Source organism: Cibotium barometz, chromosome 15, assembly GCF_041138505.1.
Source record: "Cibotium barometz isolate CiBa-2024 chromosome 15, ASM4113850v1, whole genome shotgun sequence".
In the NCBI taxonomy this organism is placed as follows: domain Eukaryota; kingdom Viridiplantae; phylum Streptophyta; class Polypodiopsida; order Cyatheales; family Cibotiaceae; genus Cibotium; species Cibotium barometz.
Genome location: NC_141060.1, coordinates 58,153,039 through 58,225,127, shown reverse-complemented (window position 1 = coordinate 58,225,127; position 72,089 = coordinate 58,153,039). Strand labels below are relative to the sequence as shown.

Genomic DNA, 72,089 nt, shown 5'->3' with positions numbered 1-72,089 from the left:
TCACATACAAGCTGAAAGATCCCTGCCCCCTCTGCGCAACGAATTCGGGGTTGCTAGCAGCAGCGGAAGTAACACTTCCAACCCAAGGCAGAGCTTCTCCCTCGAGGCCTCGCCCACCATGGATATCCGGACAATAGACTAATCCCTCGGTTCTTCAAAAATCGAACCCGAAAAAAACTTCCCTTGCCCGTAAAACATGGTTGATTCCTCCATGATATTTTTATTCTAACGTAGTCAAGGTCATCACTAACCAAACTAATCTGTCCGAACTCATAAGTCACATGGTCAGATCAAGGAAAATACTTGCTCTTGGATCATAGAGACCAACACTTGTTTCCTCATCGAGAGGCATAGCCGTTGATTCTTTTCCATAGAACAAGGACGGTCCGAAATTTACTTCATCTATCGTACCATAAGAGAATTGAGTCTCATTTTAGGGATCCATCAGTCCAGCCTAACCCCATCCAGTCCCATGGGTTAGCCAACCGCCCAACCAATGTAGTGATAGAATTCGTTTAGGAATTTGGTTATGTTTTGTCCCGGGTACCAGGGAAAAGAGTTCCCAGGCCCCCTAGCCGGCGCTTCATGCAAACTTCAAGATAGTCACACCACTTACACACCCAATATGAAATTGCCTTTTTCCTAAATTCAGTTGTCTTTAAAACAATCACTGATCATAATCCTACAAAATATCCGGTTGAATTCTAATTTCCAATCGGTGTATCTATGGCATCATTGGCAACCAGAACGCTCACCACCTGTCCACTCAGGGGCCTTTTCAATAGTTCCTATAGTAACCGAAAATATATTCACTTATAAAAATGCAGATGGACTATCTGTTGAAGATCAGCAAGATCAACTAACAGATCCATATAAAAGAGCCATCGACTCATCCGTTGATTGACCAAGCAAGGTCAATCAACCAGATCCATGCCCGAATTCAGAAAACAACTCTTACTCCTTGTTCCAATATCTTCCTCGACGCACGCGTGGGTATTGAAAGGTCCCTGTCCCCTCTGCGCAACGAATTCGGGGGTGCTAGCAGCGGAAGTAGCACTTCTTGCGTGGGACAGAGCCTCTCACTCACGGCCTCGCCTATGGATATCCGGACAAAATACTAATCCCTCGGTTCTTCCAAAACCGAACTCGGAAAAAACTTCCCTCGCCCAGAAAGCATGGGCAATTCCTTCATGGTATATTTTTATTCTAACGTAGTCAAGGTCATCACTAACCAAATTGATCTGACCAAACCCGTAAGTCACATGGTTAGATCAAGGAAAAGACTTGCACTTGGATCATAGAGACCAACGCTTTTTTCCTCATCGAGAGGCACAGCCGTTGATTCTTTCCCTTGATTCTTTTCCATAGAACAAGGACTCTCCCAAATTTACTTCATCTATCGTACCATAAAAGAATTGAGTCTCATTTTAGGGATCCATCAGTCCAGCCTAACCCCATCTAGTCCCATGGGTTAGCCAACTGCCCAACCACTGTAGTGATAGAATCGGTTTAGGAATTTGGTTATGTTTTGTCCCGGGTACTAGGGAAAAGAGTTCCCATGCCCCCTAGCTGGAGCTTCATGCAAACTTCAAGATAGTCACACCACTTACACACCCAATATGAAATTGCCTGTTTCACACATTCAGCTATTTAAAATAATCTTTTAATAAAATCATAGTATCACTGATCATAATCCTCCAAAATATCCGGTTGATTTCTAGTTTTCGATCATTCCTTCATCGGTGTACCTATGGCATCATTGGCAACAACGAGAATGCTCACCACCTGTCCACTCAGGGACCTTTTCAATAGTTCCTAGCTCATAGTACCAGGAAATATATTCTCTTATAAAAATCTAGATGGACTCTCCGTTGAAGATCAGCAAGATCAACCAACAGATCCATATAAAAGAGCCAGGGACTCATCCGTTGGACCAACAAGGTCAATCAACCAGATCCATGCCCGAATTTAGAAAACAACTCTTACTCCTTGTTCCAATATCTTCCTTGACACACGCGTGGGTATCTTCGGCGACCCAGATCTACCCATATTTTCACTTTTCATAAATTGAATTATACTAAAAATTCCTCTTTTTCCATTTAATTTCTTGGATCTCAAATATCATGGGAATTCCTCTTTTTACATTTAATTGCTTGAATTCTAAATGTCATGGGAATTCATCTTTTATCATCAAAAAAATTTATCTAAAATTTCTCTTTTCTTTAATAAAAATATTCAATATTCCAATTATACCAAGAATTCCTCTTTTTCCATTTAAATGATTCAATTCCAAATATGATGGAAATTCCTCTTTCATCATTTAAATTTATACATGCATAAAATAATTTTAACTAAAATTTATCTTAAAAATTAAATAAAATTATCCATTAATCCTAATATGACAAGAATTCTACTTTTTTCATTTAAATGATTGAATTCCAAATATAATGGGAATTTCTCTCTTATCATTTAAATTTATTCATGCATAAAATAGTTTATCTAAAATTCTTCTTTAACTTTTAAATAAAATATCCATTATTTTAATATTCTAATTTTTCTCTTTCTCCATTGGAATATGTGGATCTCCATTATCATGGGATTTCTTCTTTTATCATAAAAATAAAATTACTAAAAATTCCTCTTTTTCTCTAATTAACTATTTATACATAAATATTAAAAATTAATTTTCAATGGATATGACGAGAACTATTTTTTTAACATTGGATGACTAATCCTAGAATATGGTAGGAAGTCCTCTTTTCACATTAGGCATAAAAATTATTTATGTGTTAATTTTTTAAAATTTTACCATAGCTCCGCTGATAATTTTTAATATTTTCTAAAAGAATAAGACTTAGTAATAGGACTATGATAGAGTAACTATCATTTGGACCAATATCCAATTTATGGACTTAATTCCTAATTTTACCATAATTTATGTAACATTAAAGCATAAAAAAGCCATCTCTTTGGCCTCTAGCTTGACTAGCATAGAGTTTAATTTTAGAATTAGGAATTGCTCCATGAGAAGCATCATTTGAATTGAGAATTGGTCATAGGAATGACCATTCTTTGGGGGAGAGAGAGATATGCATTAAAAACATCCTAAATTAAGCATAAATGTAAACTTTATGTGATTAATCATTAAAAATCATTAGAGAGCTTCATTTGCATTGAAACACCATTCAGTTGAATACTTCTCAAGCTTGAGAGGGGTTGAGAAGTGAAAAATATTTAGAAGATTAAGAAAAAACCATAAAGTCACACCTTACCTCTTGTTTTGCTTGATTCTCTATTCTTAGGAGAGGCCCCCAACCAATCAATTGGTTAGTATGTTGAGGAAAGCTCCAAGGAAGGTTGAAGAGAGAGAGAAGCTCCAATCTCTCCAAAATGTAGAGGATTTTTAGGGTATAATAGAAAATATACTTATTTTAAGATAATACTGGCATGGTCTAGTGCACATATGAGAATACAAAAGAATGAGGGTCTATTTATAGGTGAGAGAGGCCACTAACTGAGTCCAACTAAGTTCTAGAATTTTCCAACTTCAGTTTGGCTGAATTTGGACAAGATTTGGACCAGTTTGGCTCCCTTTTTGATCCAGTTTGATCCAGGAGAGAGGAGAGATAAAATTATCTTAATATTTTTGAGTTTAAAACTCATTCACATCTGTGAAATAGGTGCCTCCTTGAAGGCTCCCCCTTTCCTTACCAAGGTGTCAAAATTGTATGATTACTCCCAAATATCTCATTTTTTAAGTAATATTTCATAATTTTTAACTAATAAATCTTGTACTCAGTCAACTCTTCATCTTATGTGGACATTTATTCATTTTTGGGTATTTTCTTTTATTCATTGGATTTATCTCATCCCAACACTAGAATTAATCTTATTGGTCCATAGGAATCTTAATTGGACCATAATCCAAAAATTTCAGAAAATCTTGACCCTTAGACTAAAGTCTTTTAAATCATTTTTAATGGATTCCTAATGCACCTTGGAAAATTTATTTTGATTTTCTGTTTCAGGAAAACATATTTTTGATATTTTTAGAATTTATATATCCAAAAATATCTCAATATTGAATTATGACTCTCTAGAAATTTTCATCTCACTAGGCAAAAACAAGGAAAAATAATAATTTCTTGTATTCAAAAAGAGGGAATGATTACAGGGGATTGAAGTAAAGCTTATTCATTATTCAGGCTGAGGAGGAATCTTACAGGTATCTTTAGCGACCCAGAGCCCAAGCACCGTATGGTCAGCACCCTCTAGGATCCTTCATCGCAGGTCACCTAGCACTTCACTCATAGGCCGCTTCCTTGGTCCCTCATCCACCTTACCGGAAGCTCACCATTTAAATCGAACCGAGGCTGGTCAAGACCTCCGTCGATCATGCTACGCGAGACGTCCTCCGCTAACTCTCCGTCACACAGTTGTTGCAACTTTATCACTTAGGTCTCCACGACCTCATTCACAAGACGGTCAAAATGCTTCCCCAGCATTCTTGACATAAAATAGTCATTTAAAAACAGGTCATAAATACAGTTTCTATAACGAACTCTCATCTTTCCACATTGTTCCACATCATATCTCATTCATTCCATCCACTTTATATCACATCCACATCATATCTCATTCATACACATCCCATCTCATTCATCCACATCCATCCCAATCATTCACATGCACGACTATCCACATCTATCCATACATTCACATCTATCACTTCACATCCACATATATTCACATCACATCACATTTCATCCACATCTCTTTACATCACATCACATCTCATCCACATCCACATCCACATCTCTTTACATTACATCACATCTCATCCACATCTACATCACATTCACATCCACATCCCCTTACATCACATCACATCTCATCCACATCCACATCCACATCCACATCCACATCACATTCACATCCACATCTCTTTTCAGCACATCACATCTCATCCACATCAAATCACTTTCACATTCACATCCCTTTACATCACATTCTTTCACATACACATCCACATCCATTTACATCACATTTTTTTACATACACATACACATCCACATCCATTTACATCACATTCTTTCACATACACCTCCAAATCCATTTACATCACATTCTTTCACATACACATCCACATCCATTTACTTCCCATCTCACCCTTTCACATATCCTCTCATCTCATTCTCATCTCATCATTCACATCCACATCCATTTACTTCACATCTCATCCACATTCATTTTTATCACACCACATCCATTCACATCCTATCGCATCCCATTTACATATTATCACATCTATTCACATCCTATCACATCCCATTTACATCTTATCACATCTATTCACATCCTATCACATCGCATTCACATCTTATCGCATCTCATTTATATCTTATCACATCTATTCACATCCTATCACATCCAATTTACATCTATTCACATCCCATTTACATCTTATCACATCCTATCACATCCCATTCACATCTTATCGCATCCCATTTACATCTATTCACATCCTATCACATCCCATTTACATCTTATCACATCCATTCACATCCTATCGCATCCCATTCACATCTTATTCTCTATTAGTAGCTTTTTCTACTTCGCTTTTTCTACTTCGATACTGATAATGAAACTTTTTCTAAATTTTTGCCAATTGTTTGGCTTAGATAAAGGTTCTTTTTCTCGACAACTATTTTCATATTCTTTCTCAATTTCTCAAATGAATTATATTCAAATTCCTCTTTTGAATAAAAGAATTCATGGGATTTACAAAAATCAATTCTACCCATATTTTCACTTTTGATAAATATTCATAAATTGAATACTAAAAATTTCTCTTTTTCCCATTTAATTTCTTGGATCTCAAATATCATGGGAATTCCTCTTTTTACATTTAATTGCTTGAATTCGAAATGTCATGGGAATTTCTCTTTTATTCATCAAATAAATTTATCTAAAATTTCTCTTTTCTTTAATAAAAATATTCAATATTCCAGATATACTAAAAATTCCTCTTTTTCCATTCAAATGATTGAATTCCAAATATGATGGGAGTTCCTCTTTCATAATTTAAATTTATACATGCATAAAATAATTTTAACTAAAATTTCTCTTAAAAATTAAATAAAAATATCCATTAATCCTAATATGACAAGAATTTCACTTTTTTCATTTAAATGATTGAATTCAAATTATGATGGAAATTTTTCTTTTATCATTTAAATTTATTCATGCAAAAAATAATTTATCTAAAATTCTTCTTTAATTTTTAAATAAAATATCCATCATTTTAATATTCCAAATTTCTCTTTCTCCATTGGAATGCATGGATCTCCATTATCATGGGAATTCTTCTTTAATAATAAAAATAAAATTACCAAAAATTTCTCTTTTTCTCTAATTAACTATTTATACATAAACATTTAAAAATTTATTTTCCATGGATATGACAAGAATTATTCATTTAACATAGGATGACTAATCTTAGAATATGGTAGGAAGTCCTCTTTTCACATTATGCATAAAAATGATTTATGTGTTAATTTTTTTTAAAAAAATTCATAGCTCGGCTGCTTACGGATAATTTTTAATAATTTTGAAAATCATAAGACTTAGTAATACACTTATGATAGATTAACTATCAATAGATCTAAATCCAATTTATGGATCTAAATCATAATTTTATCATAATTTATGTAACATTAAAGCATTAAAAATCCATTTCTTTAGCCTCTAGCTTGACTAGCATAGAGTTTGATTTTAGAATTGAGAATTGCTCCATGAGAAGCATCATTTGAATAGAGAATTGGTCATAGGAATGACCATTCTTTGGGGGGGAGAGAGAGATATACTTAAAAACATCCTAAATTAAGCATAAATATAAACTTTTTATGATTAATCATTAGAATTCATTAGAGAGCTTCATTTCCATTGAAAAACCATTCATTTGAATACTTCTCAAGCTTGAGAGTTGTTGAGAAGTGAAAAATATTTAGAATAGGAGAGAAAAAAACCATAAAGTCACATCTTACCTCTTGTTTTGCTTGCTTCTCTATTCTCAGAAGAGGCCCCCAACCAATCAATTGGTTAGTATGTTGAGAGGAAAGCTTCAAGGAAGGTTGAAGAGAGAGAGAAACTCCAATCTCTCCAAATTGTAGAGGATTTTTAGGGGATAATAGAAAATATGCTTATTCTAATGTAATATTGGCATGGTCTAGTTCACAGATGAGAATACAAAAGAATGAGGGTTTATTTATAGGTGAGGGAGGCCACTAACTGAGTCCAACTAAGTTCTAGAAGTTTCCAGCTTCAGGTTGGCTGAATTAGGACAAGATTTGCACCAGTTTAGCTTCCTTTTTTTATCTATTTGATCTAGGAGAGAGGAGAGATAAAAATATCTTAATATTTTTGAATTTAAAACTCATTCACATGTGTGAAATAGGCGCCTCCTTGAAGTCTCCCCCCTCATTTTACTAAGGTGTCAAAATTGTATGATTACTCCAAAATATCTCATTTTTTAGTAATATCTCATAATTTTTAACTAATAAATCTTGTACGTAGTCAACTCTTCATCTTATATGGGCATTTACTCATTTTTTGGTATTTTTATTTATTCATTGGATTTATCTCATCCCAACACTTGGATTAATCTTATTGGCCCATAGGAACCTTAATTGGACCATAATCCAAAAATTTCAAAAAATCTTGACCCTTAGGCTAAGGTCTTTTAAATCATTTTTAATTGATTCCTAATGCACCTTGGAAAATTTATTTTGATTTTCTATTTCAGGGAAACATATTTTTGATATTATGAGAATTTGTTTATCCAAAAATATCTCAATATTGAATTATAACTCTCTAGAATTTTTTATCTCTCTAGGCAAAAACAAGGAAAAATAATATTTTCTTGTATTCAAAAATAGGGAATGATTACAGGGGATTGAAGTAAAGGCTTATTCATTATTCAGGCTGAGGAGGAATCTTACATCCTCTCCCACTTGAAAAACGCAAGATGTCCTCATCTCGCAGGTGGAGTATGATCTCTTTTATCTTCTTCTTCTTCTTCAATTGCTTCCAATGTTATTGCCTTGGAAGTGGACGGCCGATTTAGGAACATCTCTCTTCAACTTTCCCTATTCTGAGGCGGAGGTCTTGCATTACTTTGGATTGAAACTGCGGGTTGGTTAGAGGGTCTACCTTTGGGATTTCCCTGATTTTGGCGGAAAGGAACCTGGTTACTCTGGAAGGAAGGAGGTAGACTATGGAATCTTGGTCTCTAATTCCCCCCTGAAAACCTTGATCCAAAAGGAGTTGGGCAATCCATACTGTGATGTCCAAATCCTTGACAGTTATAGCATTTCACTTCCCTGTTCAAGAGTGGAACTTTTGACGTTGAATTCCAAGGGATTGAGTTCCGAGAAAGGGACCTTTCTTCCATTCTGGAACTTTCCATATTTTGAGCTTGACCTTGTTGTCTCTTAGGCAATGGAAGGTTGGAATCACCTTCTGGAGCTAGAAATCTTTTGAAAGATGATGGTGTTATGGCTTCAGTGGGACCTTGACATCAAAGGCCTTGGTGAAATCCTTCGCCATCCACACTGCTTCGGCCATGGAAATTGGCTTGGCATTCTTCACTAGGATATTCAAAGGTTCGTTCAGTCCCTGAATGAACCTGGCCATCAGCTGTTCTTCATCCAGTAGTGGCGAGTATTTGAGGAGGGGAGCGAATGCTTGGTGATACACTTCAATAGTTATACTCCCCTGGGTTAACTCTAAGAACTCGTTCATCGTGGTTTCCAAAAAGCCGGGAGGACAAAATCTCTTCCTTAGGTAAATTTTGAGATCATTCCATGTCCGAGTGTTCCGATCCAGATGGTTTGTCTCGTAGTGGATTCTCTATGCCACTCTAGCTGTTTCTACTATCTTTAGCCTTGCAAAAGCCATTTTGCTCTTCTCATTGTACCCGATGACATCGAAGTACTCTTCCATTGCTTCGATCCACTTCTCCATAGCCTCGCCCAAGTTTTCCCCTTCACCCTTGGAAGGTCCAGGCTGCGATCTATGAAGAGTTTTACGAACATCCAAGTCGAGCTCTTCCTCATATCGAGTTGGGGGTTATCATTCCTACCACGACGACCTCGATCCATGACCCTATCAATACGAAAATTCTTGTTAAGTCTCTTTATTTATAATTCAAATCCGACTTTAGATCTAACTGATTTTGGGGTACTTTAGATTGGTCAGTCCCCTCGGAATCTTGGGATAAAGATCCTTCTAACAAAAGAACATACAGACTCATTATTAGAGAATAATGCATTCAGAACATATCATTCATATCCTTAACACAATAATGGTCCGTCAGACCGAAAATTCCATCTGAACATTCCTCCACGGGACTTTAAGCTATGCACGTTTTCAATTTGTCATCCCTTAATTAGATCCACTGGGTCAAGGGTTAACACAGCAACAATCTGTCTCAGCACAATCCACTATTCTCATAGTGATTTGCTCAAATCATAATCGTCATTCTAGTTACTAACATCCTCACTGGGATTTGTCCCATTCATCCTCATTGTGGCTTTCTTCAACTTATCGCCTTCTTTCAACCAAAATTCAGGAATCATCATTTTTCAATCAGAATCCAAATCAACTCATCAATTCTCAACAAGAATTTTAAAATCATATCAATCAATTGAATTCATCATCTGGATAGCATTTTTGCTTATAATTTCAAGGTCTTAGATTCACTCGTATATACTGCCAGTAAAGAGCTGCAGTTATACCCTCGGTATATATGGGTAGTCTCACGGTCGTTGGAATTATAAGGTAAATACCATCATGTCTAGGCCTCAAGCAAGTCAGGGATTCGATACAATTGCGGTACTTCCATCTGAAGACCCAATTACCTATTTATGAATCTTCATTCTGAATATTAATTTGTATGAATTTCATCACACAATTACAACCTTTTATTGCTACTTCATAAATTTTTTACATTTCTGGCTTCTCAGTTGATCCACTTTAGCCAATTCGCTCTCATACCAGCTGAAAGATCCGTGCCCCCTCCGTGCAACGAATTCGGGGTTTCTAGCAGTGGAAGTAGCACTTCTTGCGTAGGGCAGAGCCTCTCCCTCGGGGCCTCGCCCACCACGGATATCCGAACAAGAGACTAATCCCTCGATTCTTCTAAAACCGAACCCAGAAAAAACTTCCCTCGCCCGAAAAACATGGGCGATTCCTCCATGATTTTTTTATTCTAACGTAGTCAGGGTCATCACTAACCAAACTGATCCGACCGAACCCGTAAGTCACATGGTCAAATCAAGGAAAAGACTTGCACTTCGATCATAGAGACCAACGCTTTTTTCCTCATCGAGAGGCACAGCCGTTGATTCTTTTCCATAGAACAAGGACTCTCCTGAATTTACTTCATCTATCTACCATAACAGAATTGAGTCTCATTTTAGGGATCCATCAGTCTAGCCTAACCCCATCCCATGGGATAGCCAACCGCCACAACCACTGTAGTGATAGAATCTATTTAGGAATTTGGTTATGTTTTGTCCCGGGTACTAGGGAGAAGAGTTCCCATGGCCCTAGCCGGCGCTTCATGCAAACTTCAAGATAGTCACACCACTTACACACCCAATATGAAATTGCCTGTTTCACAGATTCAGCTAACTTTAAAATAATCTTTTAATGAAATCATAGTATCACTAATCATAATCCTTCAAAATATCTGGTTGATTTCTAGTTTTCGATCATTCCTTCTCATCGGTGTACCTATGGTATCATTGGCAACCAGAACGCTCACCACCTGTCCACTCAGGGGCCTTAGTTCCTAGCTCATAGTACCCGGAAATATATTCACTTATAAAAATCCATATGGACTCTCCGTTGAAGATCAGCAAGATCAACCAACAGATCCATATAAAAGAGCCATGGACTCATCCGTTTTGAGGAGGACCAGCAAGGTCAATCAACCAGATCCATGCCTGAATTTAGAAAACAACTCTTACTCCTTGTTCCAATATCTGCCTCGACGCACGCGTGGGTATCTTCGGCGACCCAGAGCCCGAGCATCGTATGGTCAGCACCCTCCTCTAGGATCCTTCGCAGGTCACCTAGTGCTTCACTCATAGGCCGCTTCCTTGGTCCCTCATCCACCGTACCGGAACCTCACCATTTAAATCGAACCGAGGCTGGTCAAGACCTCAGTCGACCGTGCTACGCGAGATGACCTCCATTGACTCTCCGTCAGTAGCTGTTGCAACTTTATCACTAAGGTCTCCACGACCTCATTCACAAGACGGTCAAAATGCTTCCCCGACATTCTTGATATAAAACAGTCATTTAAAAACAGGTCATAAATACAGTTTCTATAACAAACTCTCATCTTTCCACATTGTTCCACATGAATCCACATTACTTAATCCAAGTCCAATCATATGTATTCCCACCGTCCTTCATCCATTCATCCAATCATATGTATTCCCATCGTCCTTCATCCATTCTCATCCAATCATATGTATTCCCATCGTCCTTCATCCATTCTCATCCAATCACATGTATTCCCATCGTCCTTCATCCATTCTCATCCAATCACATGTATTCCCATCGTCCTTCATCCATTCTCATCCAATCACATCATTTTCCTTCTCATCACATATTCATATCTACCCCGATCCTTATCACATCACATCCATTTCACCTCACATCTCATTCATTCACATCTATCCTGATTCACATCTCATCCATTCACATCACATCTCATTCATTCACATCTATCTCGATTCACATCACATCACATATCATCCATTCATATCTATCCCAATTTACATCATATCACATCACATCCATTTCACATCACATATCATCCACATTCATTTTTATCACACCACATCCTATCACATTCCATTCAAATCTTATCACATCCAATCACATTCTCTCGCATCCCATTTACATCTTCTTACATCCATTCACATCCTATCGCATCCCATTTACATCTTGACACATCCATTCACATCCTATCGCATCCCATTTACAACTTAACATATCCATTCACATCCTATCGCATCCCATTTACATCTTAACACATCCATTCACATCCTATCGCATCCTTAACACATCCATTCACATCCTATCACATCTTATTTACATCTTATCACATCTATTCACATCCTATCGCACCCCATTTACATCTTATCACATCCATTCACATATCGCATCCTATTTACATCTTATCACATCTATTCGCATCCTATCGCATCCTATTTACATCTTATCACATCTATTCACATCTTATCGCATCCCATTTACATCTTATCACATCCTATCACATCCATTCACATCCTATCGCATCCCATTTACATCTTTTCACATCCTATCGCATCCCATTTACATCTTATCACATCCATTCACATCCTATCGCATCCCATTCACATCTTATTCCCATTTAGTAGCTTTTCCTACTTCGATACCAATAATAGGACTTTTTCTAAATTTCTGCCAATTGTTTGGCTTAAATAAAGGTTCTTTTTCTCGACCACTATTTTCATATTCTTCTCAATTTCTCAAATGAATTATATTCAATATTCCTCTTTTGAATAAAAGAATTCATGGGATTTACAAAATTCAATTCTACCCATATTTTCACTTTTCATAAATTGAATTATACTAAAAATTTCTCTTTTTTTCATTTAATTTCTTGGATCTCAAATATCATGAGAATTCGTCTTTTTACATTTAATTGCTTGAATTCTAAATGTCATGGGAATTCCTCTTTTATCATCAAAAAATTTTATCTAAAATTTCTCTTTTCTTTAATAAAAATATTCAATATTCTAATTATACCAAGAATTTCTCTTTTTTCATTTAAATGATTGAATTCCAAATATGATGGAAATTCCTCTTTCATCATTTAAATTTATATATACATAAATAATTTTAACTAAAATTTCTCTTAAAAATTAAATAAAAATATCCATTAATCCTAATATGATAAGAATTTCACTTTTTTTATTTAAATGATTGAATTTCAAATATGATGGAAATTTCTCTTTTATCATTTAAATTTATTCATGTAAAAAATAATTTATCTAAAATTCTTCTTTAATTTTTAAATAAAATATCCATTATTTTAATATTCTAGTTTTTCTCTTTCTCCATTCGAATACGTGGATCTCCATTATCATGGGAATTTCTCTTTTATCATAAAAATGAAATTACTAAAAATTTATCTTTTTCTCTAATTAACTATTTATACATAAACATTAAAAATTAATTTTCCATAAATATGGCGAGAAATATTTATTTAACATTGGATGACTAATCCTAGAATATGGTAGGAAGTCCTTTTTTCACATTAGGTATAAATATTATTTATGTGTTAATTTTCAAAAAATTTACCATAGCTCCGCTGCTTTTACTGATAATTTTTAATATTTTCTAGAAGAATAAGACTTAGTAATAGGATTATGATAGAGTAACTATCATCTGGACCAATATCCAATTTATGGACTTAATTCCTTAGTTTACCATAATTTATGTAACATTAAAGCATAAAAAAGCCATCTCTTTGGCCTCTAGCTTGACTAGCATAGAGTTTGATTTTAGAATTAGGAATTGCTCCATGACAAGCATCATTTGAATTGAGAATTGGTCATAGGAATGACCATTCTTTGGGGGAGAGAGAGATATACATAAAAAAACATCCTAAATTAAGCATAAATGTAAACTTTATGTGATTAATCATTAAAATTCATTAGAGAGCTTCATTTGCATTGAAAAACCATTCAGTTGAATACTTCTCAAGCTTGAGAGGGGTTGAGAAGTGAAAAATATTTAGAAGATTAAGAAAAAACCATAAAGTCACACCTTACCTCTTGTTTTGCTTGATTCTCTATTCTTAGGAGAGGCCCCCAACCAATCAATTGGTTAGTATGTTGAGAAAAGCTCCAAAGAAGGTTGAAGAGAGAGAGAGAGAAGCTCCAATCTCTCCAAATTGTAGAGGATTTTTAGGGGATAATAGAAAATATACTTATTTTAAGGTAATACTAGCATGGTCTAGTTTACATATGAGAATACAAAAGAATGAGGGTCTATTTATAGGTGAGGGAGGCTACTAACTGAGTCCAACTAAGTTCTAGAATTTTCCAACTTCAGTTTGGCTGAATTTGGACAAGATTTGGACCAGTTTGGCTCTCTTTTGATCCAGTTTGATCTAGGAGAGAGTAGAGATAAAATATCTTAATATTTTTGAGTTTAAAACTCATTCACATGTGTGAAATAGGTGCCTCCTTAAAGGCTCCCCCTTTCCTTTACCAAGGTGTCAAAATTGTATGATTACTCCAAAATATCTTATTTTTTAAGTAATATTTCATAATTTTTAACTAATAAATCTTGTACTCAGTCAACTCTTCATCTTATGTGGGCATTTACTCATTTTTGGGTATTTTCTTTTATTCATTGGATTTATCTCATCCCAACACTTGGATTAATCTTATTGGTCCATAGGAACGAACCTTAATTCGACCATATCAAAAAATCTTGACCCTTAAGACTAAAGTCTTTTAAATCTTTTTTAATTGATTCTTAATGCACCTTGGAAAATTTATTTTGATTTTTTGTTTCAAGGAAACATATTTTTGATATTTTTAGAATTTTCATATCAAAAAATATCTCAATATTGAATTACCACTCTCTAGAAATTTTCATCTCACTAGGCAAAAACAAGGAAAAATAATAATTTCTTGTATTCAGAAACATGGAATGATTACAGGAGGGGATTGAAGTAAAGCTTATTCATTATTCAGGCTGAAGAGGAATCTTACAGGTATCTTCGGCGACCCCAGAGCTCGAGCACCGTATGGTCAGCACCCTCTAGGATCCTTCGCAGGTCACCTAGCGCTTCACTCATAGGCCGCTTCCTTGGTCCCTCATCCACCGTACCCGAAGCTCACCATTTAAATCAAACCGAGGCTGGTCAAGAGCTCGGTCGACCGTGCTACGCGAGACATCCTCCATTGACTCTCCGTCAGCTGTTGCAACTTTATCACTTAGGTCTCCACGACCTCATTCACAAGACGGTCAAAATGCTTCCCTAGAATTCTTGACATAAAACAGTCATTTAACAACAGGTCATAAATACAGTTTCTATAACGAACTCTCATCTTTCCACATTGTTCCACATCAATCCACATCATATCTCATTCATTCCATCCACTTTACATCACATCCACATCATATCTCATTCATACACATCCCATCTCATTCACCACATCCATCCAATCATTCACATGCATGACTATCCACATCTGTCCATACATTCACATCTATCACTTCACATCCACATCTGTCCATACATTCACATCTATCACTTCACATCCACATATATTCACATTCCATCACATTTCATCCACATTTCATCACATTCCATCCACATCTCTTTACATCACATCACATCTCATCCACATCCACATCCACATCTCTTTACATTACATCACATCTCATCCACATCTACATCACATTCACATCCACATCCCCTTACATCACATCACATCTCATCCACATCCACATCACATTCACATCCACATCTCTTTTCAGCACATCACATCTCATCAACACACATCCCTTTACATCACATTATTTCACATACACATCCACATCCATTTACATCACATTCTTTCACATATACCTCCAAATCCATTTACATCACATTCTTTCACATACACATCCACATCCATTTACTTCCCATCTCACCCTTTCACATATCCTCTCATCTCATTCTCATCTCATCATTCACATCCACATCCATTTACTTCACATCTCATCCACATTCACTTTCATCACACCACATCCTATCACATCCCATTCACATCTTATCACATCCATTCACATCCTATCGCATACCATTTACATCTTATCACATCTATTCACATCCTATCACATCCCATTTACATCTTATCACATCTATTCACATCCTATCACATCCCATTCACATCTTATCGCATCCCATTTATATCTTATCACATCTATTCACATCCTATCACATCTAATTTATATCTTATCACCTCTATTTACATCTTATCACATCCCATTTACATCTTATCACATCTATTCACATCCTATCACATCCCATTCACATCTTATCGCATTCCATTTACATCTATTCACATCCTATCACATCCCATTTACATCTTATCACATCCATTCACATCCTATCGCATCCCATTCACATCTTAGTCCCATTTAGTAGCTTTTTCTACTTCGATACTGATAATGGGACTTTTTCTAAATGTTTACCAATTGTTTGGCTTAGATAAAGGTTCTTTTTCTCGACGACTATTTCCATATTCTTTCTCAATTTCTCAAATGAATTATATTCAATATTCCTCTTTTGAATAAAAGAATTCATGGGATTTATAAAAATCAATTCTACCCATATTTTCACTTTTGATAAATATACATAAATTGAATTATACTAAAAATTTCTCTTTTTTCATTTAATTTCTTGGATCTCAAATATCATGGAAATTTCTCTTTTTCCATTTAATTGCTTGAATTCGAAATGTCATGGGAATTCCTCTTTTATCATCAAATAAATTTATCTAAAATTTCTCTTTTCTTTAATAAAAATATTTAATATTCCAAATATACTAAGAATTCCTCTTTTTCCATTTAAATGATTGAATTCCAAATATGATGAAAATTTCTCTTTTATCATTTAAATTTATACATGCATAAAATAATTTTAACTAAAATTTCTCTTAAAAATTAAATAAAAATATCCATTAATCCTAATATGACAAGAATTCCACTTTTTCCATTTAAATGATTGAATTCCAAATATGATGGAAATTCCTCTTTTATCATTTAAATTTATTTATGAAAAAATAATTTATTTAAAATTCTTCTTTAATTTTTAAATAAAATATCCATTATTTTAATATTCTAAATTTCTCTTTCTCCATTGGAATGCATGGATCTCCATTATCATGGGAATTCTTCTTTAATAATAAAAATGAAATTAATAAAAATTTCTCTTTTTCTCTAATTAACTATTTATACATAAACATTTAAAATTTAATTTTCCATGGATATGACGAGAATTATTCATTTAACATAGGATGACTAATCTTAGAATATGGTAGGAAGTCCTCTTTTCACATTATGCATAAAAATGATTTATGTGTTAATTTTTAAAAATTTTACCATAGCTCCGCTGCTATTACTGATAATTTTTAATAATTTTAAAAATCATAAGACTTAGTAATACACTTATGATAGATTAACTATCAATAGATCTAAATCCAATTTATGGATCATAATCATAATTTTATCATAATTTATGTATTATAAAAGCATTAAAAAGCCATTTCTTTAGCCTCTAGCTTTGACTAGCATAGAGTTTGATTTTAGAGTTGAGAATTGCTCCATGATAAGCATCATTTGAATAGAGAATTAGTCATAGGAATGACCATTTCTTTGGGAGAGAGAGAGAGATATACTTAAAAAATATCCTAAATTAAGCATAAATGTAAACTTTTTATGATTAATCATTAGAGAGCTTCATTTGCATTGAAAAACCATTCATTTGAATACTTCTCAAGCTTGAGAGGGGTTGAGAAATGAAAAACATTTAGAATAGGAGAGAAAAAAACCATAAAGTCACATCTTACCTCTTGTTTTGCTTGCTTCTCTATTCTCAGAAGAGGCCCTCAACCAATCAATTTGTTAGTATGTTGAGAGGAAAGCTTCAAGGAAGGTTGAAGAGAGAGAGAAACTCTAATCTCTCCAAATTGTAAAGGATTTTTAGGGGATAATAGAAAATATGCTTATTCTAATGTAATATTAGCATGGTCTAGTTCACAGATGAGAATACAAAAGAATGAGGGTCTATTTATAGGTGAGGGAGGCCACTAACTGAGTCCAACTAAGTTCTAGAATTTTCAAGCTTCAGGTTGTTGACTGAATTTGGACAAGATTTGGACCAGTTTAGCTCCCTTTTTGATCCAGCTTGATCCAAGAGAGAGGAGAGATAAAAATATCTTAATATTTTTGAATTTAAAACCCATTCACATGTGTGAAATAGGCGCCTCCTTGAAGTCTCCCCCCTCCTTACTAAGGTGTCAAAATTGTATGATTACTCCAAAATATCTCATTTTTTAGTAATATCTCATAGTTTTTAACTAATAAATCTTGTACGCAGTCAACTCTTCATCTTATGTGGGCATTTACTCATTTCTGGGTATTTTCTTTATTCATTGGATTTATCTCATCCCAACACTTGGATTAATCTTATTGGCCCATAGGAACCTTAATTGGACCATAATCCAAAATTTTTAAAAAATCTTGACCCTTAGGCTAAGGTCTTTTAAATCATTTTTAATTGATTCCTAATGTACCTTGGAAAATTCATTTTGATTTTCTGTTTCAGGGAAACATATTTTTGATATTAGGAGAATTTGTTTATCTAAATATATCTCAATATTGAATTACCACTCTCTAGAATTTTTTATCTCTCTAGGCAAAAACAAGAAAAATAATATTTTCTTATATTCAGATTGAAAAACACGAGATGTCCTCATCTCGCAGGTGGAGTATGATCTCTTTCATCTTCTTCTTCTTCTTCAATTGCTTCCAGTGTTACTGCCTTGAAAGTGGATGGCTGATTTAGGAACATCTCTCTTCGACTTTCCCTATTCTGAGGCGAAGGTCTTGCATTACTTTGGATTGAAACTGCGGGTTGGTTAGAGGGTCTACCTCTCTGGGATTTCCCTGATTTTGGCGGAAAGGAACCTGATTACTCTGGAAGGAAGGAGCTAGAGTATGGAATCTTGGTCCTTAATCCCCCCCCTGAGAACCTTGATCCAAAAGGAGTTGGGCAATCCATACTATAAGGTAGGGGGGATATTAATCCCATTTTGGATTAACAAGTATGCTCCTCCAATTGAGGACATTAATAAGTGTCATGTGAAGGCACTATAATAGTTGTACATTATGAGATATTGGCCACCCAAGGCCTTAGTTAAGTAAGTTTTGGGTGCCCAAGTGTGAATAAGGACCAAATGTATATAAGGCATTTTCTCTTCATAATTAGATACAATCCCCTTTGTGCTATTAAGAGCTCTTCTTTGTGTCTTGAGAGACATTGAGAGAGACAATTCTAACACTTGTGCCTCTTCTATGCTTGTATGTTCCATGCTTGTGTTGGAGAGTGAGAGAGAGTGATTGGCTTATGCAATGTGCGAGCGACTCTACGGTGACAGCGTGGAGGTGGAGCTTGGAGGTTTGGAGCTTGACAAGTGAGCTTGGAGGCCTCAAGGGACTCAAGTTCGAAGCATTAGTAAGTGCCCTATGATAGTTGTGTTCTATTGCTCTTCCCTTAGGTGAATACATTGAGTTCCCTCTTGGAGGTGTGGTAGCCCATAACAGTCCCCTCCTCGACAAAATCCTATGGACTTGCCCACACACAACCCATGGGCACTCTAAGGCTCAAATTGCCCACCCCTTTTTCCCAACGGAAACTCCTTCACAAAGCTCCACCACGCCACCCCTCGACTTCATCACCAAACCAAGGGGCAGTGCTACAAATGGATGAGCTTCTCTAACCACTCAAAGGTAAGCTCACAAATCTAGCCACATCGGCCACTCAGTAAAAAACCCTCTTTAGGGGTGCTCATCAATAAACCCATTTTTTTAAAAGTATTTAGATGATTAGGACCGCGGGCACACCTTTTGCCATTGCCCATGCACGACACTTGCAATTCTCACTAGGCTTTGTCCTACGCACACACACCGCATCGGCGGCAACAGCCATCTAGGTACATCTCTAGATGGGGGGACCATGGTGGATGCAAGCCTGGTCAATGGTACGACCCATTGTCTGGATCTTCTTAATCACCCCTTCTTCACCCGAATAAATGTGCTTCATGTCTAATCCATCCTACCCTTAACTTCTTCTTCAGCTCCACATGTCTGGATCCTTGCCAATCGACTACCACTCCTATTACCACCCCACAGGATCCTAGAGCTTCACTAGTAGATGAAGACAAAGCCCTAAAAGAAAAAGAGAGAGCACTGTAACTTGATGACTCAACATCCACAGAAGCCAAGATACCCATCACAATGCTTGACAAAGATACTAGAGCTTCATGACATCGCCTCAACATATAGCATCTCGGAATGCAAGCAGTCTCCATGCATGTGGTCTCCTTGTCCCCCCTAAATTCCCCCCTCATCACTTGCTAACACCATTATTTTACTAACTTCTCCTTAATCATACCACCTACCATTGGGATACTAGTCATTAAGTATTTCACGATAGTCTACTCATTCAACTACTCGAACTCCTCTAATGAGGATGTCCTGCACAAAGGCGACAAAAGCACAAAAAATAAAATAAAGAGTACTACTGGGCACATCTAAAAAAGCAAACTGATAAGAGCCCATCAAACTAGATGGATACTTAATCACCAGTACTCTACTAACTTCTTTCCATCTTACTAACTCCCTCACCCTCTCTCATTTTCAGAGAGATAGGAGAACCAACCAAGTGCGACACTTCCTCATGCGCCTCGACCACCTCTCACCAATCACAAGGACGCGATCGACTTTAGGAAGGGGAGTATGTTAACCACATATTGGTTAACACATTCCTACGACAACTATATCCATGCACTTCTACAATGGGTGTCGAAACTATATATTGTAAATCCCGTCATTTGATGAGGTAAATGCCCTAAAGACACTCCCAAGTATTGAGCTTCGAAGGATAGACTAGAGGATCTTGGTGAGTTAGCTAATCCATAGAGAAAAGCCTTGTAACTATGTTTTGGGCGCCCCGGGTCACTTACTCTCAAGCGGCGGCCTAGTGGAAAAAGGCTTGGAACTATAAAAGGTCAATTTCTCTTATTTGTAACTCATTCTCCCATTTATGCAATAGAAGTGGAGTTCTCCCATTTATGCAATAGAAGTGGAGTTCTCCCTCTCCCTCTCTCTTGCAACTCTAATCTAGCATGTGTGGTGTGCTTAGGGTTAGGGTTTGGGAGTCATTAGTGCTATTCACTTGTTCTCTCTCTCTCTCTCTCTCTCTCTCTCTCTCTCTCTCTCTCTCTCTCTCTCTCTCTCTCTCTCTCTCTCTCTCTCTCTCTCTCTCTCTCTCTCTCTCTCTCTCTCTCTCTCTCGATCCTCTTCCGCGGAGATCCCACACGATATTCGCGCGAGAGAGCCTGCATCACCCATAAGATCTCAATGTGACAACAAGTGCGAGAGGACGGTGATGATGAGCGACTACGGTGGAGCTCTTGAGCCATGCTCAAGCTCGGCGGGTAGGCAACTTCCCATGACACGTTAGGGTAGGGTTTCCTTAACAATTAGGTATACTCACTTTCTAGTGATGCCTTTTATTTGGTAAAGATTTTAAAAGTTATGTGAAGGAAATTTGAAAGTGATTCATAATCACCATGCTCATTTAATTTTTTTCTCCTACATTGACCAAATATTCATTTTTTAAAGTGATTCATAATCACCTTGAAACTTTGATTTTTTTCTCTTTTTTTGGGAACAATAAGTATTTATATTTATATTAACAAGGTCACTCTTGTTCATCTCCTCTCGTACACTGCCTCGGTAGTTATTTTATCCAATTTAGCTCCATTAAACCAAGCCCAATCATGCAGCCAAGCAAGCCCCATTGTAGGCAGTAGAGACCTAGCCCTTCTCCACCTCCTTTAACACACTGCTTATAATTTGAAGATCTCTCTGTTGTATTCCAAATTCCCCCCTAATCTACTTTAATTCTTTCTAGCCCACCTGGAAGCAATCCCAACAATCCCCAAGTCTCCTCAGTCCTCTATTATTTAGTTTCCTAGTTACTCTTACATTAAGCTGAGCCAGAGGGGGGTTAAACCTGTGAGTCCACTAGATGCCAAGACTAAAGAGGGAGTTCCCTAACTTTAATGAGCAAATGCTTAAAGCCTGCTCCATGATATTTGCCTTGCATGAATGCATGCTTCTTTGTGGGATTGCAAGAGGGCATTAACAAGGTCTGAAACAACTGCATCATATAAAGAGATGGTTCCCCTAAAACCCTCTCCTGCTAGCATGCTTCATTTCTAATAGATTAGTGGTCGGCATGTGCGGCACACAAGCATCGTCGACATCCTACAACAAGAAATTAAGTTAATTACATCATCCAACGACATTCTATAACCAGATAATTGAGTTGACAATTTAGATTCAAAATACAAGCGATTCTTTTTAAAGAACCAAGAAAACAATACTTACCCCTACAAGATGTTTCCTCTGATGGGGATATCTAGTATGCCACCAACTAAGCTAACAATCCATGGCTAGTAAGTTTGCATCCACGACTTTATCGTTCATCCACCACGATCTAATGTGTAAGTGCCTCTTTCTCACTCAATGCACAATGCCACTGACGACATAGTCGCTTGTACTCTTCCTGAAAATTCCTAACCGCCTGCCAGTTGGCTCTAGCCTCTTGGCTCCAGCCTCTCATCAGCCATGAAGCCAAAAAATCTGGCTTGGAGAAGCCTTTTTGGACCACAACATTGTTAATCATCTCCCAAAAAAGCACTTGTGCCACTGTGTCCTCCTCTTTCATTTCACAAGTTGCAATTGTCATGAGCTCTCGTAGGCTGCATGCCATCATACGACAATTGGAAAAGTACTAAAATCAAGATCAATTTTTTTCAAGAACTTAACAAAACCAAACTCTACCTTGGATCATATACATGTGCAGCCATTGTTGTCCATCCTTGCACACGGCTGATGTGATCAAAACAAACCCAAGACTTCCTCAAATCCTCATCTCCTGTTTGACGTATACGGTTCACCAGATCTAAACCCGATGTGCGGGCCCTGTGTGGTTGACATTTTAAACACATAACACTGGTCTGGCTCATCCAAAGTTTGCCCAGGAAAACGACTACCATGGTAGAACTCAAAAGCACATTGACTCTTCAATTCTAGGATACTTGACTCTGCTCCTTACACTGAAATGTTGATCCTAGAAGCGCGCACCATCATCCTAAATCTACAAGAGAATCATACCAGTTAACAAACTATGTAAACGTTCATTTACAAGAATTACCAAATAATTAAAATCAATATGGAAAGAACATTACCTTTGACATTGAACTAGGGGATGCATGTGTTCTAATAATAGTGAAAACTCCATGTTGCTAATATTTGATTCATTCTTCATATGCTTCCTGACAACTTCATCCAATACGAGTTGTTTGGTGATATCCATTTGTACCTTCCTTGGACCACTTGTAGCAACCTCTGAAATTGCCTCTTCCATAAGTTCTCTTATCTTTTGCAATGCCTGCCTTGATGTGCCCCTTTACACCTCATGCAAATGTTCCCCTTGATGTATCATCAATCTCGACATATGTGGATCAGTAGGCATACAATAGTACATCGTAGTACTACACATTCTTCTATATACAGGTTTGTTCTTGTAGTAGAAACAAGCTAGTGATCCATATCCATCCATTGTTAAGTCCAAAAAGAGGGAAGTTTCGATGTGAGCTTTCCTATTATGTGAAAAATTACAAAGTTCTAATAAATACTCTTATAAATCAAAGTTTGCTAAAATTAAGCCAAGACAATAAGCTTACTAATCCATGATGTTGTATTCGGTGTGCCGTTCATAGTTATGGTTCCACACAAGGCATAAGTGCACTCAAATAAGCCTCCACAAGAACTCTTTTGTACAACCCTAGTTAACTTCACATGACTCTCTACAGGTTTCACCCAACAATGGCCATCATGTGCTTACTCCATTCCTTGCATTGGAGAGGCTGAAGGATCATGTACATTTGGCAACTCAAAAGCCACATTACCATTAAAGATTTGAGGAATCTCTTCTACTTTCTCAATATGTGTGCTTGCTAATAATAATCTACAAAGAACACCAGCATGAGATTCCTCAAACAATAAGTATTTGACCACACTCTTCTAAAGTGGTGTACCTGTGGGAGAATCTCCTATTGTAAGGTCAATAATAACTTCTTTTGGGTGCTTACTGCCTGTAGTGTTCCTATTATTGGAATAACAAGGTATTCTGTTGTTATATCTTTATCAAAGATATAACATGGTTCCTCTCCAGTGGGTCTAGCTGACTAGATAGGTATAAGATGTTCTACATCATCATCTTGTGGTTTGATTGCAAAAACTTTCAATCCAGAGTGAGGACATAATATTCCATCAAAATCATCAGCTTTAGTAATATAATAACGACCCTATACAGTTCTAACAATAGGATCACTCTCCAAACCTCCCACAAAAATGTGAAAAGAAATGTTCTCCATGGCAAGAAAAGCTCTCAGAAAATGAGCTCAGAAACACATAAGCTCTGATAAACATACAACAAAGTAATGACAAAGAATTCAAAGTCTAAACACAAATTCTGTACATATTAAAAATTTTAAAAGAAAATTATACTCATTTTATAAAAATAATCATTATAAATAATGTCATTAATACACAAAATCTAAAATTTATTTTTAATAATTATACTATACAATAAATGCATGTATAACTACCTCTCATTTAATGATTATTCCATAACTAACTTCTATATAATGATTATTTCATAACTAATTCTTAGATAATAATTATTCCATAACTAACTATCATATAATGATTGCATAACTTTTATATCTTTGTCGTGATCCCAATTTAAGTTTTAACCTTTTTATCATCTCTTTTATGATTCCATCCATTTTTATTTCAAATAAAGAGTACATCCTTGTATTGCCCAAAAATGCATGGGATAATTTGAAAAGATTCAAAATGAAACATCTGAGCATGTTGATCATCATCATGGTCATTGTCATCATCATAATTAATAAAGGTCTCTCCTTTAAGTTTAGCCACAATTACAAAGTTATGCTTACAAAGTCAACTCGTTGAAAGATAGCAAGTGGTAACTCCTTATCATTAGGAATGTATGGAAGAAAATAATGTATTGCCTAACCCCTTAAGTACATGTTAAGCTGACACACACAAGGAAGGTGGACTACATGTTAAGCTTGCCCACTAAGGACTTAATGGGCAGGGTGACGGTCGCCCTTTGTTGGGCAAGCCCCACTAAGGGTGACGTCACTATTACTTGCATTTAGATGTCTTGAACTTTAGTTTTTAAAAGGTTTTGTAGATGCTTTAAATTATTCAAGAGAATGTAAAGGAGGTCCATAGTTACCACTTGTTTTTTTATCAAGATCCCATGGCTACATGGCACCATGGAATGCGTGTGATTTGGAAGAAGGGGAGAGAGAGCGTTATTTGGGAGGGGGGTTGTGCCCCACTAAGGGCGACCCGGTCGCCCTTAATGGGCAGGCTTGCCCACTAAGGGTGATCACCATCTTTGAGGGGAAAAGGAAGAGGAACTTCTCCCACTTCAACATTCTATCGACACGCCAACATGACCATGTGGCAAAGCAATTCCATAGATAGTATCCACGGTGGGGTCTACATGCAAAACAGTCCGAGTAGCTACTTTGGTATCATTGAACATCAAGGATACGTGTGTCCCTGTTTGGAATTGGGGAGATGCCATGAGGAGTAACACGGAAGGAGAATAAACAAGAAAGAAAGAGTCCTAAAAGATATAAGAGCAAAATAGAGCAAAAAATCAATGGAGATAAATAGAGGTGATATAAATAGAAGGATATATATAAATAGAGGTATTAAAATTAGGGTTTTGAAAGAAGATAAATAAGGAACAAACAAAGAATAAGAGAAAAAACAATTCAAGAAAAGAGAGGAGAGAAAAAGGTATACAGAGAGGAAAAAAGGGAGTGAAGAAAGAGTTGGTGAGAGAAAGAAAGAGAGAAAGCTTAGGATTTAGAAAAGTAGAGATTCTCTGAGAGAGAGAGAGAGAGAGAGAGAGAGGGCAAGGGTTTTGGGAAAGAAAAAAAAGCTGTTTTGAAAAGAGAGAGAAGGGTTTTGTTTGGGGGAAGGAAGGAAAGCATTTTGTTTTGGGGGGAGGGAGAGAGCGCTTTGTTTTTTTCTTTTTTCTTTTTTTTTTGGGGGGGGGGCACGGAAGGAGCGCGTTTTGAAATTGAGAGAGAGAGAGAGAGAGAGAGAGAGAGAGAGAGAGAAAGAGAGAGCGCGGAACGCTAGCCTCTTCCTCCCCCCAAATAACGCGCTCTCTCCCCCCTTCCAATAGGCTAGCGTTCCATGCGTTCTCTCTCTCTCTCTCTCCCCCTCTCCCCCCCCAATTCAAAACGTGCTCCCCCCCCCAAAAAAACAAAACAAAACGATCTCTCCCTCTCCTTAAAACAAAACGCTTTCCTTCCTTCCCCCAAACAAAATCCTTCTCTCTCTTTTCAAAACATCATTTTTTTCTTTCCCAAAACCCTTGTCCTCTCTCTCTCAGAGAATATATACTTTTACAAATCCTAAGCTTTGGAATCTCTGCACATGTGAGTGATGAGATTATTTTCCCTTCATTAAGACCTTGTGTGTTGTTGTACATATGTTGCATGTATTTATATCATGCTTACGCTTTTTATGTATGTCATTCTGATTAATGCCACATAGATGGAGAGGAGCATGCACTGCTTCAGATTTGTGAGACGATCTTAGACGACAATGGCTCTATCATTGTCATCGATACTGTGATAATCATTATAGCTCATGCCAAGCGTTCTGGCTTCTCCTTGGACACCTTGGTGAATGTGATGTACAACGCAAATTGGAAGGGCCTTTGGACAAGAGGTAAGCAACACTAACCATAGAGGTTCCCATTGAGCATCACTTTTTGCTCTACAAAAAATTAACTCATACACTTGTGCACATACATACCCTCGTTATTGCTACCTAAACGAGCATACTTGGATAAAACCATACCCAACCTTTTTCACCTAATTATATCATTGATCCTTGCAACATGACGCACTGGGGTAGATTCCAAGATGGGACAGCATGACGAGGTATGGAGTTAACTCTTCATGTGCTCCTAAATAAGGGCCTTACATTTTTTGGTGGAATTAAGAGAGGTGTTTTCTTTGCAGGCGGATCTCAGTGTGTATATGACTTTTGGGATAGCTTGTTGAGCCATCATGTAAAGCAAGGGAAAGTGTTAGTAGAGCTTTATGCTGGATGTGGAGATTGTGCTATGGTAGCAAAAAAAATTAGGCATGAACATTGTTTGTATTGACACCGATCATGATGTAGTGGAGAGTGTCTTGATGAAGATTTTAATGTAGTGCAGTAAACATATTTATTTGTGAACACTCAAGTGATTGACATCGATCAGGATGTAGTGGAGAGTGTCTTGATGAAGATTTTAATGTAGTGCAGTAAACATATTTATTTGTGAATACTCAAGTGATTGGGTCATGATCTTATTTGTAACAATTGTTTATGATTATGTCATGATCTTATGATTGTGTCAAGAGAAAGAGGGCGTGAGCAACGCATGTTGGGTTGTTGCAACGATGTTTATATACGTACAAACTAATAAAGAATTGATATTTTTTGTATTGTGTGAATGAATAAGGTAGGAAAGCGTTTGTAGACTCGGGGATCTGTACGCAAAACATGAGTTAATTAAGCTTTGTTGGGAAATGAGAAAGAAATATAGAGAGAGTAAGCAAAGAGATTGAGAGAGAGAGAGAGAGAGAGAGAGAGAGAGAGAGAGAGAGAGAGAGAGAGAGAGAGCAACAAAAGGGACTGCAAGAGTGAGAGAGAAGGGTAGAGAGGAAAGATAGGGATAGATCTTGTCTTCTGAGAGGTTCCTTAGCAAGCAAGAACAAAATGAGAGAGAGAGAGAGAGAGAGAGAGAGAGAGAGAGAGAGAGAGAAGGATAGAGAGAGTGAGCAAAGAGATGGATAGGGAGAGAGAGGAGGATATAGAGAGCAAGAGAGGGAAGGGGCATAAGAGGTAAGGAAAAGATAGAGAGGGAGGGGAGGATATAGAGAGCAAGAGAGGGAAGGAGGATAGGAGGTAAGAGAAGGACAGAGAGCGAGGGTGGGAGAGTGAAAGGGAGGGACGGAGGGTGGGAGAGTGAAATGGAGGGAGAGAAATGGACGATGGTAATAGAAGAGAGAGAGAGTGTTAGCAAAGAGAGACAAGGATAGAGAGAGTGAGAGAGGGAGGGTGGGAGAGGAAAAGGGAGGGAAGAGGGTGGGAGAAGGAGAGAGAGGGAGGGTGGAGAAGGAGAGAGGAGGATCTCCTAGAGAGAGTGAGGGAGGGAAGAGACAGTGGGGGAGGGAAGAGCGTGGTGTGGGCTGGGCTGGGCTGGGCGATGGTGGGCGGAGATGGTGGTGGCAATAGTTAGAGAGAGATTATCCAAGTAGAGAGTGAGGGAAGGCAATAAAAGCTCCCTCCACCAACCTTTCTCGGTGACCATTCCCGATGCTGCCCTAGATGTATGTTATGAGAATATATTTTAAGTTCTCTTTAAGAATATTATTTTTTCCTCTTGAGTAATTTGGGGACGCCCAGGTTACTCTTGCGTCATGCCGGCTAGGTTAATATTGTGGGTGACACCACTATAAATATTAATACGTGCGGTATATGACGTATGCTTGGGGCCGTCTATGATTATTTCAGTTAGGTTTGTATTGGCAGGGTGATCCCTGGAAGTACTTATGCCTGGTAGTCATAAGTTGGTTATGGTTTGTGCCTGTTTAATATTTGTGGGATTAATTTAATTATTAATTGGGCTTATATTTTCAGGTGAAGAAGATTACGAGGATTGATAAATAATGTCGAGGAAAATGTTTCTTATGCGCATCATATTTAGTAACCTTAGTAGTTGATTTTTCCATTTTGAACTTTAGGAAAGATACATTTATAATGAGGAATTTAATAAAGCCTAAAGGCTTTACCCTAGCCCCAATTTTTAGGACACTCTATTTTTATTGTGGAAGAGTGTCGTGCTCTCTAAAAGCACACTTTGTATATTTTTGGGGGCTATGGCCTATTTTTGATAAAAAGCTAATAAAAATACTCTTGTGTGGGGAAAGGCCACGCACAAGGGGGGGAAGATTGCACCCAGCCTGGTGTTGATGGTGATGTTTTTCTTTCTCTTGCCTTATGTTTTGTTATATGCTTTAATTTTCAACTTAATTCAAGTAGTTGTTTTAATATTTGATATATTTTATGAGTTTTTTGATTATTCTCTTTAAGAAGATTAAAGGGTCCCGTTTCAGTGGTATCAGAGCTTTGGTATAATTTAATTTTCTTGAAGGCAGTCAAAAGAGGTGAAAGAGACAAAAACAGAGGTGATTTTGGTAATTTTCTTGAATTTAAATGAAAGAAGAACACGTTTAGGGATTTTTGTTTATGTATGGATGAAATAAAGCTTGTTTTTGACCATTGGGTAATCAAGCCCAAAGGGTAAAACTAGGTGGAAAACCATTAGTGGGTTTCTCAAAACCATAAAACCACCTTCCTCTTCACTAATCCTCTTCTTAATCTGTCCGTACGGATTGAAAGAGCAAGCAGAGGAGCATGGAGAGCCATAATCAGAATTGCTAAACCTTCCCTTTGCTCAATTTCTATAATCAAGGGTGGGAGGTGATGGATTTTTCTTAATTTCTCTCAATTAATAAAAGCGCATCTCTCTGTGAGAAATGAGAAATGAGTAAAAGCCATATATATATATAAAATTTCCAATCTCTCTCTCCCTCCTTCATACCCGGCGAGACAGCACGCTACTGCCTTCATCCGACGCCGACGGCCTGCGCATGCTGTGCGAAATTCAGTAGGCGCTGAATTCTCCCTTTAAAATTCTCTTTTTTTTTTACTCTAGCGCTCTGCGCTGTCGAAATATTCGTGGGAGAAAAAGAAAGCTTATAAAAGCTTTAATAAGCTTAATTAAAAGCTTATTAACCAGCATAAAAGCTTTATATATATCTAAGCTCTTGACTAAGCTTTAAAAACTTTCAAATAAGCTTAAATGAGATCAGTAAAATGTTTTACAAAAGAAAAATATTTTTTGACTATTCCCATCATATTTTATCGAAAAGAATCTCATGTACATATAGTTAGTTTGTAGAACTTACCTCAAGAGAAATTTTGAGAGTTGTCAAATTCTTGTGAATAATGTTGTTTTTTTAAATCCTCATGAAGTCCGAATAATATAAACAGCTTGTTAGTGAAGATATCATTAAAATGTTGCTTTAATCTACGGCTAGTTTTCTGATTTTAAAGAGTACATGGACTATTTCTTGAAAAATTATGCATTTGTGTATTGAGCTAACTTGGCAGGACTCACATCTAGCTCGATGTTCCATATGAGATAAGAAACCCTATCTTTTCTCTTGTTTTAAATTTTTCTTATTCCTTTTAATTGTCAGGAAATGGGTGAATATCTGCAGCACCATCGTACTATTCAGGAACAACTTGATTCTCTCCATATTCTTTTGAATCAAGAACGAGAGCATCGGGACAACTTTCAAAGAAAGATTGAACGACATCTGTGTAGAATGAACAAATATATTAAGAAGAAAGTTAAAACTATGGAAGCATCTGACATGCATAGCCCGACCAATGACATCGTATCCAAGCTGTCTATTGTTAAGTGTTTTAGGTGTAAGATGTTGGGACATTATGCTAAATCTTACCCAACTAAAAAGAAGAACCAAATTGCAGCAAATGACATGCTTGACACCGAGGTTAACGCACTCGACACATTAACCAAAGGTGGAGGTATGTGTTAAAAATTATTTATTGTATACAATTTCTTGTTTGCTTTTGTATCTATTTTCTGAATATAATTTCCTTCTAGACCTAGTTAGAAAACTTTAGCTCCTGAAAAGAATTTTAGATACCGTGACCTATCTAGAAAGATTGAGACAAGATTAGCAAAAGTTATCTTCAAGATCTAGTTGTCCAAATTCAAGTAAAAATGATTGCTAGACATTTCATAGAAGATTAAGACCAATTTGAAGATTCAAGCACCAAGCAAGTTTCCCCAGACTTTGATTGAAGTTATCAATTGCTTCACCATCGAATTTAGTGATAGCTCTCAAGTGATTAGCAAGCTTAACTTGTATACCAATCACAATTACGAAGTTTATACCAATTCAAGTAAAGTTTTGTTTAAATTTTCAACTGTTCTAGTTTAAGATCTATCCAAGTACAAGATTCTTTCTAGACCAAGAATTGCTCTAAGTCAAAGATATATTCAACCACAAGATTTAAACCCCTTAAGAACAAGATTTATTCAAGAATTGCACTTATGATTAATTAAAGACTAATCTCTCAATTTTTGTCCATTCAAGTATTCTAATCCAAGCCAAGATTCATTACTAGTATATCAAGTTCTTGCTATCAACTAGGGCGCAAGATATCTTTCTTCAAGTTCTGATTTCAAGATTAAGATTAAGATCAAAAACAGATCTCGAGAATTCATCAAGATTAAGATCAAAAATAAAACCAGAGAATTTAGTTAGACAATTACAAGATTAAGATCAAGAACAAATCCCCAGAATTCATCAAGTTATTGACAGTAATGTAAGTGATTATTTTTCAATCTTAAGTTGATAAGAATTTCTATTTCAACCTAATTCATTTTTGGAATAAGACTTGTAGTCTAATTTTGAGCATAGAGAAAAGTTATGTCAGAATGAAAGTTTCAGAGGGAATTAGCTACTCCGTCTCAAACTTCTGTTCTTAAGGTAGTGTCGTGTGGAATTAATCTATGGTATGGGACGTTAGATTGGTTTTACATGGCTACACCAGACGTATCTATGTCTTCTATCTTTCACCAGCGAGTGTTTGTATGTGGAAGGTACCTCTGTGGTATGGGACAGTTAGATACATTACACATGCGTTCACTTGTTTGGTTTTAATTTCAAAAATTGTTTGATATGATGATCTTGTCCTCCACTTGTGCCATGAAGCCATCCACTCATTGATTGCATAACTGAGGACAGTTGATTCCCAACAGGGGGGACTGTTATGATCCATGTTAATTAAATATCTTCTGACATTCAAAAACCATCCTCAAGAAGATGCAAAATGGTGGATGCCGAGAAATTTTTCTGAGCTTATCCTGAGATCCTTTGTTCTTTTCAAACCCAGCAAACCTACAATTGAGGACAATTGCAAACTCAAGCAAGAGGGATGTTATGAGAATATATTTTAAGTTCTCTTTAAGAATATTATTTTTTCCTCTTGAGTAATTTGGGGACGCCTAGGTTACTCTTGCGTCATGCCGGCTAGGTTAATATTGTGGGTGACACCACTATAAATATTAATACGTGCGGTATATGATGTATGCTTGGGGCCGTCTATGATTATTTCAATTAGGTTTGTATTGGCAGGGTGATCCCTGGAAGTACTTACGCCTGGTAGTCATGAGTTGGTTATGGTTTGTGCCTGTTTAATATTTGTGGGATTAATTTAATTATTAATTGCGCTTATATTTTCAGGTGAAGAAGATTACGAGGATTGATAAATAATGTCGAGGAAAATGTTTCTTATGCGCATCATATTTAGTAACCTTAGTAGTTGATTTTTCCATTTTGAACTTTAGGAAAGATACATTTATAATGTGGAATTTAATAAAGCCTAAAGGCTTTACCCTAGCCCCAATTTTTAGGACACTCTATTTTTATTGTGGAAGAGTGTCGTGCTCTCTAAAAGCACACTTTGTATATTTTTGGGGGCTATGGCCTATTTTTGATGAAATACTCTTGTGTGGGGGAAGGCCACGCACAAGGGGGAGGAAGATTGCACCCAGCATGGTGTTGATGGTGATGTTTTTCTTTCTCTTGCCTTATGTTTTGTTATATGCTTTAATTTTCAACTTAATTCAAGTAGTTGTTTTAATATTTGGTATATTTTATGAGTTTTTTGATTATTCTCTTTAAGAAGATTAAAGGGTCCCGTTTCATGTAGGACTGCCTTGGAAGATGGAAAGCACACATTTTGGGATTGCCCTGCTATTAGAGGAGCTCGGGTTAAGATTGGGAAATGGGTTCAAACTGTTTAGGGGTGTAATGTCAGTGGTGGGGGGACTGGCTGACTGGTAGATGGACAACTAATGGTAGACATGTTGATGTGATCTTTAATATCATCAGATGCTATTGCTTATGGGAAATCTAGAATTCCAGAAATTGCATTGTGTTTTAGAAAGCTTGTGACACAAGAATTGATATTAGTGGATTGATGTATAAATGCATATGTATGTGTTGGTCTATATGAGCTGTTTCAGTTGATTCAGTGCCTACAATCTGCTATCATCTGATCCTTCTCCATTTGGGGTCACTTGCAAACATACTGGGTTGAGCCTAATGATCTAGTGTATTGATTGCAGGGTCTCATAAAGCAGAGGGTGAATTCTAAGCTTGTTAGATATGGACCTAGAACAAAGAAATGGTACAAGAAGGTCAAGCAAGCAAGTTACATCTTTGTGGCATTTGTTGAGAACCCTTTGGGGATTAGACCTACTGTGAAAATCTGGTTTCAGAAAGGGGAGATGAAGGGTGATGTTCTAGAAAAACAGGCCCCTAGGGGCTATTCAAGCGAAGCTTTGGTGGAGGTTTGCATTTTACTTGGGTACCAGCTATCCTAGGATGAATCTTCTTTTGTATCAGAGGATGATAGATGGGATTTAGTGTGTTGTCTGCTTAATGGTGGTTGACTTTTTTGTTGTTGATGGTTGATTGTGGGGCTAGAAAGTATGCAATGTAAAGTTTTTCTTTTCTTTTTATAATATATATATTATTAGTCCCAAAAAAAAGGTACATCCTGTTGTATTGGGACTACTACAACAGAGGTATGAGGTATGTTATATTCACACCAAGTCCTAACAAAAACTTTTAGAAATGTGGAGCCTTCCAGTGCATAACAACGGAAAACTTCTCTTAGGGTTTAAGCTATGTGCGGGGTTCAAAGATGAGCAAGCGCCATGGCTATCTCTACTCGTGCAATTCTGCGTCCTAGGCTTTCTTCGCTAGGTGAAGCCGCGGCAGCTGTGTTGTTAGGCACGGCTAGGACAGCATCGTCGTCGTCATCATCATCATCAGCAGGAGGGCAAAGGAAAATGATTCTCCCAGCCATCCACACAGCTGCATTTGTGCGTCATTATAACCCCTCTACCGCAGCAAGGGCTGAGCTTGGAAAAATGGTTGCCCTCCATAGTACCTCCATTGCAAACATAGCCCCTCTTTCCTTTCATGGTTCCCTGCAACTGTTTGGCAGCAGATATTACGCCTCTTCTAGTACCAAATTTGGCAGAAAAGCTTCGCTGAAGCGGGGCTCGATCTCCAAACGAGCAGTTAAAAGGAAGAGTCTTGGTCCAGGTATGCTGCTTTGCTTAAGTACATACAAATATATGTAGCTGACATGCATAAATTCACATTCTTAGTCCACGTATCTGGTACTCTTTTCTCTGTGTTTTGTGTAGGTAAATCACAGAAACAAGGGAGGACATCAAAGAGATCAGTTTCTGCTCTTGGCTCTTCAAGACAAAATGTGGCAAGTTCTGTGGGAGAGAGACGTAGTAGAAGGTCTGTAGCATTATCAGAAAAACCAAGTTTTGTGAAAACCACTACGAAGACAGCTTTCCGGAGACAAGAACAATCAGAAGAGGGATCAGATTTAAAAGATGGCACTCACCCTCGGGGTGTGGAGAAGCAAAAGCAGGGTAGAAAGTCTGTAACAAGGCCAGCAGAAGTACGTTTCCCAAGAAAGGATTTGAGGACAGTGAAGAAAGCTTTGTGGAATCAAGATAAGAAGCAGGGTGGTGCAGATTCAAAAGTCAGCGCTCAAGCTTGGGGTGTGGGTTCGCAAAAAAAAGGGAAAAGAGTGATGCGGCTGGATCCTCAAGACAAGACATCGAAGCGACTCTTCGAAGGTTACCCTCTGCCAGGAGAAGAAGGTAGAGATCTTGGTTTTGGACTGTGCATTGTGGACAGTTCATGTTAGGACAGTTTTGCATGTAAAGGATGCATTATTCTTTTTCGACCTCAGTATTAGTGAATTAAGAAAGGCATGTGGCTGAGAATTCTTTGATAGCATTATGCAAGGGCTTGCTGCTGTTTATGTCATCAGGGGCCTCTTAAGTGAGCCCTGGGGTCTTGTTGGCTGATTGGTAATCGGATCTATATGACTAGGAGCTGCCAGCCCTGACCCTTTTTAGAGAGGTGGCCAGGTTGGAGGCTCCTCATGTTGCATGCTTCCCCTTAGTGTTTGAGATCTTACTGCATGTAAGCCCTGGATTCATGTTGGTTTTTGTTTTTGCCCCTTGGATCTGTAGTGTGTAGGCATATAATTCTGGCCTGGAGGTCCCCAGCAGTCGTAGAACTTCTAGCTACATTACATACATGTTATGGCAGCTCTTCTGTCAGTGGCTTCCTGCTGTATGCCCACTTTCTCAACTTACTAGTGGGGAAGGGGATGTCCTGCAGCTACATTACATACATGTTATGGCATATCGTCTGTTAGTGGCTGCCTGCCGCATGCCCACTTCCTCAACTTACTAGCGGGGAAGGGGATGTCGTTAATGGAGCATCCTATTGGTCCTTCGGTCGCCTATTTATAGTTTTCCTTTAGGGCTAGTTGTCTGCTCTAGGATCGGATGGCTGGCTGCCAACTGGGGCAACTGTGGCCAACTGTTTCCACACTTGGGTGCCTGGGCTTGGGATGTCCAAGGGATGACGATCATCCAAGGGGTGGAGTGAGAATGCCAAACTCAATGCTCATGTCAGAAGGGGATGTCATGTGCATGCACATGGACATGCTCATCCCAGGGCTAATCTGTGAAAGGCAGATAAACAGAAGATTTAGGGGATGAGTAGGGACACTGGAAGACGCCAGAAAGGATTAGGACTTGGTCGGCCCCACTCTAGGCTGGTTGGCAGCATTTATGGATTTTATGTCAATAGATGTTGATGTTGTCGGCCAGCATCCGTTGGTGTCCCAAGGCCTATATAAAGGCTCAACCAAGAACCTTTTGAATGATCTCATTCCTTTTGGGGATGTGATCATAGATTAGGACTCTTGGAGTTAAGACTATCTTCTGGGCATGCCTAGGGCCACTAAGAACATGTACCCTTTTTGTACCATACGAATATACTGAAAATACAACTCTCTCTCTCTCCTTTGTGTTTTGTATCTATGTGTTCCTATGAAATGTGTTTAGGGCTGAAACAAAACACAGAGCTTCCGCGCATGTGACATTGGTATCAGAGCTTCAGGTTCAGCAATGCTAAACACTGATGGTGTCCTAGATGAAGGTGCACTGTCCAAGGAGAGTAACACAAGACATGGAAGAAGTTCCCAGGAGGTTGGTTTGTGGTGTTTGACAAGACCCAAGAAGAATGGCAACCTTGTGAGTCAGATGTCACTTGGGGCATATCAAGAAAGGCTTTCAGGAAAACGGTTCCAAGGGATGATGATTATCCAAGGGGTGGAGTGAGAATGCCAAACTCAATACTTAGGAAAAGAAGACCAAAGAAAGTGTTCAGGGACAAGGCAAGAAGGCAAGGGGACAAAAGTGGAACAGATGCACAGATCTTCATTTGATTTGGAGTGGAATTGGAGGTAGGGAAAGGTTTGCTGAAAGATCCCTACCCCCTCGACGCAACGGATTCGGGGGTGCTAGCAGCAGAAGTAGCACTCCTTGCGTGGGGCATGATCCCTCACTCGGGGCCTCGCCCATGGATATCCGGACAAGAGACTAATCCCTCGGTTCTTCAAAAACCGAACCCGGAAAAACTTATCAAGGAAGATACTTGCATTGGATCATAGAAACCAACGCTTTTCTTCCCATTGAGAGGCACAACCGTTGATTCTTTTTCCATAGAACAATCACTATCCGGGATTTACTTCATCTATCGTACTATAACAGAATTGAGTCTCATTTTACGGATCCATCAATCCAGCCTAACCCCATCCAGTCCCATGGATTAGCCAACCGCCCAACCACTGTAGTGATGGGATCCAATTAGGAATTGTCATGAACCATAGAGCTTGATTTCCACATGTACATAGGGGCCCATGGGCAAAAGGAGAAAGTGACTATAAATAGGGCTTGGGGTACATTGGTAGGGACCTTTTGACACTTTTACTAATTTTGGTCATCTTGTACCTTTGGGCTCCATCTATGGAGATATGGCCTTCCATGGTCATCCTCTTGGTGAGAGGTTAAACACACTTAGGCTATTTGTGCATCTTCTCTTGCTACATGCACTTATAGATTTTCTCTCTCTTTTGTATATTCATGTGATGAGCCATTGGATCACTAATCTCATGATTAATGGATGCTAGATTCTTGCTTTGATGTGTTTGATTCCATATTTTGCTCTAGATCCATTTCATTTGGCATCAGAGCCTTGATTTTGATCCATTTTCAAGGTTTTGGGCATGAGATTAGTCATTTTCTTGATAATTTTCTGAATTTTCTCTTGATTTCTTGGAGTTTTGGCTTAATCTTGCTTAATTTCTACTTAATCTTTGGAGATTAGTGGAGGAGAGGCATCATTTCATGTGATTTCATGTGATTTCATGGAGATTTAGCTCATTTGGACCTAATTTGGACACTCTGGATCAAATTTTTGAGGCGGGGTACAAAAATTAAGGAAAATTTAAATTAATCATCTTTTAATCTCTCTGTTAATCACGTTTATCTTTTGTGCTTCTTTTTCAAGCTTTCCATAGCCATTACTCCTTAGATTCATCCCGTTTTGCTTCCATTTGCTAGGGCTTTTGTTGAGCTTGAGGAGAGGAACACATAGAGTACCAATTTACATGCATATTTCTGAAAATTTCTGCACATTTCTTTTCTTCTTTCATTTTCATGAAAACCCTAGGAAGGCCAACCATTAGACCTTTCTTGAAGCATTCTTGGAGCATTCTTCTTCTCTAGTCTGTGATTCTCCACGATTGCTTCCTGTCTCTCCTTGGTCGTTTTTACTAGGGTTTGGTTTTGGGAAAGAGACATGGCTATGGCAGCGATCCGAATCAACAGTCCAAACACGTCTAGCAGCGATTCAGATCGGTTATGGCAGCGATTCGAATCGACAGCCCAAGCATGCCTAGCAGCGATCCGAATCGACCATTTTGCAAGCTCGCAGGGTCCAGGTCGTCGTTTTTGAAGAGATTTGTGTGCCGTTCAACACGACTACAATGATAACGTTTCGTGAATCGGCGACCTTGGCCATGTAGACGAGGGACTCCCACTCTTTCTCGGTGGTCATGGGCGGTGTGAGCTTCGCTGCTGCTCTGCTGGACAGGAAAAATTTCAGTACAATGCTCAGCGTAGCGCCTTGGTCAACATATGAAGGATTCTCAAGATGACGTCGTCTGCACAGCAACTAGTATAAGCTATGGTGGTGGCTGGTAGCAGGTATAGCTATAATGCAATAATGCTATAATGGTGGATGGTCTGCAGTTATAGCTATAATCCAAGCGTCATTTGTAGATGCATAATGTGTGGCGAAAGACTACATTGAGTAGCGCTGATGGCAGATGTATGCGTACAAGGAACTGTAGCGGAAGCTGAGCTTGAGTAGCAACAGAAGGGACTGAGTAGGGCTGCTGGCTAGCGATGGCATTTTCGGTTGCATAGTCCATTATGCGCAGAATACACAGCCCTTGAGAGGCTTTGAAGACGGCCATTGATCTTCCTTTTGCTACCATTTGAAGCTATTGCTTCAAAGCCATAGAATTTGGTATCATTTTGGTGATTTCTCGGATCTTTTTAGTGATGAGGGATTCTAATTGGAGATTTTGGATGGCTTGGATTCTATCTACATCAAGCTTCATATCAAGGGAATGCTTCATCAACTAGCTTTATGTGCATCAAGTGGTAAGAGGCCTTCCAAGTTTTCAAGCAATTTCATTGAAGAATCAAGGATTGTCATCCCTTTTAAAACCTTAATCATGCACATGATGGTGAGCTTCTTGCCATTGAGGAGCAACTAGGGAAGCTTATCCATTATTCATTGTAATTCCATGGTTGTAATGATGACATCTTCATGAACTATTGAAGGGATATTGAAGCATTTAGACACATTACATCCCATTGATGATGTCTATGCTTCTATTGGTATATCCTATGTTGGTCTTATTCATGCTATGGGACATGCATATGAGATGGTGTAGAGATTGACTCACATACTCTTGATGGTTATGATGGATGTGATTCTATGCATGGGAATGATGCTAGTGAGCATTGGAAAAGCTTGATTGATGATTGGAATCAATTGGCAATACTACATTCAAATGCAATGGATGCCCTTGGATGCCATTTGATGCCAATTACTCATAAGCAATGCTCATGGGATTGATACCAAGTGGATTTTGATACCATTGGTTTATGGTATTACTTGATTTGTGCTTGTTGATGATTGATGTTGGATTTGTGGATGAATGGTGGACACTTGGAGCTATGAGGATAAGCATGAGTTCATGCATCATGGTTCATGAGTATATTGTAAATGGCATGAGTCATGCCACATCCTTGTAAGTGATTCCCCCCATTACATTCACCTCATTTTGAGATTCAAGTTACATACATCTCACGATTGTTTACACTCACGTCATATTTCTAGAAACTAGATATGTGGTGAGGGTACCCCGGGTGTTGGTGGAGAGGCCCGTGGGTAGAGCATGACTTGAATCTACCGTGCCGTGATTGCCTTGGGAAAGCGGTACGGTGGAGGATTAGGTTTGGTGGTGAAGACTTGGCCTCAACTCGTGCCTTGATTCGAACTAGGTACGAGGGTGGGAAGAGCTTGGCCGGGAGATCGGCAAGCTTCGACGCGCTACACCGACAATCCTCTTCAAACGATCACTCTCTTGGTTCATGCATATGCTTGGGATTGCAAGGATTGCTATGCCTTTTTGGTGATGCATATGCTTGGAATTGCAAGGATTGGGATGCCTTTTTGATGATGCAATGAGGCACATGCTATGCAGTAAATTGAATTTGATAAGAAGATTGTGGAATTTTTATTGCATTGCTATTTGAGAAATATTGAGATTTAGCTCCAAAGACAAAGGAGACTATGTTGAAATTTTCTCAAAATTCTGGTTATGCATGGGCAATTGAGGTTGGTGAAACATAAATTGCAGACCTTGGGATGCAAAGGAAGTGCAAAAGGTGTTGACAAAGGTGCGGGAACAAACAAGGATCAATTGGGCACAAAAAGGGTCACTTTGGCAAGAATCTGCAGGTTTCCAAAAACCCTAATTCAGTCCTAACCCTTTTGGACTGACTTAAAAGGGACTATATGAGCTCTTAGTGCTTCCTTAGAGCTACCCAACGAGCCCTTAACCTCCGCGTTTCGATATCTCTTTAGGGTAGAATTTAGGGTTTTTACAAAAACAGTAAACCCTAATTTAGTCACAGGGGTTTGAAGGTCTTCTAAATCTAATTACATAGGCTTGTAGTACTCATCGAGGGCTTCGATTTGAGCTAAAAAGTTTTGCATTTGGATATTCCTAGCTCAAGTTATACCCAAAATACCATTTCAGCCTATAACCCTGTAAACCCTAAAACAGAGAATAGTAGCACACTTCATCTCTTACAAGTCTTTGCATAGTGGTCTAGTACACTTCATTAGCTCTCCAACAAGCTTTAGATCACTTCAATCGGACATCCCTACCTCAATTTAGAGCCAAATTTCTAAAACCGAAGGTTTCCATGGGGCCGAAGCCAAAAGGGCGACCGAGGCGCAACACTTCGGCTTCCGAAGAGGTAGAAGATGAAGAGGCAATGATGGAACAAGGAATTTTGGATGCTCCAGAGGATACTCTTGGGCACACTTCAAGAGAAGGGGATACTTTTGGGCATACTTCAAGAGAAAGGAATGAGGAGTTGAATGTCGGAAGTGCCCATAAGCACACCCCACAATCTTCACATACCATCCCCATCGATTCGATCATGCAAATGCTGATGGAAATGAATGCTAAGATGGACACGATGGCTACAAGGGTGGAAGTCAATGGTAGGCTTGACACTATGGCTACAAGGATGGAAGTTTTGGAAGAAAGGGTCGCTCGGCCAATGAGCCAACCTTCCTATGATAGTGGTCATGGTGCTTTACATGAAGGCAAGCAATTTGGGACAGCTTTTGAAGGCCGTAGGGAAGGCAAGCTACCCATGGTACAAGAGGTTGCTCCCAAGGTAACACATGAGCATTCTACCAAGAATGTCACTTTTGGATTCATGGCGGATGCTAGAAAGCCTTCTATGCGGGAGATGAAGCCTACTACATTCCAAGCGGGTTCTTCTCAATTGGACGGAAAGCAACATGCACCTACATTCAGACATGAGGAGTCAAATTTTGGGGATCCAAGGAGAGTACCTTTGAAACCCAAAGCAAATCAGTTCTCCATGCTTGAAGAGGAGGTGTATGATATGGATGATGTAGTTGAGCTTGATTGGGAACATATGTCATTCATTGAGAGACAAAGAGAAGCTCATGATAGGTGGATGGAAATGCCAAATTTCCTCAAGAGGGAGTACAAAGATTTTGCACAATTCCTTGGATCTTTTGTGCAAATGCAAAAGCACAAGCCCTCGCACCATCATGAGAATGAAGAGGCTATGAGGTTGGCGGAGTTATATGAGCCAAAGTATAAGAGGGTTCAGCCCAATGTACCTTTTCATAAGCCAATTCACACTTCTTCAAATGTGGGAAAAGTCTACCTTCTTCTACATCCACTTATACTTCCAATTTCCATACATCTTTTGGAAGTGGACAGTCCACAAGTGGAGTTCATAATGATGCTAAGAAGAGCAATGGGTTTGTCAAGAAGCCTCCTCAACCATTCAAGGAGACGCAAAGGATGGATGATCCTAAGATTGAGGAATTGAGGAGCAAAGGCCTATGTTTTAAATGCAAAGAGAAGTGGTCACCCGGGCACATTTGCAAATCAAAGAAAGTGGTGGCTACTATGATCATTATGGATGCGGATTATGATTCCAAGTCATCTCATGATGTGGAAGAGTTTGAAGATTGCAGCGAAGAGACACATGAAGAAGACTTGGAGGATCATTCTTTTGTCAAAGAAGAGGATGAGTTTCCTTTCGACCCCGGTGGAAGGGATCATACATGCATTTTGAGGGACAATATGCCAAAATAGAGTGCTGCCCATATTTACAGAAAATTACAGCAAGGAGATGGTGAAGAATTTTCTCATTATAAGCTTCGGAATGGTCTACTATGGCACAAGGATAAGGTGTATTTGGTTCCAACCTCATCCTACATATTCCAAGTTGGCACATAGATACTATGAACCATATTTGGTAGTCGAGAAAGTGGGTGACTTGGCTTATAAGCTTGACCTACCTCCTTCTACAAGGATTCATAATATGTTTCATGTATCCAATCTTAAGAGGTTTGTGGGATCTCTTCCTCAAGAGATTGAAGAGTTACCACCGATGGATGAAGAGGGAGAGATTATCTATGAGCCGGAGAGGATTGTGGACAAGAGGACAAGGGTTTTGAGGAACCGGAACATTGATGAATTCCTTGTGAAATGGAAGCGCTTGCCCATAGATGAGGCTACTTGGAAATCAATGGAGTATGTTCAACAACATGGTTTACTTGATGGAAGTATTCCTTGATCAAGTGGCATGATTATTATATGAAGAATGGGCATATCATGAGGTTTCATATGTGCTGTAATTTCTGGACAGCTTTGGTTGGATCTATTGTTGGGGTTACCAATCTACTCCAACACACTTGGAAGATCATTTGGTTTGATGACACATATGTGGGACTTTTTTGGGTACGGCTACGCATCATTTGCAGCTCATTTTTATGGAGGTTTCATGAAGAATTTCAAGGGAAGCTTCATCGACAACATGGCTGCCATAACAGTCCTACATGCTATTTTTGGAGAAGGAGTTTGCCGGCTTCACTACATTTGGTTTTCCTATTCCAAATGTATTCGAGGCACATTTTTGAAGACCTCTCTACTTCCCATGGGTTTACATTGAGTTTGCAATTCAATTGTAAATATCTTGTATGATTTTGAGGACAAAATCTTTGGGAAGGGATGGTTTGTCATGAACCATAGAGCTTGATTTCCACATGTACATAGGGGCCCATGGGCAAAAGGAGAAAGTGACTATAAATAGGGCTTGGGGTACATTGGTAGGGACCTTTTGACACTTTTACTAATTTTGGTCATCTTGTACCTTTGGGCTCCATCTATGGAGATATGGCCTTCCATGGTCATCCTCTTGGTGAGAGGTTAAACACACTTAGGCTATTTGTGCATCTTCTCTTGCTACATGCACTTATAGATTTTCTCTCTCTTTTGTATATTCATGTGATGAGCCATTGGATCACTAATCTCATGATTAATGGATGCTAGATTCTTGCTTTGATGTGTTTGATTCCATATTTTGCTCTAGATCCATTTCAGGAATTTGGTTAGGTTTTGTCCCGGATACTAGGGAAAAGAGTTTCTAGGTCTCCTAGCCAGATATTCATGCAAATTTAACGCCAGTCACACCACTTACACACCCAATATGAAATTGCCTTTTTCACAGATTCAGCTATCTTTAAAACAATCATTTAATGAAACCATAGTGTCACTGATCATAATCCTCAAAATCTCCGGTTGAATCCTTATTTCCAATCATTCCTTCATCGGTGTACCTATGGTATCATTGGCAACCAGAACGCTCACCACCTGTCCCTCAGGGGCCTTTTCAATAGTTCCTAGCTCATAGTACCCGACAATATAATCATTTATAAAAATCAAGATGGAATCTCCGTTGAAGATCAGCAAGATCAACCAACAGCTCCATATAAAAGAGCCATGGACTCATCCGTTGAGAATCAGCAAGGTCAATCAACCAGATCCATGCCTGAATTTAGAAAACAACTCTTACTCCTTGTTCCAATATCTTCCTCGATGCACGCGTGGGTATCTTCGGCGACCCAGAGCCCGAGCACCGTATGGTCAGCACCCTCCTCTAGGATCCTTCGCAGGTCACCTAGTGCTTCACTGGCCGCTTCCTTGGTCGCTCATCCACCGTACCGGAAGCTCACCATTTAAATCGAACTGAGGCTGGTCAAGACCTCGGCCGACCTTGCTACGCGAGACGTTCTCCATTGACTCCGGTCAGCTGTTGCAACTTTATCAGTTAGGTCACCACGACCTCATTCACAAGACGGTCAAAATGCTTCCCCGGCATTTTTGACATAAAACAGTCATTTAAAAACAGGTCATAAATACAGTTCCTATAATGAACTCTCGTCTTTCACATTGTTCCATATCCGTCCACATTACTTAATCCATATCCAATGAGTAGAAAGACCAGTGTATAAGTAGGGATGATGTTGGAGCTGAAGCACGGTCGATGACAAAGGTCGCGTCAATGTGAGGCAAAGCACTCCGAGAGGTAGTCGGTGTCGAAGGTTCGCGTCGGTGGAAGCAGAGGCACTCCGAGGTGGTAGTGGCAACAGAAGATGAGGTGATGCAGGCTCTGGTGACGACAAGGGTGCTGCTCTACTTGAGGTGGTAGATGAAGAGCAAAGAGGGCTGCCATCCGGAGTGGTGGTGGTGGAGGTGGTGGAGCAAGTCTGATGACAAGGGTGCTGCAAGACCTGAAGGGTGCAAGCTCTGGTGACAAGGGTGCTGCGTACCTGAAGGGTGCAAGCTGTGGTGACAAGGGTGCTGCGCACCTGAAGGAGGTGAGGAGCAGAGAGGGCTGCCGTCCCGAGTGGTGCAAGCTCTGGTGACACGGGTGCTGCGTACCTGAAGTGGTAAGGAGCAGAGGACTACAATCCGAGTGGTGCAAGCTTTGGTGACACGGGTGTTGCGTACCTGAGGAAGTGAGGAGCAGAGAGGGCTGCCGTCCCGAGTGGTGCAAGCTCTGGTGACACGGGTGCTGCGTACCTGATGTGGTAAAGAGCAAAGAGGGCCGCCGTCCCAAGTGGTGCAAGCTTTGGTGGTGACACGGGTGCTGCATACCTGAAGTGGCTTCGATGATGAAGATAAGCAGAGAGTGGGCTGCCGTCCCGATGGTATGATGTAGTAGAGAGTGGGCTGCTGTCCCGATGGTGAGAGCTCAGGCAAAAACGCTGAAGCTGACGTCCCGTGAGTGGTGGAGAAAACACTGATGAATGCTGAAGTAAAACACTGATCAATGCTGAAGTAGAATGCTGATGTAAGCCTGATGTAAATGCAGAAGATAAGCACTGATGTCAGTGCTGACGTAAATGCTGAAGGTAATAGAGAGGGCTGCTGTCCCCCAGTGTGGCCTGTAGCAGAGAGTGGGCTACTGTCCTGTGTAGTGGCCAGAAGAGAAAACGCTGGTGTGCAGTCCTGACAGGCAAGGGTGATGAAGCTATGTGATGTAGAGCCCGGCAGAGGCAACAGCAGCATCAGATGGTGTGGTACCGGATATGATCAATGATGTGGTACCCCTTGGTGAAGTGACGAGGCAAGGCTATATATACCAAGGGGGAGTGCTGGTCGGTCAGCCTAAAGGCTGTAGGCCAGCAGCCAAGACAAAAAATCCCCAAATAAGACCAAAAATACCTAGTAAAATCCCTTTTTTAGGGCTGGGATAAATACTGTTTTCACCCATGTGCCTCCAGGGGTGCTAGTGGCTCTCTAGAAAGCACGCTAGACACATATGTTGGCCAACTGTTGTGACTGAATTTGGTGTGTGAACCATGACACATCATGGGCAGTGTGGCAACTCCTGGAAGGGGATAATCCTTAATGCTCATCTTTTGAAGTGGGTGAGTCATGGGGTTGAGCATCCAAACATTTGAAAAAGCCATTGGAGTAGCTAAAATGAGTTTGGCGGTGTTGAGTGAGGTGTAGTGTGATATAGATAACGGAAAGTCTTGGATCGTGAGTTCATTAATGACAATGGTAGGCTTGATCGCTCTTTATGCCATCAAATCATTGGTTTCAAGCAATATAACATAGTTTGATGGTCAATTTCATTTTTTGATGAACAAAGTGTGGTTTGCTCATTGCGATCTGGTGGTTTGTTTGTAGCCTCACAAGAGGAAACCGTGGAACCCACGGGCCGTGCACAATTTCGGACGATTGTACCCCCCCCAAAGTTAATGCAACATATTGAAAGACATGTATGATCAGATCTTTAAAGTATTTGCTGTAGTGTTAGAAAATGATGAGAACCTATCTATTTGTTTGGTTCAAGATGTAAAGTTCCACTTATTCTATTACTTGGGACTTTGTTGGAACCTATCTGTCTGTTTGGTTCAAGATGTAATGTTCCACTTATTCTATTACTTGTTTGAACAGATGCTTGGGCGCAGGCGCCCATCTGAGTTGCAAAGGGCAGGCTATGATATGAAAATAACACCGGCTCCCCTTGACAATATTCCTTACTCAAAAAAGGGAGAAAGACAGCCCATACAAGAGGAAGTAGGTTTGTGTTTCTGCTTTGTTTACTTCAAGCAGCTGACAAACATATTTTAAATACAGAAGTGTTGTGTTTTGTCAATCAAAAAATTCTTGTTATGCCACATGCTGCCTCTATATTGCGCTGAATGTCTGATCGGAAGATCTTCATGATTTGCATGTGTCACTAGTATCTCTCTGGTTTTTGCTTGTGCTTTTTTCATAGAAGTGAATTCCCTACCTAGTGTGAACACGTGTTACAGCTGCCGAAAAGAAGCCAAGAATGCCATGTACCTTCCTGTCTGGTTTGGATGCTTGCTGTTACAAGAGCTTGGCAGGTACTGCCGCTGAGGTTGCACTGAGCATTAAGAGAGGCATCTAGCTGGTCCTGGTCTCTTACCGAATCTCAGCTATGAAGAGTAAAAGCAAAAACAAAGTAACTCTTTGTCCCCTCAAGCTTGCTGACCCAATTGGATACAGGCTGCTTTTCCTGCCCAGTTGATTCCTTGCTGCATCAAAAGCTTAAAAACACACAAGATTGCTGCTGAAAGGTTGCAGTCTCGCAGAAAGGATCGTGGCCAGTGACTGATGCCAAAAACAACCGCTCTCTGCATTTATTGATCTCCCTCAACTGTTTTCCAGCCAATTTTTTTCTTGAGAAAATTACTAACCAAGAAGCTCTGCTCTAGTGGAGTAACTTGCTGTCCTAGCTGGTTATTTGCCGTGCACATGAATCCTGCTGCTGCACCTGGTTACATGTTTGAAAACTTGAACGGTTTTGTGGCTCCAAGGATGTTGTGCTGTATAGTAGGAGAAAACAATGAAAAGGCAATGCTGAAGGATCCCAGCCTACTGAAACTTTGATGCTTGATATAAGGCACACTTGCTCTGCTAGGTTTTAGATTTCAATGTTAAAGAATGGAAGAAGACATAAAGACACAGTTCATACCTCTTAAGAACTTTGAAAATATCCAAACATTACACCTTGCATATAAACATATTGCAGACCTAGCAGTGTGTTCCTTTTTTTTTGTGTCTTTCTCCTTCAGTTGCTGGATTTCTTCCCTGTTTCCTTTCCATAGAAGCTAACTTTGAACCTTGAGAAAAAGTCGCATTCTGCCAAAGAATTTTGCTTTGAGTTTGAACTGTTTTTTATGGCATTGATCTCTTAAGAACCCCTTTTAACCTCATTACTGGTTGTATACAAAAAGGTTTTTAGGCACAAGTTAAGATTTGCAGCTGCTGCAAAAATTGCGTCTTCCTTCCCGCCCGCCGATATTCCAGAAGTAGCATTTGCAGGTCATATTCTTAACCCTTATGTAAATGGAATTGCTGTGTGGCATGGCTTGCCTTTTTAGGTTTTTCTGCTTTATTCAAATTGATAGTTTGGAATTTCATGTGAAAAATCCCTTTTCTTTGCTGTTTATGCCTTCTAATTTTGAACACAGGGAGGTCAAATGTTGGAAAGTCGTCACTCATCAATGCTCTAACAAGACAGTGGGGTGTGGCTCGCACCTCAGACAAGCCGGGGCTTACTCAGGTACAGTGCACATTTAGAACATGGATGCCTTTTGTAAGATGGGGAGGTGATAAAGTGTTTATGATTAGGCAGGTTTAATTTTGGTTACCTTCTGTTTCTGGCAAATTTTCTTTCAGTAAGATGTCTTAGTTTCTACATGTGGTTAGGAGGTTTCCAATTTTTGCACAAGGAGGGAAGAGGGGTTTGTTGTGGACTTGGTGTGAAGTGTTGGGTATTTTTGAGTCTCTTGTGTGTGTACCCATTGTGTACGTGTACGCTTGTTTGTGTACCCGCTTGTGTCTGTGTGTGTGAACTCTCACTTATGTGAGTGAGTGAGTTAATACATGTGAACCACCTCTTATAGCCATTTAAGTGTTTGTGTGTGTATAGCCAAGTCTCATTGCTCCAGTGTGAGTAGAGTGTTGAGAAATATAAGGCATTCTGCCTATAAAAGCATCGTATCTTGTGAACTTCACATCAAGCAATATAAGCATTACATTGTACGTGCAAATACAGTTTCTTGAGCTTTGGTCTTATCTCTCTCTCTACCCTTCTCTCTTTACTACACACACCATCATGTATCAGTTTGAGCTTCCATAGCTCCTAGTTTGCTAACCCTAAGCCACATGAAGTAGCACGAAATGGGCTATGAGCTCAGTACAAAGTATAGTTGCATTCCGTACTCATACTCATGCGTTCGGTACTTTCAATACGTACCGTAACGGTACCATGCTTTCCATAGAAACACATCTCAAGATAAACATGAGAAACATTCTCCACTTGCATCAGCAAGGGAGTTTAACATGTATAAAATTCCAAATATTGGTAAAAAGCATCAACTTGGTAAAAATCAAAGTATACTTAGCTTTTCTCTGCCAGGATTCGTCATGAAGCCAAAATACATATCTCCTCAGCATACACATAAGATACCTTGAGATATAGCTCCATATAACTCGTTTGAACAAAATTTGATTCAAAATCCAGAATAGTCCATATGGAACGAGTGCTGAACATAGGCACATAAAACCAACTCCATACTTCGAGAATAAATTCTGTGAATCCATAAATCCTTATGCCAAGCTGTCTACTGCTCATGCTTTGGACATATGACTGCTTCCATAAGCCCAATAGACAAACCGATGATTATTATAGCCCCCACGTGATCTTTTCTCTTTCTCATTGTTGGAAGGAAGCCTTTGCTTCTGGGAAAGCCTAAAGCTCTGATACCAATGAAACTGAAAGGGAACCCGGATGGATGGACAGACACTTCAAATGCCCAACAAAAGATGTGAAGACGTAGCGGAAATGATAATATACAATAATAAAAAGAACACAACACTGAGCCGGAACGGCCGGCCCTCCGTAGGAACTTCTTTATAGATAGAGAAGCTTTTACAAGATACCAAGGTAAGGGTGTGAACAACACCAGATCTTTCCACAAACTTCCTCAACAAACACTTGCACAGGAATCAAAACACAATCTTGTGTCTCCGAAAACAGCCCCTGATTTGGCCCAGCTGTTGTACCATTGTACAACCTGAGCAAAAGGGAGAGAAGTCCTTCCTGGCCACTGTACCACTGTACGGCCTGCCACAGTACTTTGATAAATCCACGATCCACGAAGATCCTCCCAAAATCTGTGCAAAGGTAGTCAAAAACAGCCCTCTAAACTGTTCGGAACAAGAGAGAGAAAAGCTGCCTACTGCCCACTGTATGTCTGGTGCAAGGGAAAGAGAGAGATAATCTGCCCACTGCCCACGGTATGGCCAGCAATCTGACCAGTCAGCTCCCCCTTATGTACGGCCAGCAAACTGGCAAGAACGAGGAGAAAAGTTGGCGCCTACTGATGACTGAGTGAAGAGGAGAACAAACAGGACCTGTACGGCCAGTGCAAAAGAGGAGGGAACAGGCTGCCCCATTGCCGCACCTGTACGGCCGTGAAAGAGAGGAAAAACCAGCCCGTCAGCCTTCGCCTAGAAGAGAAGCGCCTGTTGCCTTCTGTACGGAGTCCGGAGAGCGCTAAGGAGCCAAGGAGAAGGAGAGGGAGTGAACACTTCTCCACTGCTGCCCGCCTACTCCCCCCCCCCATCATCATGCACATACTTGTTCTTTCTTATAGATCCGACCCTCCCCTCTATATTGAGCCCATGCTTGCTTTTCCACTTGTTAAAAGTGGCAGGCCCTCCAAAAATACCATAAACCTCTCTTTTTGGGAGATAAAAGGGGCGCCCTCTTAAAGTGTTCCCACATGGTTAAAAAATTTAGGTCCACCTCATATATAAGCTCCTTGTTCAAATCCCCATATGTCCACCCACTTATAAGTGTGAACAAAAATCCTTATAAACCATATAAGTGAGTAAAATCCTGTAAACTCATGTCCTGTAAACCGCGTTCAGGTAGAAATATGCCAGATAAGCCTTCACACACGTTCTGTAACAAAACTTGGCTTTACATAGGCTTCTTCCATCCTGTGGCTTTGCTGCTCTTGTGGAAAAATCCCCGTTCACACCTTGGTTCTACCTAGTGTATAAAACACTCGTCGAGACGCGTGAGGGACCAAATGGTGACACTTTCACCATCTAGTAGACTCTAGTAGGCAATGCTCTCATAAACAGAATAACTGTTGGATATTCCAGAGTCTAGTAAGTGTCCAGTGGTGGGTGAACACCCTCTTATTAAGAGAACATAAGATAGGGCCTTGATGCCTATGTAAAGCATTGTACATGGTGGAAATATTATCATAATAAAATCATTGGTGTGCTGTGCAATCTCTCTCTCTCTCTCTCTCTCTCTCCCCCCATGGCTTGAACCTCCATCTCCATCTCTCTTTGCACAAGATATGATCCTACACTCTTCCACCCACCATAGCATGATCCTTGATCCTGCAAATACCAACATGCAGAGCATGGGTGAGCCTGCGTTTTTTCTCTACTGTCCAGCCGGGTGGGCACCCTAGTATGGACAGGTGGGCGTCCAAGTGTGGACGCTCGATGATCGGCCAAAAGCCTATAAAAGGGTGGCCAAGGTTAGTCATTAGTTCATAGAGTCTCGCGTGTCTTTGTGAGAGCTCTATGGTTAGGAGCTTGGATCTAGTGTAGATGTGCACTTGCTTTATGTAGTTGAGGCCGGCAGCAGTCTCGGGCCCGCGAGGGTAGCTTCGTGGCGGTATGGGACGTCAAGTAGAGATTGGTCGGTACACCATCTAGTTAGCTCAGCTCGTGGCTCGGTGGGGACAGCCAAGACTTGTGGGCTTGCCCACGGCTGTCAAGGTTGGGAGGTGAGTGAGGCCTGCACCCCCTTCAGTAGGTAGAGAAGATGAGGTCTATGAAAAGGCACGAGTTCGAGAAGATTGCTGTTTTTCTGTTCATACTGATGTTTTTTCAAGTTGAGCATGTTGCTTTTGCATCGTAGGAACCCGTGATGAAGATTGTGGTCTAGTATGGGTTGTTTGCTTTGCAAAGAACAACGTTGGATGTGTTTTTAACTGTATAAACAGTTTAAGAGAGAGGAAGAAGAAAAAGCCATTTGGTTGTTGTTTGTAAGAGAGAGAGAGAGAGAGAGAGAGAGAGAGAGAAGTGACGCCTGGGTGGTGGTAGCGCAGCCCGTATATGCCAAGAAGTTTGTATGTGCAGCCAGGGCAGGTGGATAACTGCAGTTGTTGGCGGCGGCTGGTATACACGAGCGGGCGGGGAGGCGGGCCAGTACTGGTAGGCAGGCAGGCGGGGAGGCGGGCCAGTACTGGTAGGCAGGCAGGCAGGCAGGCAGGCAGGCGCAGGTGCCAGTCGAGTGGAGGCGGCCCAATCTCGTCAGGCGCATGTTTTTTTAGATTTCGTTTTTTAAAAAAAAGAGAAAAAATCTACGCTACCTTGCTTTTGTTTTTTTGCTGAACCTTAGTGGAAGGGTTTTAAAAAACCCATGCTTTGCTTTATAAGTGATAAAAAAAGAAAAAAAGAAAAGCAGAATATATATATATATATATATATATATATATATATATATATATATATATATATATATATATATATATAAGGTTCTACGAGGTCATGGTCAAAGTAGCAAACCGGGTAACAACATCATAGTCATCCTCTTTCTTGAGGAACTCTTTCTTGAGGAACTCTTTCTTGAAGACTTCTTCGAATTGTGCCCAAGCCGATGATTTAGGGTTGAGTTCTTTACACCAAAGCAAAGCTTTGCCTAAGAGAAAACTTGCTGCTAATTAGATCTTTTTGCCATCCTTATATGGATGAAACTGAAAATGGACTTGCCACTTATGTAGCCAAGTGTCCACTATCTCTTTGGTACGCTGCTTTTGCTCGCTCCCAAACTGTTCCGGAATAATATTGGGACCTCAAGCAGATGCCAAAGTATCCATGCCCGAAAGAGTAGATAGCATAGTGGTCAGCAAAGAGATGGAGTACTGTAAAGCCTGCATCTGCGCGGCGACTTGTGCTTGACGTTCCGAGAAAAAAGCTTCGAGAGCAACTTTAAACTCTTGGAAATCTGATTTTGAAACAAAATCGTCGAAAAGATCGCCTTCAGTGACTTCCGTAGCCAGCAGGTTCCATCTCGGATTCTAGGATTGATATCTTGAAGAGGACAAGGTGAGAGAAAAGATTTATCTTCCACAAGGAAGAGTGCTGGAGTGGTTGAGAGCTTGAGAGATGTGTGGCAAGAAGCCTCCTTGAGAGGAGTTTATAGTCTTCCCCAAAAGCTTACTTAGCTTTTGCTTTTGTGTTTATATATATATATATATATATATATACACTTATGAGGTCTATCTCCAGAATTTTAGAGACTTGCAGATAAAAGCTACGAAGATGGATTCCACCACTCTCTTGAGTTTCTTCGTAGCCATTTTACCCGACTCGTACCGTTTACAGGTTAAAAACAAGAAATGCAAAACTTTAGACGAGGCCATTCATTCCACTCGTATTGAGCAGGGGAACAAGCACAAAAGAAAGTTCTCCGCACCGATGGCTAGCACGACAGAAGGAAAGTCTTCGGACCAACCTTCGAAGAATTCATCTTCGACTCCAGCGAAGAAAAAACGTCTCCTTAAGGCTTTGAAACTCAAGAAGAAGGGACGTCGCTTCATCTGCAAAGAAAAAGGACATATGCGTAAGGAGTGCCCGAAGCAGAAGGGTGCAAAGACCAACGCAGGACCCAAGCCAAGGACAGCTAACTAATTGTCTTTGACAGGTACGTCAGTTACTATACTTTCTCGCCCTAGTTCATGTTCTGATTGTCTGTTCAACTCTAAAGTTTTTGGTGTGCATGATCTTCTCCGAGTTTATGGAGAAGTGAATGGTCATAGAATTCACATTCTTCTAAACATTGGTAGCTCACACAATTTTGTTAATCATAAACTTGTGCAGAAATTGGGTCTTGACACCACACCCAGCGATCATACCTACAGTCTTGACACCACACCCAGCGGGTCGGCAAGTATGGGATGGAAAGGTGGAGATGCTACCGATCTGGATTCAGGACTACGAAGATACTCTGGAATGCTATATTATGCACCTACAGCATGTAGACTTGTTATTAGGGATTGAGTGGTTTAAGACTCTTCATGTCCAGATAGATTGGTCTAGTCATACTTTTTTCTTTGAATAGAGGAATACCCAATATAGTATCTTAGGTGATTGTATACATTCCTCTCAGGGACCTCTTGTAAATAACGTTGATTTTGGAAATATAAATGATTCTTCTTTGTATACTGCTTTCCATTGTGTCTTGATTCCACTTTCTTTATTTCTCATACCTACTATGGATGTTAATGAATTAAGTGTGTTTGAAAGCAACGAATTAAAGAAGATACTTGATTTGTTTCAAGATGTGTTTCCTAAGGAACTGCCATCGGACTTACCACTCGAAAGGATAGTAGATCATCGTATTGACCTGGTCCCTGGTGCTCACCCTATTAGTATTCCACCTTACAGGATGAGCCAAGCTGAGGAAGATGAGTTGGCTAAACAACTCGAAGATTATTTGAGGATGGGCCAGATCTGTCCAAGTAAATCACCTTGGGGTGCACCTGTGTTACTCAGGAGAAAGAAGGACAACACTTGGAGAAAGAAGGACAACACTTGGAGAATGTGTATAGATTACAAGAGATTAAACAAGCTGACAATTAAGAACCGTTATCCTCTTTCTAGATCAGATGACCTGATTGATCGGTTAGTCGGAGCGAAATATTTCACGAAAATAGATTTACGTACTGGCTATCACCAGATACGTATTCATGAAAGGCAGGTCGAAAGAACCGCCTTTCGGACTAGGTATGGCCATTACAAGTTTCTCGTATTACCTTTTGGATTAACCAATGCTCCAACCACTTTCCAGCAAACGATGAACGATCTTTTTCGTGAACATTTGAAAAAATTTGTGGTTGTGTTTCTAGATGATATTTTGATATATAGTCGTACTCTTGAGGATCACGTTAGACACCTCACGATTGTCTTAACTATTTTAAGACAGAATCGACTGTATGCTAAATTAAGTAAATGTGAGTTTTTCATGACAGATAACATTTACTTGGGACACAAGATCACTAGAGATGGATTGAGCATTGAGTATGACCGAGTTCAGAAGGTTCTGGCTTGGCCTATACCACAAACAGTGAAACAACTTCGTTTTTTTCTCGGTTTTGTTGTTTTTCTTCGGAAATCTGTGTGGGAGTACTGTCAGCTCACACTACCAGAGAGTGATTTGTTGAAAGGTCGTGGACATAAGTCGAATCAGCCTATCAGTTGGAATAACGATCTGGATATGGCCTTCAGACTTTTGAAAGATAAAGTCAAGGAAGCACCTATCTTAGCATTATCCGATCCTAGTCGGCCTTATGTTCTTGAAACTGATGCCAATGATTATGCAATCGGGGTTGCTCTATTTCAAGATGGTAGACGTGTTGCTTTTGAAAGTAAAAAGCTAGACAACACTCAATTTCGTTGGCCAACCCTTGAGAAGGAGCTTTATGCTGTGATTCACGCTCTCAAGGTTTGGAGACATTATTTATATGGCTCCAAGTTTGTGGTATTGATTGATCACAGTCAATCAAGTATGTGTGTGATGCCGATGATTTGAGAGGAGGGAAAGCTCGATGGGCTGAATTTATGCAAGATTTTGATTTTGAGTTTCGTTATCGAAAAGGGTCCATGAATAGTGTCGCTGATGCGCTTAGTTGAATCAGAGAGGTGAATACTTTGTCGTTCATTGAGATTTTTACCGACTTATTTCAGTCATTGAGAGGGCTTTGCAAGACTAATAGTTATTTTGGTCCATTTTGGCAGAAGATCTAGGACGGGAGCTCATTGATTGACCAAGACTCTCAATGACCAAGGGGCCTACCATTTAGGTTGGAGGAGGTCACTGGATGATTCGGAATGGTTTACTATTCCGTAATGACAAAATTTGTGTACCATAGATCCCAGACATTAGGTCCAAGATTCTTAAGGAGTGTCACGACGCCTCTTCTGCTAGACACCATGGTGTACACAGGACATTATCGTTAGTGAAACACACTTTCTATTCGTCGAAGATGAAAGGATATGTAGAAGATTATGTTCTCGAGTGTCAAGTTTGTTAAGCAAATAAAGCTGAACGCTTTAGACACGCGGGGTTGTTGCATCCTTTGCAAATCCCAGGTAATAAATAGGAAAGTATTTCCATGGATTTTATTACCGGATTGCCAAGAACAAGTCAAGGCCACGATTCTATTTGAGTTGTGGTAGATCGTTTGACAAAAATGGTTAGATTTTTACCGATCCGGAAGACCATTACAGCTACGCAATTAGCAAGGCAGTTTATCGAGCAATTGTTTAGACTGTACGGGTTACCGCAGGACATAGTCAGTGATAGGGACTCTAAGTTTACAAGTGACTTTTGGAGACTTGTTTTTGAGAAGTTGGAAATAACTTTGAATTTGAGTTCCTCAGATCATCCTCAATCTGATGGCCAGATTGAAAGAGTGAATCAAATTTTGGAGGATATGCTTCGAGTATATGTCTCCAAAAGACAGAGTTCATGGGAGGATTATCTTCCTATGTTAGAATTCGCATATAATAGTACTAAGTATACAAGTACAAGTTTTAGTCCTTTCATGCTTATGTATGGTTTTCAACCTAGATCACTTGTTACAGTGGGATTTTCAGGACTTCAGTATGATGTAGCACGTAATTTTTTGCAAGATATGCAAGAAATGTTACAAGTTGCGAAAGAATCTATTAGAAGTGCTCAAGACAAAGACAGATTTTATGATGGGGGGGGGAGTAGGCGGGCAGCAGTGGAGAAGTGTTCACTCCCTCTCCTTCTCCTTGGCACCTGAGCGGTCCAGACTCCGTACAGAAGGCAGCAATGGCTTCTCTTCTAGGCGAAGGCTGACGGGCTGGTTTTTCCTCTCTATCTTTCGCGGCCGTACAGGTGCAGCAGTGGGGCAGCCTGTTCCATCCTCTTTTGCGCTGGCCGTACAGGTCCTCTTTGTTCTCCTCTTCGCTCAGTCTTCAGCAGGCGCCACCTTTTCTCCTCTTTCTTGCCTTTTTACTGGCCGTACAGAAGGGGGAGCTGACTGGTCAGATTGCTGGCCATACCGTGGGCAGTGGGCAGATTATTCTCTCTCTTTCCCTTGCACCAGACATACAGTGGGCAGTAGGCAGCTTTTCTCTCTCTTGTTCTGGACAGTTTAGAGGGCTGTTTTTGACTACCTTTGCACAGATTTTGGGAGGATCTTCGTGGATCGTGGATTTATCAAAGTACTGTGGCAGGCCGTACAGTGGTACAGTGGCCAGGAAGGACTTCTCTCCCTTTTGCTCAGGTTGTACAGTGGAACAACAGCGGGGCCAAATCAGGGGCTGTTTTTGGAGACACAAGATTGTGTTTTGATTCCTGTGCAAGTGTTTGCTGAGAAAGTTTGTGGAAAGATCTGGTGTTGTTCACACCTGCACCTTGGTATCTTGTAAAAGCTTTTCTATCTATAAAGAAGTTCCTACGGAGGGCCGACCGTTCCGGCTCAGTGTTGTGATCTTTTTATTATTGTTTATTATCATCTCCGCTGCGTCTTCACATCTTTTGTTGGGCATCTAAAGTGTCTGTCCATCGATCCGGGTTCCCTTTCGGTTTCAAAAAGCCATGTGCATCACCTTACAAACAAAGATGCAAGGCAGGCAGTTTACTCCATGTACCTTAATGCATGGAGAGGGCTATGGCAAGTGTGAGTATCATACTTTCAAACACATGGGCTGATTGTGTTGGGATAATTCAATGTAAAAGGAGTTTTGTATACTTCGCCTTAAATCAAGCGGTTCTTGTGTGTGAACAACTGCTAGTATGTGTGGGTTCTACAACCCCTTAAGGACTTATGTAAGCAATGATGTGTAAAGGTGACACCACAGTGGACACTTGGCACCTCATCTTGACATGTGGCATATGTAGTGGCAACCTATTTTTGCATGTTCCCAGGATTCATCTAGGTATATCTTTATGCTGTATTAACGGACATGCAGATTTCACATTGTGAAGTTTTCGTCCAAGTTGCGACCAATTGATATTGTGTTAATTCTTTGTATCTTTAGTGGTGCATATGCCTTATCAACTACCTATTTGTTGTAATAATTCTTTCTATTTGTTATGATCCTTAGTGCTAGGCTTCATTATGGCCGAGTTTGCCCTGCATCACTGGAGCTTTGACAGAAACTCAGTACACAGACCTTTGTATGAATGTATGCTCTTATGTGTGTGTGGGTGGGATGGGGATGTGGGAGCATATATTGATACCAAGTTCTACATCCACTATTGGGCATTGATGACGTTAGTGGGAATGTAGTAGTATCTAGTCCATACTATGCATTATGGAGTTGATGGTTTATTGTCTTGTGGATGACTACCATGAGGTTATAAATTGCACTTTCTTATAAGGTGAATTTGGGCATGTTCTTGGATTCATCTATGTATATATACACCTTGTAAAAGGGGGTCTCATATAAAAGGACCATTACTATAATGAAAAGACATGTACTTGAAAAGATGTAGTCTCTCGTGCATCTGGCTTTATCACTTTAGGTTTAATCATTATTGTCAAATTTCCATAGGATCTCCTCGTAGAACTCTCTTGGTACAAGACTCGAAACCTGCAAACAAACCAAACAAACGTGAAGGGGGTGCAAGCCTGACTCACCTCCCAACCTTGACAGCCGTGGGCAAGCCCACTAGTCTTGGTTGTCCCCACCGAGCCACGAGCTGAGCTAACTAGATGGACGTATTGACCAATCTCTACCTCGTGACGTCCCATACCGCCACGAAGCTACCCTCGCAGGCCTCGAGACTGCCTGTCGGCCTCGGGTGCATAAAGCAGGTGCACGTCTGCACTAGATCCAGGCTCCTGACCATAGAGCTCTCACAAAGACACGCGAGACTCTATGAACTAATGACTAACCTTGGCCACCCTTTTATAGGCTCTTGGCTGCTCATCGGGCGTCCACACTTGGGCGTCCGCACGTCCATACTAGGGTGCCCGCCCGTTAGTCCATCCCTAACTTAGCTCGCCAATCAGCTTGCCAGCTCCAAGCTTTCCCAAACCTCGAAACTAGTCTTGTGTGCGTGTAGCACACGGTAGATACACACTGTGCACATGACATACTCCCCTTCCTCTAAGAGCTCACTAAAAAGCCAGGGTAATCTCCTTGAAGGGTAGTCAATGTCTCTCATGTAGTGTCCTCCTCAACACGATCCTTCCACTTGATCTTGTATTCAGTGAAAGTGTATTACGCAATCTTCTTTCACGAAATCTAAGAATCTTTTCTGATTCGTGTGGAACAAATGTCCTGTCCTCGACATCTATAATTTCTTGAGGAGTAACTAACTGGTCTATTTCACCCAGTACTTCCTTAAGTCTATTGACATGAAATACAGGATGAACTTTCACAGGAGAAGGCAAATCCAATTCATATGCGACTGAACCAATCCGTCGTGTAATACGAAATGCTCCACAGTATCTAGGGGATAATTTCGTAGATCGACTTGTCCGTAAAGTCTCGGAATCTTTCGGAACTCGCAAATACACCATCGTTCCTTTAGAAAACTCTCTGGGTGAATGATGTCTATTAGAATAAAATTTGTCTATGTCTTGAGCACTTCTAATAGATTCTTTTGCAACTTGTAACATTTCTTGCATATCTTGCAAAAAATTACGTGTGAAGTCTTGAAAATCCCACTGTAACAGGTGATCTAGGTTGAAAACCATACACAAGCATAAAAGGACTAAAACTTGTACTCGTATGCCTAGTACTATTATATGCAAATTCTAACATAGGAAGATAATCCTCCCATGAACTCTGTCTTTTGGAGATATGCTCGAAGTATGTCCTCCAAAATTTGATTCACTCTTTCAGTCTAGCCATCAGATTGAGGATGATCTGAGGAACTCAAATTCAAAGTTGTTTTTAACTTCTCAAAAACAAGTCTCTAAAAACCACTTGTAAACTTAGAGTCCCTATCACTGACTATGTCCTGCCCGTACAGTCTAAACAATTGCTCGATAAACTACCGTGCTAATTGCGTAGTTGTAATTGTCTTCTGTGTCGGTAAAAAAGAGCCATTTTTGTCAAGCGATCCATCACAACCCAAATAGATTCATGGCCTTGACGTGTTCTTGGCAATCCGGTAAAATCCATGGAAATACTTTCCCATTTATTACTTGGGATTTGCAAAGGATGCAAGAACCCAGCCTGTCTAAAGCATTCAGCTTTAATTGCTTGACAAACTTGACACTTGAGAACATAATCTTCTACATACCCTTTCATCTTTGGCCAATAACAAGTGTGTTTCACTAACGATAATGTCCTGTGTAACCCAGGGTGTCCAGCAGAAGGGGCGTCAGCAGAAGGGGCGTCGTGACACTCCTTAAGAATCTGGGACCTAATGTCCGGGATCTGTGGTACACAAATTTTGTCATGATGGAATAGTAAACCATTCTGAATCATCCACTGACCTCCTACAGCCTGAATGGTAGGCTGCTCAGTCATTGAGTTTTGGTCAATCAATGACCTTCCGTCCTGGATCTTCTGCCAAAATAACTATCAGTCTTGCAAAGCTCTCTCAATGACTGAAATAAGTCAATAGAAATCACGGTGAACGACAAAGTATTTACCTCTCTAATCCGACTAAGCGCATCTACGACACTATACATGGATCCCTTTCGTTAACGAATCTCAAAATCAAAATCTTGTATTAATTCAGTCCATCGAGCTTTCCTTCCTCTCAAATCATCGGCATCACACATATACTTGATTGATTGATGATGATCAGTCAATACCACAAACTTGGAGCCATATAAATAATGTCTCCAAACCTTGAGAGCGTGAATCACATCATAAACCTCCTTCTCAAGGGTTGGCCAACGAAATTGAGTGTCATCCAGCTTTTTACTCTCGAAAGCAACAGGTCTACCATCTTGAAATAGAGCTGTTCCGATTGCATAGTCACTGGCATCAGTTTCAAGAACATAAGGCCGACTAGGATCGGGTAATGCTAAGATAGGTGCTTCCTTGACTTTATCTTTCAAAAGTCTGAAGGCCATATCCAAATCGTTATTCCAAGTGATAGGCTGATTCGACTTACGTCCATGACCTTTCTACAAGTCGGTCATCGGCAGTGTGCGCTGAGAGTACTCCCGCACAGATTTCCGAAGAAAAACAACAAAACCGAGAAAAAAACGAAGTTGTTTTACTGTCTGCAATATAGGCTAGGCCAGAACCTTCTGAACTCGGTCATAGTCAATGCTCAATCCATCTCTAGTGATCTTGTGTCCCAAGTAAATGATGTCTGTCATGAAAAACTCACATTTACTTAATTTAGCATAGAGTCGATTCTGTCTTAAAATAGTTAAGACAATCGTGAGGTGTCTAACGTGATCCTCAAGAGTATGACTATATGCCAAAATATTATCCAAGAACACAACCACAAATTTTCCCAGATGTTCACGAAAAAGATCGTTCACCATTTGTTGGAAAGTAGGTGGAGCATTGGTTAATCCAAAAGGTAAGACGAGAAACTTGTAATGGCTATACCTAGTCCGAAAGGCGGTTCTTTCGACATGCCTTTCATGAATACGTATCTGGTGATAGCCAGTACGTAAATCTTTGTGAAATACTTCGTTCCGGCTAACCGATCAGTCAGGTCATCTGATCTAGGGAGAGGATAACGGTTCTTAATTTGTCAGCTTGTTCAATCTCTTGTAATCTATACACATTCTCCAGGCGTTGTCCTTCTTTCTCTTGAGTAACACAGGTGCACCCCAAGGTGATTTACTTGGACGGATCTGGTGCACCCTCAAATAATCTTCGAGTTGTTTAGCCAACTCATCTTCCTCAGCTTGGCTCATCCTGTAAGCTGGAATACTAACAGGGTGAGCACCAGGGACCAAGTCAATACGATGATCTACTGTCCTTTCGGGTGGTAAGCCCGATGGCAGTTCCTTAGCAAACACATCTTGAAACAAATCAAGTATCTTCTTTGATTCGTTGCTTTCAAATACACTTAATTCATTAACATCCATAGTAGGTATGAGAAATAAAGAAAGTGGAATCAAGACACAATGGAAAGCAGTATACAAAGAAGAATCCTTTATATTTCCAAAATCAACGTTATTTACAAGAGGTCCGTGAGAGGAATGTATACAATCACCTAAGATACTATACTAGGTGTTCCTATGTTCAAAGGAAAAAGTATGACTAAACCAATCTATCTGGACATGAAGAGTCTTAAACCACTCAATCCCTAATAACAAGTCTACATGCTCTAGGTGCATGATATAGCATTCCAGAGTATCTTCGTAGTCCTGAATCCGGATCGGTAGCATCTCTACCTTTCGATCCCATACTTGCCGACCCGCAGGTAGGCGTACCTCATAGGTATGATCGCTGGGTGTGGTGTCAAGACCCAATTTCTGCACAGGTTTATAATTAACAAAATTGTGTTAGTTGCCAAGGTTTAGAAGAATGTGGATTCTATGGCCATTCACTTCTCCATAAACTCGGAGAAGATCATGCATGCCAAAAACTTTAGAGTTGAACAGACAATCAGAACATGAACTAGGGCGAGAAAGTATATTAACTGATGTGCTTGTTAAAGACAACTGGTTAGTTGCCTTTGGCTTGGATCCTGCGTTGGTCTTTGTACCCTTCTGCTTCGGATACTCCTTACGCATGTCCTTTTTCTTCGCAGATGAAACAACGTCTCTCCTTCTTGAGTTTCAAAGCATTAAGGAGACGTTTTTTCTTCACTGGGGTCGAAGTTGAATTCTTCGAAGGTTGGTCTGAAGACTTTCCTTCTGTCGTGCTAGCCATCGGTGCGGAGAACTTCCTTTTGTGCTTGTTTTCCTACTCGGTCACTGTTTAGACTTGGAAGAGACCATTGTATCATCATAGATACGAGCGGAATGAATGGTCTCGTCCAAAGTTTTGCATTTCTTGTTTTTAACCTGTAAACGGTACGAGTCGGGTAAACCGGCTACGAAGAAACCCAAAAGAGTGGTCGAATCCATCTTCGTAGCTTTCATCTGCAAGTCCCTAAATTTCTAGAGGTAGACCTCATAAGTGAGGTTCTGCGAGGTCATGGTCAAAGTAGCAAACCGGGCAACAATATCATAGTCATTCTCTTTCTTGAAGACTTCTTCGAAGTGTGCCCAAGTCGTTGGTTTAGGGTTGAGTTCTTTCCACCAAAGCAAAGCTTTGCCTGAGAGGAAACCTCCTGCTAATTGTGTCTTTTTGCCATATGGATGAAATTGGAAATGGACCTGCCACTTATGTAGCCAAGTGTCCACTATCTCTTTGGTACACTGCTTTTGCTCGCCCCCAAACTGTTCCTGAGTAATATTGGGGCTAAAGCAGATTCCAAAGTATCCATACCCGAAAGAGTAGATAGGGTAGTGGTCAACAAAGAGATGGAGTTCTGTAAAGCTTGTTGCGCGGGGACTTGTGCTTGACGTTCGGAGGAAGAAGCTTCGAGAGCAACTTGAAACTCTTGGAAATGTAATTTTGAAACAAAATCGTCGAAAAGATCGCCTTCAGTGGCTTTCGTAGCCAGCAGGTCTTCACGTTCGGGAAGGGGCTCCAACTCGGATTCTTGGGTCGACATCTTGAAGAGGGCAAGATGAGAGAAAAGTGTGATCTTGTACAAAGAAGAGTGCTAGAGAGCTTGAGAGATGTGTGGCAAGAAGCCTCCTTGAGGGGAATTTATAGGCTTCCCCAAAAGCTTACTTAGCTTTTGCTTTTGTGTTTTATATATATATATATATATATATATATATATATATATATATATATATATATATATATATATATATATATATATATATATTCTTTAAAAAAACATAGAAAACAAAGCATGGGTTTTGAACCGCTTTGCTAACGTTCAAGAAAAAACGAAAGCAAGACAAAAGTGGCGTGGGTTTTTTGTTTAAAAAAAATGAAAGCTAAAAAAAAAACTCCACGCTGCGTTTGCTTTTCGCTAATTCCATCTCCTCCTTCGTGCCACCCGTCGGCCTGTGTGAACCCACCTGCCTACGTGGCTGCCCGTGCCTACCTGCGCATACAGCCCGATTGCGAGGCTTGCCTACGTGTGCTTGTCCACATGACTGCCTGCGTGTACAGTTGGCCGCCTGCCTACGTGTACCAGCCAGCCTGCCTGCATGACTGATGAAAGGTGCTTGCGATTGGCTTCTTTGTAAGGCTGGGCAACCACTCAGGCATTACACAGCCACAACCACACAGGCGATAACAGCCATCGCTACCTCTCTCTCTCTCTCTCTCTCTCTCTCTCTCTCTCACACACACACACACACACACACACACACACACACACACACAGATTTACAGCCCTTCTCTCTTACTTCTTCTCTTTCTCAAACTGTTTATGTAGTTGAAAAAACACACAGCCCTTCTTCTTACTAAACAAAACAACCCTTACAAGACCAAAATCCCTAACAGGGGTTCCAACGATGCAAAATAACATGCTGAATCTGAAAAACAGCAGTATGAACAGAAAAACAGCAAGCTTCTCGAACTCGTACCTTTTCTTTGACCTCTTTTTCTCTATCTAGCGACGTGCTCGTTCTCGAGGTTTGCTCTGATACCACTGTCAAATCCCCATAGGATCTCCTCGTGGAACGCTCATGGTACAAGACTCGAAACTTGCAAACAAACCAAACAAACGTAAAGGGGGTGCAGGCCTGACTCACCTCCCAACCTTGATAGCCGTGGGCAAGCCCACTAGTCTTGGCTGTCCCCACCGAGCCACGAGCTGAGCTAACTAGATGGACGTACCGACCAATCTCTACCTCGTGACGTCCCATACCGCCACGAAACTACCCTCGCGGGCCTCGGCTGCATAAAGCAGGTGCACGTCTGCACTAGATCCAGGCTTGTGACCATAAAGCAGGTGCACGTCTGCACTAGATCCAGGCTCCTGATCGTATTTCTGGAACTTCTTTTGGCCACTTCGTTGGGCGCCCCCCGTGTTTCGAGCATCTATGCACCCGTTCAAGATTGGACGGCCTTGCTATGGCCTCTTTGCCCACCGCCTCTCAGCCATCTAGTCCTTGCACAGCTACCACTCTTGCTCCTATTGGTTGTAATGAGCTCGTTTGCAATTCTATCATCGTTCCATCCATTTGTTGCACTCTCTGCAGAGTGCAGGAGTACACGTGCTTGCTCAGTGTGCATGGAGAGATTTGGTTTCCAGCCTTTCTATACGGCCAACTCCTTTGTGCAGTTTGCTTCCATGGCTACCTCGGCAGTCTCTTTTCAAGCGGCACTCCCAGCCTCTTTTATACACCAAGGATGCCTCCGTCACCTTCCTCGATAATCTTGTTCACAACCTTGTGCCCATCAGACATTGGTCAGTTGTTGCAGTTCACAGTGGCGCTTGTACTCTTGCCAGTTCAGCATAGCAATCTTGTCCATCTATCTGGTTCTATTGCAGTCTCGTCAACTTGCTGCAATCTCCTGACACTTTGAGGTAATGGGAAGCAACCAGTCTTGATTTGATGCTCCAGTTCTTGTTTTGATCTAGATTTGGTATCTTTACAAGTTAGTTGGGTCTAGAATCTTGCCATTCTTGTACATTGGTCATGTGAATTCAGCTGGAGATCCTTGTCCTATACTACTGCTAGTCTTGTTGGTGCTTTTGAGGTTAGGCTTCTCAGGCTCTTGTGATTCAATTGGGTCTAAGGCTTATCTAGTTTGTTTGGTCTATACACACGCTTCTCGTATTACTCTATCTCGTTTCCCTTGCTTGTGATGGAGCAAGAAAGTCATCCACTTTATGTTTAATGTCTCCATCCCTTGCCACTCTTCTATGAAGTTCTAGTTCTGGGAGGGCTCTGTTCAGGGTCTCATCCTCACTCATGGCACATTCAAAACTTGGTGCAAAAGCAGGATCCTGTTCGTGGCTACTTTTGGAGATTGTCCGTGTTACTTCACGTTTAGTAGCTGCCATCATTCTGTCAGCTCCAGATTGGGCCTATCTGTATAGGCTATCTTCGGCTCAGAGCTCCTTTTCACTGAGGGATGGTTTATTAGGAAAATTCAATGTAAAAGGAGTTTTGTATAAGTGTGTGACTTAGGCCTGAAATGAAGCGGTTCCTGTGTGTGAACAACCGCTAGTATTTTTGGGTTCTAACAACCCCTTATGGACTTATGTAAGCAATGATGTGTGAAGGTGACCTCATCTTGACATGTGGCATATGTGGTGGCAGCCTATGGCCACACCTTGTAAAAGGGGGGTCTCATATAAAAGGAGCATTACTATAATGAAAACACATGTACTTGCAAAGATGTAGTCTCTTGTGCATCTGGCTTTATTAGTTTAGGTTTAATCATTATTAAAGCTTTTCATGCTTTCTTGGTTTTTTGTGCCTTCCCGCCATGATCCAATCCTGAGTTAACAGATTGTTGGATGTGGCCACACTTTTTTCCATACTCTACTTCTCTTTTGGTATCCTTCAGCATCTCTCAACAAGCTACCTTGTGATTTGTGCACATATCAAGAGGTGCCTTTGGCCAATTTTCTGATATTGCAGCCTCTCTAAACTTGTTAGCTTGCTGCTTGTCCACTAGCAGGTTTACTCACGTTGGTGGAGCTCTGTTAGAAACACCTCTTATAAATTTGTTTTCTGCTCTTGATCTGTTCGCAAGAATTTTTCTTGGTCAGTCCCCGGTCTTTACACTTGATGCAGTGTAATTGGTCAGTTCTGGTGTGCCATTAGAATTCACTCAAGGTTTATGCAAGGATAAGTTTCTAGTTGTGCTCAGCAACTGTCTTGTTTTGTCATACAGAGTATCAACTTTTTTCGTCTTGGAGGACGCCTGTGCCTAGTTGACCTCCCAGGATATGGTTTTGCATATGTCAAGGAAGAAAAGAAAGAATCATGGGAGGAGCTAGTGAGTTCACAGTTCATTCCTTTTCTGCCGTCTGCTTGATTTACTTGACCGGCCACCCTTTTTTATACTTTCATTGTCTGATATGGATTCCATCCTCTCTTGCAGGTTAGAGAATTTGTGACCACAAGAGTTGGGTTAAAAAGGGTTTACTTACTCATAGATGCCAAATGGGGTCTAAAGCTTAGAGATGAGGAGCTGATCGAACTGATGGAAAAGTATGGGTTAAGCTTGAGGAATCTAGTTTCAGCTAGTAGAATTAAAGGTGGCTTTGAGTGTGTAGCGTTGATGTATGCAGTGAAAATGGTGTATGCGGTGAGAGCAAGATTTTGGCTGATCTGAAAACATGGTTTTCTTAGGGCTGGTACAAAGTATCAGATCGTGCTGACCAAGAGTGATACTGTGACCCCCACAGACCTAGCTCGCCGTGCCACACAGATTCAAGAGGTATTTGAGTTGGATGTTTACTTGCACAATAAATGAAAGGTAGTACAAGAGCCAGTATTATGTAAAATCTTAGCTTTATTTTCTGGTGTATTCTTTTGTTCCTTCTATACTTGCATTAAAGTTTCTGCTCTTGTTTTGCCAGGTTTTTAAGGAGAATAAATCACTTATGTTGCCAATGGTACTCTTCTTATCATTTAAACTTGTCATGGATATGGTTAATTGAAATGCCTTCTTTGTACAAGCCCAAGGAAAAGAAGGGGGAGGGGGTGGATAGATTGGGGATAGTCTTCAATAGATGCTAGCCTAAACACATCATATGAACCAGCATGAAGGCAACACCATAAAGTCCAGAAGGGACCATACCAAGTGGTGACAAAACATTAAGGTCAAGAGGCAGGAGGAGGTCCAACCGAGCTGCTATATCAATATTCTTAGAGATAAAAATGAGCTTGGTAGGTGCTGATGAGATCTGTGTGTGTGTGTGTGTGTGTGCACGCATGTGTGGAACATGCCAGTTGGGTTGGGTTGACGGCTTAACAGGCTTGCGGTGACAAAACATTAAGGGCAAGAGGCAGAAGGAGGTCCAGCCGTGCTGCTATATCAATGATGATATGTGTGTGTGTGTGTATGTGCACGTGCGCGTGTGCAGGTGTGTGTGGAACATGCCAGTTGGGTTGGGCTGACGGCTTAGCAGGCTTGCTGATTTGCTCATTTTAAGTGAAGAAATCTCGTGCTTTTTTTGTAAGTTTTGATGATAATATTTTCTGGATATGGTCACAGATTATGGTGAGTTCCAAAACTGGTGAAGGATTAGAGTTTTTTCGAACAAGTGTAGCAAAACTTGCGAAAGCCAGTCTGATTTGAAGCAATTCCGTCAAGATACAGATTTGGGAGTTTTATTATCTGTCACCCCCTTTTGCTACCCCTCGTCTCTCAAAAGCGAGAGATTGTCTGTGCATGCAAATTAACATTAAAAGTTAAAAAGTTTAATTAATTGGAGGTGTACGCTCTTGAAAAAGAGAGGATCATAGACCCCCTAGTGCTCTCTGAAATTGTTCCAGGTTTTGACCTTCTTTTGTTATACTTGCGCGCGCACACACGCACATGTATTTACACACACACACACACACATTGATATAACCTTTGGAGCTTGCTTCCTTTGGATGTGTGTGTGTGTGTGTATCTTTGGAGCTTGCTTCCATTGATATAACCTTCCATTTCAGCACCCTTTATGGTCTCAATTTTCGATGAGCCTCGTAGGGCGAGCTTGGTAATCTTGAAAGGTCTTAACCCACGGTATTTTAGCCTTTTTTTTGCTAGAACCCATTCCAAACAAGAAGTTCCCTTAAGCTCCTTTTTGATCAAACCATTTCTTTTGATGGTGCTTCTCAGCAATTTACCTAGGCATGGGTAGCACTCTTGTTTCTTCAAGTGATTCTATTTCTATTAAGCACTCTTTAAGGGGCCACCTGGAAGAAGTACGATAAGCCCAAAGTGCAGAGCCGTGAGCTTATGTACCCAATCAATGTCTCAGTGAGAATAGCACAGAGTGTGTTGTTGGTGCTTTTGGCGTGTCCGTTGGCTTGTGGGTAATAAGGTGAATATTTGTGATGTATCTTTAAGAATCTTGTTAGGAAGGGTTCAATAACCTCATTGATGAAATGCAAACCTCTTGCTACCAAGTTCCAAAGGACAGATCTTAGCCTTGAGATGACATGCTCATATAACTCGCTCCCTTTTACTTGGTTTAATTGCGAAAGTTCGTAACAAAATATCTACCTTGGCTTTGTTCCATTGTCGGGCTTGGATACAAGTTAAAACATTTAATGGGGTCATTACTTGCTCAGATTGTACACTAATCAAGCGAAGGCTTGTGGTAGGATTGGTGAAGTTATGCCTTTTCGCTTGTGGAGTCTTTATCAAACGATCTACTCCACATTTTGAACATGTAAAAGCTAGAGTTGTCATTATATTTGCACATGAGCTTATGGTTAATTGGTCATATCATTTTTGAGAGGTATTTGATGGGGTTCTTAGAATTGTATTTATTGTAATGGAGCTCCTCTTAATAGTCGAATTGATATCCCATCTCTAGCAGTAGTGGATAATGGTTTGAAATACTCTTATTGGTGTAGTTCCTTGCATAACATTCTTGTACATAGCCCCTTGCATAACATAGAAGTCTAGCATGATATCTTGTTGCTCCTCATAGTAGTCCTTTCACTCACGAGGACACTTAGTTTTTTCTAGTGATTCCTCAATGAAAACTTGCATTGGATGGTGTTGGCTTAGGTGGAGGTGCATAACTTGTAGTCACATTGGTAGGAAGCAATGGTGTTGGTAAAGTTAAAGGTTGCATTAGTGCAAGAAATTGAGCTAATGGTTGGGAACAAGGGAGGATCTCAACACATGGTAGTATTGTGATTTTTTAAAAGTACATGCAATGAGCATAATAAAGTAATTGTCTGGGTTGTAGATGCAGGCACTCAAGTACTCATGTCATTTTGGCTACACATTGAACACAAGATTATCTTTCTTAAAGGATAGAGATGCACATTGTTTGGTGGTTATCTTACTTATCTTAGCTTTATATTTTCTAATATGGCTATGGCTAACTCATTGACGGTGATGTTGTTTACTTGCTTTTTCCAAACTCCTTAGCCATGATGACTCAAAATTGAGGATTGTGTAACCAAAGAGGGAGATTGTGTGTCATTTGATTGGGGTAATTCCAACATGCAATAGGTATCTAACGAAGGTGGCTTGGATAAGAGATGATAATCATACATTTATTCTCTCATTGAAATATAGTAATAATTAGTCATCACAGAGGTCTATCTTTCTTGAAGTTTACACCAAGAGTTTAGATGTTTTAAATGTGAGAGTCTCTCATTGACTCATGCTCATGTTGCTTGATGTTATGGAGTTGTGCCACACTAGGCTTTATTTCTCGTAGCTCAGTGTAAAACTATAGAGATGAGAACATTTTTAAGATGAGTGAAATTGATTTTATCCTCAGACTTTAGTACTTGGTACCATTGATGTGAGCCTTACCATCTAACCTTCAAGAGAAAGAATGTATTTTCATTATCTATTGGCCGACAAGTTTCACAAATAGACTCCAAAATCTTCTCATCAGTATAAGCAATGTTATATGGCTTCATTTGTGCTTGTCTTGGCATGTGGGCTATTCCTTACGCCCTCTCAACCCTCTTGCTTATTTGGTTTGTTGTGGTAAGTTTTGGGGTTGGTCCTTGAATGTCGCTTGGATTTGGTCTTTGAAAATTAAGTTTTCAAGCTTTCTTGGCTTCTCCCACATGAGAATTAGGGTGTAGACTCCTCTTAGGCGTAGAGCATGCATACTCTGGTCAGTGCGTGATTCTCTTTCTTTCAATGGTATTAGAGCTCTTGCTTTGATCCTTTTCTTGTTTAAAAATTTTCAAAAATCATTTGTAAATTTTTGAAGCTTCTTTTGCAATCCCCAAAGCTTCTCAAGCACATCTAAGCGTAGTGAGCCTATTGTGTGAGTGTTGAGAGTAGTTGGGGTTGCTTGGACAAGTTTATCATTGTCTACATCATGTATGAAGGAGCAACAAACATAGAAAATGCAGCAACCAGAAGGTAGCAAAAGTGCTAGTGGCGGGGTAGCGTGAATCTTAGGCGATAACTATTTTGGCTCTAATCGGAGGTGACAACGATCCATTAGTGAAATTGTCAAGGGCTTGGTCTGGAGGCTTAAGCAAAGGCTTTCTTGGTCATATTTTTTTTCCCAAGTAACAAGGTGGTAAAGAAAAGTAGAGACAGTAGCCTGTAGTAGTTGCCATAAATATGAAAGTGCTTTTATTAGGGTTTTAAAAAACCCTGTTGGTAAGCCGTTTTTTGTAAGTATTAACATCTCTTCATCAAAATTTGAAGATTCTTCTTCCATTAGTTGCAAATCCTAGTAATGGATGATACTAGCAAGCATTGGGAGAGGTTGCATTGGGACACCACAACTCCTTCATGAAAATCTTGCAAATACTTCCCTCCTTGCTGCTTATCCTCAAATGTTATCGCATAATCATGGCTATGGTGTTTGATTACATGTATTAGGAAGGGGCTGTTGCTAGATTCAAGATCTTGCAAGTCATTTCCCCTTTCTTGCTCATTCTCAAACAACCTTGCATAAATCATAGATATACATAAGGGAATGCTATGAAGCTTGGACTATTAACCTTGCCATTGATGAAATTGATGCTTCATGAACTACACTCATGGTTTTCCCCATGCCATTTGATGTGTAATAAAGCCTTTGCATGCCATTTAAGAGTGATTGGATGCTATGGAGTATAGTAGCATATTGCTATGGTTGACTTGTTTTGATGCATGCCTATTGGTAATAAAGAAGCATTGAGTGTGGGAAGCAATTTGGAGCAAGGAGACTATTGGTGATGAACTTTAGATGTGATTTGTAAATGGCAACAAGCATGCGTTATAAATGCTTGCTCATGTAAGTGCTCTATCCATATTCTTATTCTTACACATTGCACATGGTGTTATTGATAGGATGATGTGTGAGGGCGTCCTTGGCACATTAACGAAGAAGCCAAGGATAAGAGTACTTTTAAACTTTCATGAGCTTTATGCACCCGGATTCATGATGCTCGAGCATGAGGGAGGGGGGGGACCCTAGGTATTGGCGCGGTGAAGACATTGCCCCATCCTTTATCTCAGAATTTCAAACTTGGGAAAGAGGTGGGAAAACATGGTTGGGGGATCAGCAAGTAAAAGCACTCCATCGACAAACATTACACCAGATGCCGTGAATCTGAAAGCCAAATGATAAAAAAATCTTGAATCTCATGACAACCTCGTTGAGAGTGCTCTTAGTCATAGAGCATCTCGACAAATAGTAGTCTACTTGCTCCACATTACCATCAGGGGAAATGATATCAAAGACATCATCCATGGTCAATGAATATGTAAGCTGGTCATAGTCAACTCAAACATGGCATCAACATCATGTGTCGTAGTTACAATATGCATTGGATGCTCTGGTGTTATCACCCAAAATCCTAGCCAAAAAAATCGACAGGCACCTTCAACCCTTCCTCCCTAACTTGATTCATAGCACACATACAGGTTTTGCTCGGGATCAAAGTATCCTTCACTTTTTGGAGGTGACCACGTTGACTTGAGGTGGCATGATTTGATAGTTCTTCTTCTTGATTTTGAGAAATTCCATGATAAGGGTTTTTGGAAGGGACTATGTGCCAGATAGGATTCCCAGTGAAGTGAGTGCGACGTGTTTCAGACTCTAGTCGTCTTCCATGTGCTCATAGAGGGGAGAT

At 40.0% G+C, this 72,089-nt stretch overlaps 1 protein-coding gene across 2 annotated transcripts; it reads left to right on the top strand.

Annotated features, from left to right (window-relative positions):
* The first annotated feature begins 33,761 nt into the window (after positions 1-33,761).
* Positions 33,762-67,986, top strand: LOC147631476 (P-loop containing nucleoside triphosphate hydrolases superfamily protein). 2 transcript variants are annotated; one of them, XM_086809874.1, is made up of 11 exons: positions 33,762-34,313; positions 34,418-34,891; positions 45,994-46,085; positions 46,264-46,386; positions 47,574-47,661; positions 47,811-47,902; positions 66,211-66,315; positions 66,421-66,530; positions 66,672-66,759; positions 66,902-66,937; positions 67,540-67,986. In XM_086809874.1, the coding sequence occupies exons 1-11, from the start codon at positions 33,920-33,922 to the stop codon at positions 67,621-67,623; spliced, it is 1,686 nt and encodes a 561-aa protein (XP_086666000.1). In that variant the 5' UTR covers positions 33,762-33,919; the 3' UTR covers positions 67,624-67,986. The 2 variants fall into 2 exon arrangements, 1 of the variants encoding a protein (XP_086666000.1); XR_015267594.1 differs by having other exon boundaries at positions 33,832-34,313; positions 66,421-66,577.
* Positions 67,987-72,089: the final 4,103 nt, after the last annotated feature.

Bases quoted from the DNA above. Each gene is read 5' to 3' on its own strand.
- LOC147631476 (XM_086809874.1), top strand. From the start codon at position 33,920: ATGGCTATCTCTACTCGTGCAATTCTGCGTCCTAGGCTTTCTTCGCTA. The intron at 34,892-45,993 runs GTAGAGATCTTG...GTTTGTTTGTAG, and splicing joins CCCTCTGCCAGGAGAAGAAG to CCTCACAAGAGGAAACCGTG. The intron at 47,662-47,810 runs GTCATATTCTTA...TTTTGAACACAG, and splicing joins TCCAGAAGTAGCATTTGCAG to GGAGGTCAAATGTTGGAAAG.